This window comes from Trichosurus vulpecula, chromosome 4, assembly GCF_011100635.1.
Source record: "Trichosurus vulpecula isolate mTriVul1 chromosome 4, mTriVul1.pri, whole genome shotgun sequence".
Lineage (NCBI taxonomy): Eukaryota > Metazoa > Chordata > Mammalia > Diprotodontia > Phalangeridae > Trichosurus > Trichosurus vulpecula.
Window position 1 is genome coordinate 263,433,076 of NC_050576.1, and position 72,089 is coordinate 263,505,164.

General features: G+C 36.7%; 1 protein-coding gene across 1 annotated transcript; it reads left to right on the forward strand.

The window, feature by feature from the left end:
• Positions 1–14,058: 14,058 nt before the first annotated feature.
• PLSCR5 (phospholipid scramblase family member 5) lies at positions 14,059–41,772 on the forward strand. The gene is made up of 7 exons (XM_036755698.1): positions 14,059–14,203; positions 15,439–15,602; positions 23,701–23,743; positions 24,957–25,177; positions 32,439–32,600; positions 37,086–37,247; positions 41,734–41,772. Exons 1-7 carry the CDS (start codon positions 14,059–14,061, stop codon positions 41,770–41,772), a joined length of 936 nt encoding a protein of 311 aa, XP_036611593.1.
• The last annotated feature ends 30,317 nt before the right edge of the window (positions 41,773–72,089 follow it).

Below are 72,089 nucleotides of genomic sequence, written 5' to 3' on the forward strand. Positions count from 1 at the left end.
TCCTCTAGTTCAATCAATACCTTTTAAATAAACTGAGGCTCCAAGAAGTTAAATGACCTGCATTAGTATATTAGTATTAATTCATTGCAAGTAATATGTAGTGGTGATACTTACAAGCTGTGAGACCCTGGGCAAGTCAAAACCTGAGCCTTAATTTTCTAATCTGTAAAATGAGAGGATGGGACTCAATGGCCTTTAGTTACCCTTCAACCCTAAATCTACAGTGTGTAATACATTTCACCTGAACACTAGGAGCTATCACAATGCATTGAATAAAGGATGTGCTCACTAGTCATATGAACTATTACAATGGCCTTCTAAGTATTCCCTCTGCTGCTTCTTTCTCTTATATCCAAGTCATCCTAAAACAAACAAAAAAAATACTTCAAGATTAATTTTCCTAGAACTCAGTTCTAATCACCATTCTTCTGCTTGAAAATCTTTAGTAGCACTCCACTGCCTATAGAATGAAATCCATACCTCTTTTAATCTTATATTCAAGATCTACCATAATTAATCTGTCAAAAAGACTGTACTAAGCACCTATTTGATGCTAGACATCACTGATGCCATTTTGATCCTCTTCCAGCATGAAGGAGAAACAACAAAGCCAGGAATGCAAATATCAAAATGAAAGCCTCTGCCCTCGAGTCTTTTCTATTCTCTTTTGGCGTGGGAGGGTAGGAGGTATGTAACTTGTTCACAAATAAACACAGGATTTATACCTAATGATTTGAGGATATATTACTAAGAGGGTTGTGATTGATTAAGGATGGCTTCTCCAAGGGAATGACACCTATGATGAATCTTGAAATCTAGGACCTCCACAAGGTAGAAATTAGTAGGGAGAGTGTTCTAAGCATGGAGAGTTTCCTATGCACATGTAATTTTGTGTGAAGAGAAAAACACATAGACCAAAATATATTGGGAGTGGATGAATAGCAAGGGTGAATAGTAGATTGGCGGCATGTTATGAAGGTCTTTAAATGCCAATCATGGTAGTTTGGCCTAGAGGTTATAGAATCCCTAGAGCTTTCGGAGCAAGGCTGTCTCATAGTTCCACAATACTTACCTACTTTTTTGACAGACCCAATTTACTTTTCTGGCAAAAGCCAAAAAGATGAAGGTCTTGCACACAGTAGGCATTTAATAAATTTTTGTTGCATTGTTTCTGATTTTTTTGCTCCCTGGAATATCCTCTATGTCCATCTCTACATAACAAAATTCTATCCTTCCTACCCAGAAAAAAAAAGACTCCCTCCTTCACAGAGCCTTCACTGTCTCTCAACCAAATGTGTTCTCACTCTACATCTGTATCCTCATAGCCCTCTGCACTATTCATGACACTGTTCATATTCTGTTTTGTTTTGTAGTTACCCCTGGATTTCCTTTATAACCCCATTCAATAATAAGTTCCTAGAGGGGAGAGGTTTTACCTTTTTTGGGTTTGTATTCTTAACAGAGCTGTGTACATAGTGGTTGTTCAGTTGTCAACAGTTCAATATGACATATGGGTTATACCATGTTTAAAGTATTTGGTTAGGTCTTTGGAGGAGGTGGGACAAGCTAACAATACATCTGGCAGAGAGAAAGGACAACTTAGGAATGTCATCGAAAGAATTCCTGCTTAGGTATAGTTTGAACCACATAATTTCTGTTGTCTATGATACTCTGAGTCCCTCTCATTGACGCAGTTTTGAAAGGTTCAGGGACAGCTCAAGGACCGAAGGACAGGAGAGGGTCATCTTGAATGAATTCAAGGACTGAAGCATTCTTTAAGTCAAGGTGGCAAAGGTTTATTGTGACACCAATATGGTGGCCAGAGTTCCTTAAGGGACTTTGCAACTTAACAGGAATGATGCTAAAGCTTATATAGGAAAAGTAGTGGATGATCTGGCAGATATGCTATTTAGGTGATACCATACAACCTTAATCATAGGTGTCATTCACTACTGGAAACCAGGGGAAGGAGTTTCTAAGGAGTGTAGTTTTGGTCTATTGTGTCTGTAGCAAAATAGCTTCAGGAGTTGCCATCTATAGTTTGAACTCTGGATTATATACAATAACTGTGAAAAGCAATACATGATAGTTCTGATGGTATAAGATAGCCCTGTTCACACAAGGGAAATTCTATAGAGGTCAGCTCATTCTTATAACAGGGAGAGATAGTTTGCTTCACTAGTGCTCACTCATGAGCTATTGTTAGGCATAGTGTCTTTGGACTGGGGAGAAAACTGTCAGGGATAGTTTTTTGAAGATGGGGGAAATTTGATCTTGAAATTGGGGTCCAAACACAAGCACACATGTACCCCATCGTTATGAATGCTTACTCAGTAGGCTTCACCCTATATGCTACATTTTCCCCAAATAGCAGAAAATCCTCATTATTGAGTAAGAGGAAGGGGTAATAACCAACACTATATGATTCCGGAGCTTGTGAGGCAAAACTCCTTTATGGAAGTTGACAGATGTATTGGACTTTGAGCCTCTTACAGGTAAAAAAAAAAAGATAAAAACACATTGGCAACAAAAGAAGTCATTTACCCTTTGGGTATTGAAGCCAAGTGACACAGTGGAACATGGCAGGAGAGAGAATCCTATGCTGCCAAGAAGTACAATATCATGAAACCAGATGCCTTTGTTATTGACAAGGGTGGCTAACTGGGCTATGAACCTGCCACAGGCCTGCCACAGGAGACTGGGCAGGCAGAGGGTAATGGCACCAGTGTTATGGCTGCCATATTTCCTGGTTCCATGTGCATGCTCCTTGAACTCAGTTTTAGATTTGGCTTTGGAAAGCCCAAAACCAATGTTGTGAAAACATGAGCAGGGCAAGTATTTTACTCCTAGAAGGGAGTTAATATGCACTTATTGAATTTAAATGAACTGGAAGGAAATGAATTGAATTTAGACTATTTATAGTAGGAGCTGAACTTTTACTTCATTACTTCATACTGGCATGAGAAAAGTTGAAAAACCACTGATTTGTATGCAAAGCACCTTGTTGATTGGTTCAGTCAATCAACAAGAATTGATTAATTAATTAATTAATACATGCTAGGTGCTCTGGGTACAAAGACAAATCCTATGCAAAACAAGACTCAGACTCAAGCCTTCCTAGGTATGACATCCTGATTCAATGACAATCAAACAATAGTCCACCACAAACAATACTCAAGGCTGCCTAAAACTGCTAAAGACTATTCAAATTAAAGTATATGTGTAAAGTTCTGTGCTACATTCTATATTTCCACATAAATATAAATTATTATAGTAATTCTGTTTTAATTGGTTTTCTTTATTTAGAAGTAAATTTTCTGCATTTTGCTGTTACTGTCCTACTTTTAAATGGGGAGGACAGAGAAAGAGAGACAGAGAGAGAGAAAGAGACAGAAACAGAGAGAGAGAGAGAGACAGAGAGAGAGAGAAAGAATATGAGAATATCAATTTGACATACATTATTAAAGCGACAGCCTGAAATTTTTCTGTGTTAAAATTTTGCTGATGTTGCAGTGGGTCCTCCCAGTCCAACAGCTGTAAATCATGTTTGTCAGTACAATAAACCAGGTGAGCATCATTGCCATGGTGACTTAGTCACCTGTGCTAGAAATACGAGCTCCCAGGTCAAGGTTATAGTCCCGTTTCTTTCAATGAACAATGTAGGTAATTAGAGGCTTTACCCATTGATTTGAAGGTTGACTAGAGTTCTATATTTTAAAATGTCTGTCATTGTCTGAAATGAGCCAAAAACCATTAAAAAATAGACTGTTTCTGAATCAGAAATAATAGAAAAGATATCTTCCTCTGGAGAGAAAAAATAAGGGTGAAGTTCATAAAAGAGTCTTGGTCACGTACAACTTAGATTAGATGACCTCTGGGGTAATTTTTTAGTTCTCTGTGTTTTGAAAATAGATTTAGAATTTCCAAGATTTTCAGTTATCTAGATCCTTTATTACAAGAAACAGACTTGAGGAAATAATCTATGTAGCCCAAAAATTAGAAAGAAAAAATCATCCCAATCTCATAATATGAATGGAAAATACACACATACACACACCATATAATTGTCAGAAGAAAAGTTAGGGTGAGATGGAATCTTTTACTGAGAAGCAGCGTGTTCTCCACTATTTCATCATTTATATTGGTTCTAAATTCTTCTGCCACCAAGGTATCAGATGACTTTCAGTCATGTTTACTGTATAAGATAGCATCATCATCTCCCCCTGTTGTCCACGCTCATCAAGTGCAGCATTTGGGAACTGGAGCAAGGCACTCACTTCTTCAGCAATTTTGTAAGCTGACAAGAGGTAGACAGACACATTCTGAAGTTTTACACATGCTGTGTTTTCTCTTATTGCTGCAACAAGAAAAGCCATTCCTTTTAACCTGGCTCCCTTTGAAGAGGTGACTGAGACATCTTCATGGCCTCTCAAGGTAAGAGCATAGAGGAAAGAAAAAAAAAAAATATATATATATATATATACACAGACATGTATACATATGCCTATGTATATATACAAATTTGTATATATGTAAATATTAGATGTTTATAATATACATATTATATATATATATATATATATATATATATATATATATATATATATATATAAAATTCTAGTAAATACTTTTCCTTGTATCATGATGTCTTTAAGTGTATCACAGATGTGCTATAGCTGGTTCAAATAAATAATTGGTACTTTAAAAAAAGCTATTGTGTCACCTTTAGAATGGTGGCTGTGCTATCTAAAATTGTTCCTGGGAAAATGAAAATGTTCAGATGGAAACAATGTGTGCAGTGGTTGGAGTATTGCATTAATAAGAAGTGCTTCTCGAAGCAACACTAGATGAAACTATATCAAACGACATCTAGTCAGGTAGAAACTCCAAGGTTAAAGGGATTTGTACACTGCCTTCTATATACAGATTAGAAAGTGTTAATGGGCAGGAGGTATTCTCCAATTTTGAAACTATATATACATATATGTGTGTGTGTGTATGTGTGTATGTATGTATGTATGTTCTTTAAGGTCTTTAAAAATAGGCGTAGTCCTTTGAATACCCCAAAAGGGAGGAGAAAGAGTTTGGTCCTCATTAGAACTGAGTTGTTTACTTTTATGAAGTCAGTATGTGTTGTCTTTTGCTAGAGACAATTGGATTTAATAAGCTACAGATAAATGCTCCCAAAGTATTGAGTAAGAAGCTTTTAAGTCTCTTTTGCCACAAACTGCATATTATAAGCAAAGTGAAAATCTTGGTCCTTTTTTTTTAAGCCGGTCCGTTTTTCTCAGGATCATCAGGCCATTCCTGCCTCCCCCAACAAAACTTGTCCTCATTGTCCCTGAAATACTATAGAAATATCATTAGTGCCTTCTGAGTATGGATCTGCTTTCAGAAGACGATGGATGCTCTATTTTTGTAGGAAGGTAATGAGGTGCATTCTGGCTAATACCCCCCATGGAAATGATAAGAAATGTGGTCATAGTATAACTTTTCATCCCATTATCAGAAGAAGCTATTAGACCCCAGGCTCTAATGAAAAATTTGATCATGACAGGATACAATTAGGACACTTGGTGAGAAACTTCTAACCTAATTACAAATAAGATGATGAGGCCCACAAGTTGACAAAAAAACCAACATGGACTTATGGCATATTTACTGATTGTTTATATTTGTTTCTTAAGCACATAGCCTCTTTTGTGAATTTAACACCAAATGCTTGAGGTAAGCTTTCCTTCTCCTTCAAAGTTTAAAATAGTCTTCCTCTCAACTAGTACTTGTAGAACCAAACAAAATGTAAAACACACTTGAACCAGAAAAATCATGAATTTTTTATGCACTTGTGCTTCGGTTTTATATATTTTAAACCGAGCAAGGGAGTGGTGTATTGGGTAACCATGGGAGGAGAATAAAAGCTTTTTGCTTTTATTCAAGCCTGACACACACACTGGGTCCCAAACACTTCTCAACTTCATAAAAGTCAAGGTAGAGGAGCAACTGTGGCCTGTGAGGTAAAGTGTTGCAGAGTATATAAAATATTTATAAGGTAGTTATACATTTTTAAAAGAGTAGATAGAAATTCAAAGCAAGATAGAAATTCAAAGAATTTCCTTCTTCTTCTGGTGAAGAAACTGGGGGCTGGAAAGGAAGATTAAGATCAAAATATCATCAATCACCAGAAAAAGCTACAACATTCAAATAAATAGAAACGATCTAGCTCAGGATTCCAGACTTAAAGGGAAGACTTGCCACTGAAAATGGATATTCCAGTCTTGGTAACATACTGCATCTGGCTGAAACTGTGTAACACAAACAAAACATACAAATCTATTTAGAGACTTGTGGACACCAGTACAACTTAAATGGATTTGAGTGATAGAGTGTCTAGATTAATTAAAAAAATGTTTACATTGAGAACTTAGGTTAGATGGGTGTTTCCATTTGCCCATGAATTTTTAGGAGACAAATTTCTCTTTCTTGGGAACAATTCAACTTAATGACAGGATCTAAGCATTTTAGATTTTTTTAAAGGACTTTAAAGCCCATAATGACTATAGGATTAAAGGATTTAGAGTTGAATGCAGGTTTATCTATATCAGCCCATTTTACAGATGAGGAAACCAAGGGCAAAAAAAAGGTGATGTGATACACCTAAGGACATACAGGTAGTAAAATGGCAAGAGCAGGATTTTACTCCCAGCCCTCAACATTCAAATTTATCATACCTTCCACTAAATTAGTAAACTGAGGCTGGAAGAGATAAATGACTTTATCATATAACTCAGATCTTAGCAGGGAAGATTACACCCAGAGGAAAATGGATGCCGATCCAAGTAGACTTTTTGTTGGCTAGTGGGTTGGACTTGCTATCAAATGGACTATACAGTTAATGTTAAATTTGAGGAATTTTTCTCAGTTTTATCATCTTTTACTTTAATCCAATTATTAAAATAGTGATCCTTTGTACAGAACCATTTAGTGGACAATTGTAAGTAAGAGAAGCCAAGTGATTTGATTGATAGACATGCACACACCCCTAGACTGACATCAGAACTCCGCTAAAGCTCCTGCTGGGGTCAGAGCCAGTGGGTGAATGATAACCAGCTGGCCCGATGATCCTGAGAAAAACAGATAAATAGCTAATACCCACAATGGCTTCTAGTGGCTATGAATATAGTACAAGCTAGCAAGTAATGGGGCAAGGGAGAGGTCCACAGTAAACCCTCCAGGAAAGAGAAGAGATTGATCAATCAGGAAAGATCTCATGGAGATGGTGATAAAAGGATCTGAGCTTGGATGCTTCTGAAAGCCTGAGAGAGGAAAGGAGTGAATTCCAGGAATGGAAAAGGGTCTACATAAGTCTACGGAGGATGAAGAACAGCTTGTGTCCAGAAGCTTGTCTAAAACATAGCATACATGAAGGAAAACAATGTAATAAAAATAAGGTTGGAAAGGCAGGTTGGAGCCACACGGGGGGCTGGGGGTGGGCTTAAATGCCAGGCTAAATAGGATGTGATGCCACAATCTATTTTACCTACTCACAAGAGGAAGCTACTGGTGCCTTTGGAGCAGGATCTGTTCAGACATGTTTTACAAAGATGATGTTGGTATCTATGTGAAGGAAGAATTGCAGAGAAGACTGGAGGTAGGCAAGCCAGATGAAAGACCATTACAATAGCATAGGTGAGAAATCACAGAAACATGAACCACGGTGGTAGAATTGTGAGTAGAGAGAAGGAGAAATATCCAAGAGATGTTGTAGAGATATAAACCGATTGGAGAGGGTAGGTAGTGAGGGATAGGGGGAAGAATGAAAGAAGGAGGGCTTTGAAGGTGAGTGACTGGGAAGAGAGTAATAATGCCCACAGAAAAAGGAAAATTTGGAAAATGGGTCAGGATTTTTGTTGTCGGGGAGAGGTGAGGTCAGTTTGGGATATGCTATCAATAACAGCATCTGTATAGTGATACAAAGTTTACAAAGTACTTTAGTGTATTATTTCATTTGGTTCTCCTAAAAATCCTGGAGGGTAGGTGCTATTATTTTCATTTTTACAGATGAGTTAACAAGCCAAGAGAGGTTAATTGACTTGCCCAGGCTCTCACAGCTAGTAAGCATCTAAGGTCACATTCGAACTCAGGTATCCCTGACTCCAAGTCCATCACTGTGCCACAATGTGCCACCAACCTGTTCAGTTTGATGCTGTTGTCATCAATCCAGGTGATGTTCAATTGACATTTAGAGATATAAGACTGGAGTTCAGGGGGAAGGTTAGGCTAGATAAATGTTTTCAGTGAAGAGGTGATAACTGATTGACCCAATGAGAGCAGGTGAAATTTTCAAGAGAGAATGTGGAGAGAGAAGGCCCAAGATAAAACTATGTTTAGGAGATGGACACTGAACCAACATGGATCACAGAGCTGATGTAAGTTAATGTTTTCAATGCCCTTCTTCCACTCTTTGTGGTGAAAATTTTAAATCCTTCCTCTATACACACGCACATGCATGCACACACACAGAAACACACACAAGGACAGAGAGAGATAGAGATGGAGACAGAGAGACAAGGACAGAGTGAGAGGCTAAGTGAGATAGCAATATACTGATAAGTGGTATCCTTTGAGTATACTGACATTATTGAAGCTTTCCTATGACTAGCTTTCTAAGATAACACCGTATCACTTTAGCGATGATCATGAATGCCTGCAATAGATATCTAAAAGTTATGATAGTCATAACTGCTAGCAAACCACATCCCCAAAGTTGGGTATGTTTGAAGACCCTTTAGACAGAGAATGGCTGGTTTTCACAGGAAGGCTAACAATTTAAGAGTTTTCTGGGGGCAATACAGCTGGTTATTCATTGTTTCTCATTGTTGTATTACCCATTATGTTTGTGGGACTTTGAAACCCATCCAGCCCACATGACAACATTCTACAAGCAACCCTTTGTCATTTGCTCCCTTTCTGGGGAGACACCAAGCCCTAAATATATCCTGGAGATAATAGTTCCCTGGTGAGCTGAACCACTATAGTACTATCCATAAGTAAACCTACATTGTTGATAGAAAATAGCACCTTTCTTTTAAGTTCAGCACAGAACTTAAGGTGTTTCCAAAACTTAATCCTACTTCCAGATCAACCTAGCCTTTTCTTGTCTATGAATAATTAATTGATATTATGGACCAGAACAGAATTCCTGATGGAGTGAAACAAAAGTAGGGAAATGAGCTGCCTTTTGTACATCTATTAGTTCCCTGATAATAAGAGCTCTTACCTCTCTTTTCTGTCTTACAGTCTTTTCATCTTCTCTACTCTTCTTTCTTCTCCTGTGCTGTCTTGTCCTGTCCTGTCCTCTTCTCTCCTCTCTTCTCCTCCTCTCCTATTTCTTGGCTCTCTCTCTCTCTCTCTCTCTCTCTCTCTAATTCACACACACACACACACATATGTGTGTGTGTGTGCGCAACTGACACACAACAATGAAAATAGCAAAATATTAAAGAAGTGAAGAAATTCAAATTAGAAGAATGCCTGAATAGTCAGGCTTCATGCTTTAAGAACTGATATGTTAAATATAAATCAAAATGCAATTAATCTTGAAAAACAATGGAGGCATCTAAATTGAAGTAACAACCTAGAAAACCTGTGAAAAAATGAGGATGACAATGAACTAATTGTGAAATATGTTTTAAAAATGGATCAACCTTTATGAGGTTCATAACTCATTATCCAATCACCCTATAGCCTTAAAAAGAGGTTAGACCTTTGTCAAACCTGAACCACCCCCAGCTGACAATGAAATTTTATAACTAAGAATATAAAACCTGTTTCCATGAAGACAAAGTGACCTCTTGCAATGGTCCTTTCCAACTTGATTTTGCAGCTCTGCTGAATAGATTCTGAAGATAAAAAGGTCTGAACTTCAGTCTGAGGAGTTATTTTATTTTATTTTATATTTTTAGTTTTCAGCGTTGATTTTCATAAGAGTTTGAATTAAAATTTTCTCCCCATTTCTACCCTCCCCTTCCAAGATGGCATATATTCTGATTGTCCCATTCCCCAGTCAGCCCTCCCTTCTGTCACCCCACTCATCCTCATCCCCTTTTCCCTTACTTTCTTTTAGGGCAAGATAGATTTCTATGCCCCATTGCCTGTATATCTTATTTCCTAGTTGCATGCAAAAACTTTTTTTTGAACATCTGCTTTTAAAACTTTGAGATCCAAATTCTCTGCCCTCTTCCCTCCACACCCACCCTCCCTAAGAAGGCAAGCAATTCAACATATGCCACATGTGTATCATTATGTAAAACCCTTCCACAATACTCATGTTCTGAAAGACTATTATTTTGCTCCTTCCTATCCTATCCCCATTTATTCAATTTTCTCCTTTGACCCAATCCCTTTTTGAAACTGTTTGCTTTTGATTACCTCCTTCCCCTATATGCCCTCCCTTCTATCATCCTCCCTTTTTTATCTCCATCCTCCTCCTTTCCTGTGGGGTAAGATACCCAATTGAGTGTGTATGTTATTTCCTCCTCTGGTCAAATGCAATGAGAGCAAGATTCACTCATTCCCCCTCACCTGCCCCCTCTTCCCTTCCTACAGAACTGCTTTTTCTTGCCACTTTTATGTGAGATAATTAACCCCATTCTATCTCTCCTTTCTCCCTCTCTCAATATATTCCTCTCTCATCCCTTAATTTTATTTTTTTTAGATATCATCCCTTCATATTCAACTCACCCTGTGCCCTCTGTCTATATATATTTAAGTGTATTCCCTTCAACTACCCTGATACTGAGGTCTCATGAATTATACACATCATCTTTCCATGTAGGAATGTAAACAAAACAGTTCAACTTTAGTAAGTCCCTTATGATTTCTCTTCCTTTTTTACCTTTTCATGCTTCTTTTGATTCTTGTGTTTGAAAGTCAAAATTTTTGTTCAGCTCTGGTCTTTTCACTGAGAAAGCTTGAAAGTCCTCTATTTTATTGAAAATCCATATTTTGCCTTGGAGCATGATGCTCAGTTTTGCTGGGTAGGTGATTCTTGGTTTAAATCCTAGCTCCATTGACCTCCAGAATATCATATTCCAACCCCTTCAGTCCCTTAATGTAGAAGCTGCTAGATCTTGTATTATTCTGATTGTATTTCCACAATACTCAAATTGTTTCTTTCTGACTGCTTGCAGTATTTTCTCCTTGATCTGGGAACTCTGGAATTTGGAGACAATATTCCTAGGAGTTTTCTTTTTGGGATCTTTTTCAGGAGGCAATTGGTGAATTATTTCAATTTCCATTTTACCCTCTGGCACTCTAGAATATCAGGGCAGTTCTCCTTGATAATTTCTTGAAAGATGATAGCTAGGCTCTTTTTTTTGTTCATAGCTTTTAGGTAGTCCAATAATTTTTAAATGATGTCTCCTGGATCTATTCTCCAGGTCAGTGGTTTTTCCAATGAGACATTTCACATTATTTTCAATTTTTCATTCATTTGGTTCTGTTTTATATTATCTTGATTTCTCATAAAGTCACTAGCTTCCACTTACTCCAATCTCATTTTTAAGGTAGTATTTTCTTTGGTGGTCTTTTGGACCTCTTTTTCCATTTGGCTAATTTCACCTTTCAAGGCATTCTTCTCCTCATTGGCTCTTTGGAGCTCTTTTGCAATTTGAGTTAGTCTATTTTTTAAGGTGTTATTTTTTTCAGTATTTTTTTCGGTCTCCTTTAGCAAGTCATTGACTTGTTTTTCATGGTTTTCTTGCAACACTCTCATTTCTCTTCCCAATTTTTCCTCTACTTCTCTAACGTGCTTTTCCAAATCCTTTTTGAGCTCTTCCATGGCCTGAGACCAGTTCATGTTTTTCTTGGAGGCTTTTGATTTAGGCTCTTTGACTTTGTTGACTTCTTTAGGCTGTATGTTTTGGTCTTCTTTGTCACCAAAGAAAGATTCCAAAGTCTGCATCTGAATCTGAGTCTGTTTTCACTGCCTGGCCATGTTCCCAGCCATCTACTTGACCCTTGAGTTTTTCTTTGGGGTATGACTGCTTTGTAGATTAGAGAGTACTTTGTCCCAAGCTTGAGGGGCTGTGCTGTTGTTTTCAGACCTATTTCTACACAGCAAGCAGTGCCACACCATCACTCCTCCACCCCCAAGAACCTCCAACCTGGACCTGACTCAGATCTAAGCAGGCTGTGCACTCTTGCTCTAATACACCACTTAATTCCTCCCACCAGGTGAGCCTGGGGCTGGAAGCAACTGCAGCTGTAGTTCTGTCCTCAGAGCTGCACCACCTCTGCTGCCCCCAGGGTGGTAGCCAAACCCAGGAACTCCTTTCACTCTGTCCCTGCAGTTTTTTCCTACTAAACTTCTCTGTTGTCTTTGGTGTTTGTGGGTTGAGAAGTCTGGTAACTGCCACAGGTCACTGATTCAGGGCTCTAGGGCCTGTTCTGCCTGGCTCCTGGTCTGGTTGATCCAGGTGCATCCCACGCTAGGCTCTGCTCCCCTCTGCTCCCAGCTCCATGTGATAGACCTTACCCAATGACCATCCAGGCTCTCCTGGGATGGAACCCTGCTTCCCTCTGCTATTTTGTGGGTTCTGCATTTTGAGAATTTGTTCAGAGCCATTTTTATAGGCATTTGGATGGTCCTGGGGGAGACCTTGGGCACATCCCTGCTTTCCAGCAGCCATCTTGCTGAGGGGTTATTTTAAAAAGAACATTCCATTCTAATTAAAGTGGTATGTAAAAAGGGTAATATCCCTCTAAGACTCAATAAATCTTTGTTAATAAATCAATTGACAAGTATCAACTGGTCACTATCTGCCTAGAGCTAGTAGTTGCTAGGAATACAAAGAAAGTTATAAACACAAAACAGCCCATGCCTTCAAAGAGGTTTCATGCGAATGGGGAAGACATCATGTAATTAAATAAGTACATATATAGATATATAGATATAGATATTTTATATGTATACCTACATATATATGTATATAGGATGAAATTAGATCAGAAGAAACAGCTGTTATACAAGCAGAACATTCCAGATGCTCAGAATATGGAGACAAGGATATATGCCTTCAAAGAACTTGCAAAGATGTCAAAATCTTTATATGACCATATGTCTTCATGACTAAAGGGACTTTAAATTGGGTAGATCTAGGTCCAATTCCTGCCTCTCAAGAAACAACCTCTTAGCATGTTTCTTCATTTAGTAAACAGGGATATATCTTTAGTACCTATTTTGAAAAGTTATTTCATAGTATATTATACTGAGCAGAGTGGGATGAGCCCTGGGTATTAAGTCAGAGGACCTGGGTTCAAGTGCTGCCTTTGATGTTTGCTACCTGTTTGCCATGGCCAAGTCTCATTGCTTCTCTGAGCTTCACTTTCCTCATCTGTAAGATAAGGGGTTTGGACTAGAGGACCTCTCCAATCTCTTTCTATCTAAATCTAAATTTACATAAATCTTATAATCTATATAAAGTGTTTTACAAATTTTCAAGTCTTATATAAATGTTGGTTATTTTTATACCCGGGCTATGAGCCAGGATCAAGGTGCTAATCCTGAATTTGCCTTCTCTACTTCCTGTGAATGACAATGGACAAGCCAATTAAACATCTCAACCTTATTTTGCTCATCTAGAAAATTAGGATCATAGAATTTCAGAGCTGAAGGAGACCTTTGACCCACTTAATCCAACTAATACCTCCAAAATACATTCTCAACAAATGGTTATCCTGTCTTTGCCTGAACAGTAGGGGGGGAAACATCTGCTGAGACAGCCTGTTCCACTTTTGGGAGCTTCAATTATTAGGAGGCTGAGTTTTATTTTGTTTTGTTTTCTCCTGATCAAAAGTCTAACTTTGACTCTTTGCGTCATCTGCCCATTGCTCCTAGCTCTTCCTGGCTGAATTTAGCTCTGGGTTAGGTGCTGGTATTGGGCAGCTGAGCATTTCTTTTTTGAGACTTCCAATCTCAAGTATTTGTTGCATTGTAGATTCTATGACCAAGTTTTCTCTTGATGAAATTGGTACAAAAATGTGTAGGATGGAAAGAGCATGGCAAGATTACTACTGCTTGGGATGTCTGGTTTCAGCTCAGATCTTCGGGACTCCAAGCCCAGTGCTCTATCCATTGGGCCACCTGCCTGCCCCTCTATGTTGCTGCCATCAGTAATTAATGCATTTTCCACCATGTACACAGGTATACCAGTATTAGTTTGGGTTCTTCATAGGTGGCCAATAGTTCTAATTTCATTTACCATTGCTATGGAAACTTGCTATGGTGAGACATGTAGAATGAGTTTATTTTTTTTCACATGGCAGTCCTTCAAATATTTGAAGACAACTGCAATTTTATACCATCGTTAACAATATAATTGACAGGTAGATAAACATTTATTTATTACATGTTTACTATGGGACAAACACTGTATTAAGCATTATGGATACATACAAAAAAGCAAGACTTCCTATACTCAAGGACCTTATATCTAATGGAGAAAGACAACACACGAGGAGGAATTGGAAAGTAGGAGCGTGTGGGGGAGGAAGCAGACAATAGTGGCGGAGGAGGAGGATGAAAAGAAAGAGGACCAGTTGGAAGAGGAGGAGGACAGAAGAAGGTGAAGCATACCTGGGGTTCTTTTGAAAGTGGTAATCCTGGGAGAGAGTCACTGATCAGGAGAGTAGGACCTCAGATGGGAGAGTTCTTCAGGATGGGAATGCAGAAGGCAGGGAGGTGTCCAGAGCGAAGTACAAGGCAGTCCTGTTGACCTCACAAGATCATTGATGACTTAGACAAGGTATTACACATGAAAACACTTTGTCATTTGTATTGCACTATACAAATTTTAAGTGTAAATTCCAAGAGGATGTGTTTGTAGGGTGATAGAAAAATGAAAATTTGACAAGGCTATAGAAGGTAATAGGCTTGAAGGAATGAAAAATAATGTTTTCTGAAATTGGAAGAGGCCTAGGGCATGGATAGAAAACTGAGAGACTTCTGGTCTATAAGTAGAATACATTAGGAACTCTGTTAATCCAGAGAATTCTACCATTTAATCCCCACCTTTGTCTATGAATCTTCATGCAATGCTCCTCAGCCAGTCCTGACTTTCAAGAGGACTTTCTTAAAGTAATTTGATCACATGATTTATCTTTTACCCAATTCCTAAAAATGAGAATACAGTTAACCAATTCAGGCCTCTCTTCTTTATGGTATTCAGTTGACCCCTGCTAGAAGTCCTAATAAGCTGTGAGAATGGTGGACAGGCAGCTGAGGGGGAAAGCAGAAAGGCACTTCTTTTATAGACTGATAAGACAAGCACATCAAGACTTCAATGAAAACCAGAACAAAGAACAAGTGAACTCTTCACCTAAAAATAAAAACAATGTCCCAACTTTTAAAAATTATATATGGCTCCAATTCTCTTGCAGGTGGTCTGTATCGGAAAAGCCAAGGCCTTCCTGGTTTTGTCCCAGGCTATCCTGACCCTGATCACAGTCGTTCCACTGTGCCTTCGAATTCAAGGAAGCAAGTATTACTACCGCCTCTCCCACCACCTGTCAATCTCCCTCCTGGTCTAGAATACTTGAGCCAGGTGTTTTTATCTTTTTGTTTCTACAATCTGCAACCCTCAACCCCTGCAACAACAAAAAATGAATTTATACTTAAGACATTGAAAAAAGGTTTGGTAGCTAATTTGGTTTTCCATTAATTTTTTTAAAATTCCATTAAAAATCAGTATAACATTATAAAATGAGTATAAAGATTTTTGTGTTTTCTTTAAATCTTCCCTGTTGAAGAAAAAATAGGGGATAAAAATTTGTACAATATAGTACTCTTTTTTTCCTAAATCCTTAGTTGTACCATTGATTTCACTATGAAATATTAGTTCTGAAAATATATTTCAGATCAAAACTATTTTCTATTTCACATTTACTTCTATTTCTAGTTTACTGTTTCTCTTTCTATTTCACATTTACTGCTGGTTCACTTTGTTTAGCAGGTTAAAAGATATTTGTGTAGTGGTCTTTCAATTTATTAAATATATTTCATTTCATTTCATTTTGAGGGTTAATTAAATGATCTGTTCTTCTCAGAACCAAAAAGAAATCTGTTTTTCATCAACATATAAAAGAAAGTAAATGCAGGTTTCATTGGGCCAATAGTTACAAAAGACATATTTTATATCAGTCCCAGGAATGTAATTTACAAAATCATTGATATTTTCACCAGCTAACATATAAAGGGGGAACTATTTAAATGACTAAAGATAGATTTTTATGAGAATTAATGTTATTAGGACTTAAGAAAGGCTATAAAGGTGAAAAGAATTTCAGGACCTATTGTTACTAATACGAGCTCTATAAGTGACTCAGTCTTAAATATAAAAGAAATAATTAAACATTTTACATCTATTTAAATGTAAATGAATTAATATTCATGTGTAAAATGGCATAGCCTTTTTCTTTTTGTTGTGATGCTTTCTTCTTTTTTATTATTAAATTTTATTTTTAATTGGTGGAATAAAACAAGCATTTCCATAACATAGTACAATAAAAAAGGTGATCACACATGAAACAAAATCTACTGGGCACAACTTGGTATTGCTTTCAAATATACCACAAAACTGTCATGTAAATTTCTTAATTTTTATTATTATAAGTTTCCTTTGTCCACTCCTTTTTTTGATATTATCAGGTCATGTTTATTTAGTGCTTTATCTTCTGTTTACTCTTACCACATACTCTGTTGTTCTGGGTCTCTTTTTCGTGTTGTCATTTTGTTTCGCATAATGGTCTTTCCTTTTTAAAATGTATTCCCCACAATAGTTGGTCTTAGTTTTATTATAGTATACCATTATAAGACTTCACAACAATTTGTCTAGCCACTTCCTTATTCTCATACATTTAGGTTGTTTGCAGTTTTGATTTTAATTACCAAAAAAATGCTATTTAAAAACCTTTACATGGTTAGCTTCAAATTAATGGTAATAATAACACTTTTAGAACATGTTTCCAATAATGGAATTATAGTCTGAAAGTGTAAAGATGATTTTTATAACTTTCATTATAGATTACCATATTTCTCTACCAAAATAAACAAGAAACCAAACACAAAAACTGCCCCAATCCCTACAATTTTGCAATTCCACCAACAATGAGTGAATCTACATGCTTATCTACAATAAGAACATGATTTTTTATTTTCCCTTTTAGAGCAGTAATGGTATGGTAGGTCAATTGAGACACTGTTGTAGCTCTAATGTCAAGCCTCTTAGACTTTAATGCTGACTAGTTATTACAGTTATTAACTATTTCATGCAAACAAGAATAAATTCTGTAGCTATTAGCTCAAAGTGCTTTGGGGCAATATGAACATTTTTGGAACACAGGCTCTGATTTCAAATAATTTTATGATCTAGTTGGAAGACAAGAGAGATGACATAAAAAGATAAAAGTACCAGATAAATGGAATAGACGTCACATGCTAATGGAGATCCAAGGAAAGAGAGATTCTGTGGTATAGTGCAATGGCATCAAACACAAATTGAAATGGAGGCAATCCAACCATACATAAGGATTGCTTCAGGCTGCATATTGACTTAGAAAGCCACATATTAATGTTATCTATGTTCTATTGTATTTTTATTGATTTTTGTCAAATATTTCCCAATTACATTTTAATTTAGTTCAGGCCAATGCATTGTAGTGTTACCGTACAGCATTTGGCATCTCTGGCTTAGATTAACCAGGTAAGACTTCATCAAGGAGGTGAGATTTGAGCTGAATCTCAAAGGATAGAAAAAATCAAGCAAGGGAAAAGAGATAGAAAAGGCATTCTTAGTGGGATGAAGGCTATTTCCCAAACTCAGGTATGGAAGCCTTTCCCAATACTTGGAATAACACTACCCACTGAATCTTTACCTTCCTTTGTGATTCACTCCAGCATCACTTCCACCCTGGAGTCTTCCCTCACCTGTGCCCACCCCTAATTGTATATGCCTTCTCCCTCTTCATTACACTATATTGTATTTATTTATGCTCATACATTGAGAGACAGCATGATGTAATTGATGGGGCATTGTTAGACCTCTTGAACCCAAGTCTTGCCTCACATGCTTTCTAGCTGTCTTACCCTAGGCAAATTACTTAACCTCTCAGTCTCAGTTTCCTCACCTGTAATATGGGGATAAGAATATCACCTACTTCTCTAGGTGTCTGTGTGGATCAAATGACATCATATTTACAAAAATTAAGAAGTTAGGCTGCCATTGTTATTATTAATCTCCAACAGTCTCAGTTTTTTCACGTATAAAATGAGCAGATTGAACTTGACCTCTGAGTCTCCTTCAAGCTCTAAATCTGCGCTCTTAAGATCCTATGTTGTATCCCTCAAGTTTCCTGAGGGCAGGAATTATTTTATTTTCATCCCCATGTTCTCTAAAGCACATTATAAATGTTGTTTCTCCCAAAGTGCCTCTTTTCCTATTATAGTGAGCATATATTTCTGGACCTACTAATCCTGCAGGCTCATAGTAGTCATAGTAATCTTAGTCTCAATAATGTTGATGATGGTGGTGGTGGCAGGTGCAGTTGCATAGATCTAGAGATGGAAGGCCATAAAGTGCAACAACGTTATTTTACAGATGATGAGGAGTCACTACTGGCCATTAGAGAGCATCCAGTGACCCAAGTCTCATATTATTTAGTTATTGAATATTCACTGGCACTCATCTTAGTAAGTTTCCACATGTATATAATGCTCAAAGTACTTTGCTCACAAGTGAGGTGGCTTATTTCTCTATTGTAATACCCATTTTTCAGATATAGAAACTGAGGCTATAAGAAGTCAAGTGACTTAGCAAGGATCAGCTAATGAGGGTCTGAGGTGGGATTTGAACCTAGGTCCCAAACAGCAATCAACCTCTTAGCTCATTTTTTGGGACATTCTTACATCTGAGTCTACAAAGAACTCATGTTAACACTAATATTGAGTTATCAGCACATCTGCTACAGTTTCCAGACTCTTTGGCATTCTTTCAAACCATAAAGTCTATCTCCTTTATCAAAATCAAATCTCTGTTTCAATTCCCTCAAGGTACAAGAGATTTCTGTTATGCCTGATAGGGTTTAAGCAGGAAGCAGCATATGTTCCTGGGAAAATGTTTATAATTGCAGATGCCTTATCCAGGAACCCACTGGCAGACAAATGCACTTCAGAGACTGAATAGCACATGGAGATATGTAAAAGAGCTGGGGAAACCAGCCTACCAGCTTCCATCTGCAAAGTGGATCAGCTGTAATAGCTGACTAGAGTTGATTAACTGCTGCAAGCTGTTAGACGATGTTGTCAGACAGGGCTTTGCCAAAAATAGAAGTGGTATGCCAGTGCCAGAGGACTGGAATTGCACAATCACATATGGTCATCCCATATCTTCCTCCACCCAAGAATGATCAGATACCCTATGCTTGGCAATGCAAAGAGGCTTTTAAAACTGTATACAACAGAGAGAGAAAGCCTGACCTGAGAGATGCAATCACACACAGCTCAGTCAAAGCAAAGTAAGTTGTCTAGATGCAAGTCTTTGATGCTTTCCTTATCCAGATCTCTCTGAAAAAATGGAAGTTTTTCCTTAAATAAATGAGCATCTTATTCACATGGAGGAGTGTATTTAATTCACTTTATGTAAGATTGGCTTTATTGCTTTTGTCAAGTGAGTATATATAAGTATCCCTATATCGGAAAATATATACTTCGGTCCATTCTTGCTACACACTGCTGTGGGGCCCTGTGAAAGTCACTTAGCTTCCTAGTTAGCTAAGTAACTCTCTTAAGATTTTACATGTATGTATATATACATATATATATATATACACACATATACACATACATATATATGCATATATATACACACACAAGTTGTAGAACAGTTGCTAATCTGCAATGATTGAAGGAATGTCCAGTTTCCTCATTGTGAATTCTCTACACCAATAAATCCACATGTCTGTAACATATGGATACAGGATGACCTAAAAGTCTTAGTGCAGTTTTAATCTTTGATACCTTAAAAATTGCACTATGATTTTTGGAAAACCCTGCGTTTGTGTGTATATGTGTGTATAGATGTAGATATAGAGATATACAGTATATTGGGCTATATGTTATATGTATTATTAAATATGTGTGTGTCTACCATATGTATATATGTATATGTTTTCCATATGCACCTATATAACACACATTGAATATTATATGTGTGCTATATACATACTGTATATGTATTTAGGCATGCATATACATATATACAGATTTGGTATATATGGGTTATATATGTTTATGGAAATAGTATATGTACATACACGCATGTATACGTACGTATACACATATATGAATGTGTATACCTGATATATGCACATTTATTATATACACTATGGGTATGTATACATACATATTATATATATACACACATACACACACGATTTTGTTGCTCTTCAGTTGTTTCTGTCATGTCTGACTCTTTATGACTGCATTTGGGTGTTTCTTGGTAAAGATAGTGGAGTGGTTTGTCATTTCCTTCTCTAGCTCATTTTACAGATGAGAAACTGGGGCAAACAGGATTAAGTGACTTGCCCAGGGTCACACAGGTAGTAAGTATGTAGATATAGTAAGCCTATACACATACATAGACACATACATACGTATACTCACACACAGAATGGCATATTGGAAAAGGTGTTCTCAGAGACAGAAAGATCTGGATTTAAGTCTTATTTCTGACTGGTACTGGTTAGGTGGCCCTGATTAATCGTGTAACCTTTTAATGTCATGAATGCTGATGTGTATTTGTCAAAGAAATTCCTTATCAGGACCCCACTACCTTCATAAAGTCACAGATCTGTTAAATGTGTGTGAATGTGTGCATTTTAGACCTGTGAATTCATAGACAAAAGCAACTCACAGGAAATTCCCTCCATTATTTCAGATAGACAATTGTTATACAGCTTTTGTATAATTGTAGAGTTCTCTGGGGAACTGAGAGCTGTGGTGATTTGTGTATGATCATCATAATAATAACAGCATTTGCATAATGCTTTAAGGTTTACAAAGCACTTTAAAAAGTGTTGCCTTCATTTTATCCTCACAAAAACTATGGAGGAAGAGCTACTATTATCCCCACTTTGCAGGTGAATAAACTAAGGCAACCAGACACTAAATGGCTTGCTCAGGGTCACACAGGGCTAGTAAGCATTTGAGGATGTATTTGAACTCATCTATCCCCCTACCTATGTCATGAGGCTAATCATACAGCCAGTTGTGTCAAAGACAGTACTTGAATCTAGGTCTCCCTGATTTCAAAACTGATTCTATATCTTCTTGGTCATCCTACCTCTCTTCCCCTACATATGCATATTACACTGAGGTTTGCCCACCATGGCAGTCTCCTTATTTCCTACTATAGTTCAAGTGTAAATCATGTTTCTGGCTCCCTTAAACCATGGATAAAATTGAGTCCAATGTTTGAAGTTACCTTCTAACTAAGAACTGCTTGAAATCTGTGGTATTTAGAATTTAGAACATTCAAATAAAATGTATATTTAGACACCAATCCAAGCCCCATCTAAACCTTAAAAATAATTCCCAGTTGATTTTAGGAAAAAAAAAAAGGGATCTAGTCAACTATTTATTGCAGTGCCTTCAAAGAAAAGGTACATGTCCCCAAGCACTTGGTGAACAGACTTGTCTCCAAATTTAACTAATAAAATGTCATAATTATTGATTCTGGAAAAAAATAGTTGTCTCTTATTGCCCCATAAACACCATAGCAGAATTTGGAATAGAAAAAGTATATTAGTTTGCTATGGACAATGGATAAATTTGAATTAGAACACCTTGCCTTTATTTTATTTATTCTGGGGAGGAGGAAGATTTCAACCTCTTAATTATCTGTGGAAAATCTCTCCAACTATTGTTTCAGGGAGTTTCTAATACCAATTAAATCATAGATTTTTTAAGAAGTAGAAATAGAAGTAAGATGATTATTCACCTTCCTACCTGAGATGGTTGGGAATAGCTAGGGAATGAATAGATTTAATTTTTGAATGTTTACAATCCTGGATTTACGGTACCAAACAAATGCCAACTTTTGTCAATGCCTGCTCTGGGTTTCTATGTTTAATGAGTTTTGGAACCTGTTTCTCCAAGGACAGCAGACTTTTTTCCTCTGAAACAACAAAATGCCTGTTGAATTGCTTAAAACCTAATGTTAACTTTTTTTCTTATAAAAAGTGCCAGCTCAAGCTTTTCTTTGGCAAATTATTTTCTTTTATCCAATTGTGCTAATATGTGAAATGTTGAATTTTTTTTAGAAAAAAGGAGAATACATTGGAGGTTTCAGTCATTAGGAAAGAAAAAGATGAAAAAAATAAAGAATCATCATATACAAAGTAAACATGATCTTGTTACAGGGCATCTTCAGATACAAATGTCCAAAACACCTTCCAATACATTTGAATTTCATATTTTATTCTGTTAAAGAAGTGATTTGCATCACACAGTATATTTGCTGTAGTCAGCTTTCTATTATTGGTGGACAGCTTATCTACAAATTCACTGCATGTTAGTTTATTGGCAATTCCTTTTACCTGCAAATAATTACTAAGTCTAACAACAGCAATATTAGCTTACATTTGTATGGGACTTCTCATTTTACACATGAGATCCAATGCGATAATATATTTGGATACATTGCAAACCTAAAGTGCCAGATAAATGATAGTTATCATAATTAAAACAATAACAATTGCTGCTACATGTTCAAATGGATTATTTCTTTGGATCCTTAGAAATATCCCCGTGAGCTGAGTATTACAGGTATTTCTATCCCCATATAATAGCTGAAGAAAAAGCTCAGAGGTATTAAATGTCTTGCCCATGATCACACAGCTGGTAAATAGGGGAGGTTATATTACAAACCCAGATGTTACCTCATGCCTGATCTTTTTCCACTATGGCTGTTTCTTTCTCTGTTTGAGTTCTTGGTTGCTGTGAATAGAATCATATTGTAGACCAACTTGAGTGAAGGGACCACCTTTAACCTAGATCAACTGCTTCCCTATCCAAAGGAAGGTATGAACCAGAAAGTTTACAAAAATTGACTAGCTTTGCTTTAAGTTAGCCATTTCATATCTGTGAGAGATGATTCCCAACAACAAATAGCAGGGAATAGCTAAGGGTGGCAGAAAAAAGAACTCTAACAATCAGACTTTTCCAATGTGGCTTCATGGCTTTGTTAGAAGCACTGTGAATTTTCAGAATGTCTGAGATATCAGCAATCACATGGAAGCTGTATATTCATTGTGAATCCAAAGGTTAATTTTTTTACCATGATTCAGAAGCTCTTTTCCTTAGTTCTCATATCTGAGAGTTCACTGAAGTTGTTATCATTCTTAGCAATTTTTTCATTTAATCCTTCCATGACCCTTTATGTTGTTACTTGAGTACAACAATAATTGTAACCTTTTTTTTCCACACAAGAAATGAGTACTTTCCCCAAATATTCTTTAATAGGGAATCAAAAAAATCAATGAACTTCATGTACACTGTGATTTGTGTTGACGGTTTCTATAACATCTCCAACTTTCCTATGAGGCACAATGTAAACCTGGTATCTCCTTTATGTCATCCTTTAACAGTTAGACCTGATCATTATACACCAGCAGGTGGAGCTGCTTGAAAGTAAGTATGGTACATGAACTTGAACTTTTAGAAATTAAGTTCCTTGTGCTCAGAAAGCCACACTTGTTAATAATTTGATGAGAAATGTAGTTACTAAGTTTCTCTTAAGGTAACAAAAAGAAATCAATGTACAATACATGGAGACTATGATTTCCTCAGTATAGGATACGCCTGATGTGCGAATTTCCTCCATCAACAGAGATCCTGAAGAATCTATAACTTAATAGATAAACCCTAAGCACTGCCTGAGATACATAGAGGCTCAGTGACTTGGCCAATGTCACGTAGTACCTTGTAAATGACTTAGGCATGTTTTGAACCTGTATCTATCTGATTCATATTTCCTACCTACCACACCATGTTTTTTCTAACTTTTGGTATATAACACTGTGATTTTGACAGTTAATTGGTATATATACATATTCCCCCCACTAAAAACAATCAGGTGATAAATTTAGAAGTATCACTTTAAAAATCATCACACCTTTTGGTGGTAATTGTTTATTGTCATTAACACCCTATCAATACAAGGTCATTCTAAAAGATAAGTCATATTCACTCATTTATTTCAGTTTAAGTAATGTGAAGCTTGCTAGTAAATGAACGCATTTCCAATCTACAAATGATTTAACAATTTAAAGATGATACAAAAGGACTTGCTATTGATTGGGCTTTGGTAAATAAATGATTTCCATTCCCACCCCTCTGAATTTTTCCTAATATATGTCTGAAATACAACTAACATGAATACTAAAATGTACGGATCATCCAAACAGAAACTGTCACAAGGGGCATTTAAAATAAAATCATTATCTTAATCTTCAAAATAGAAAAATAACATTTGAACCTTTTGCTATTTAACTTTGAATTTGAAATAGACAAATACATAGATTCCTGTTTATTTATTTGTTAAGTTGAAATGATATGGGAGTTATATAGGAGTCTCCAATTTAGCATAGATCTGGAAGGAAAATGAACAATCTAATTCCATATCATTACCTACAAAGTATCCTCATAGGTCAAGGGATGAAACTGATATAAAACAAACATAATTGGAGTCATAAATCTCAGATGATATGAAATGGGTAAGACAAATTTAATGGTGTAGTTAGAAGTTTGTTTTTCATTTTTTTCATAATAAATGGACTTCCCATATACATAGAGAATTAATACTGGATATACTAACATTTTGATTATTTTTCCCCTCTCCTAGTGATACTTGGCACTGAAACTTCCAACAAATATGAGATTAAAAACCGCTTGGGACAAAGAGTGTACTTTGCGGTGGAGGAAAGCATCTGCTTTAACCGTAATTTCTGTTCACCATTAAGATCCTGTACCTTGAGGATCACTGATAACACTGGTAGAGAAGTGATTACAGTGCACAGACCATTGAGATGTACCAGCTGCTGGTGCCCTTGCTACCTACAAGAGGTTAGTCTTCTTCAATATCACTTAAGTGGTTTTTTCCTTCCTCTTTAAATAAATAAAATAAAATATTCCTATTCAAATAGCATTCAGTTTAAACCCTGGACAACTAATTTTTAATGGCTGTAATTAGTACGCCATGCTTTAAGAACAGACTGGTTTGAGAAACTGATAAGTGATTAAGAATTTTCATTTCCAACCAAAACTATGGTAAATTGGGAAACACACACACACACACACTGAGCCTAGGGCAAGTACCATAAATTGCACTGGGGTAAGTAGCAACAAATGTGCTCAGTTGAGGGGAAGGGGAGCAAGATAGTATGAGGGAGGAAGTCGTCCCAGCCTACTGTAGGGTAGCTTCCTATTTTAACTGATCATTCTTGCTAAATGTTAAAGTGTTGTGTATATAGTGGTGAAGGCATCTCAGAACTATATCTGAATTTGGCACCCTCTGACAAAACTCTGATTGCCATACTCAAGTGGAACTTTATTTTGCACTTCATCTAAATGGTGTGTGTATGTGTGTGTGTGTGCGTGTGTGTGTGTGTGTGTATGTACACACACACACACACATATATATACATACATGTTTGTGTATATATATACTCATACACATGTATCTATATACATATACACATGTGCTTATATACATATATGTATGTATTCTACTATATCACTGTAATAACTATGTCCTTTTATATCTAAAGATGAGATTTCAGTAAGAGATTGTCAATGATGTCAATTACAGTTATGAAAAGATGAGCATCACAGTCTAAAAAGCTTTACCCCACTTATATGGTGCATAATATGTAGAAGTATAATTGTAGATATAGGTGATAGATATATGGGTATAAGGAGGGACAGAGGGAGGGAGGGAAGGGGGGAGGGGGCGAGGAGGAGAGGGAGAGAGGGAGAGAGGGAAGGAGAGAAGGAGAGAGAGAGAGAGAGAGAGAGAGAGAGAGAGAGAGAGAGAGAGAGTGAGAGAGAGACAAAGAGAGAATGAATATCATAGCTCCAGAATCCATCAGGAATAGTCAGATGGTAGGAAGACATAGCTCTTCAAACCTTCTCTGGTCACCTACTCCATTCATTATGGTGAGATGGAGGACAACTAGGCATTAAGACCTGGCCTGCTGTTACATCCTAAGGTATTTCAGGCCTTACCATTTACTCTGCCTGGATGCCCTGCACACCCTGAGGTTATCATCTGACCTACTCTCATAGCTTAAACACCACCTCCCCTCTCTGCATTACTACCACTACACTCTTAGAACTCCTTGGACTTTCTATCCACCTTGAAGCTGAACTGGTTTTTAATGTTGTCTCCTTCAATTAGTATATGACCTCCTTGAGGATGAAACTGCCTTGCTTTTTCAGTTTATATCACTAGAACTTAGAATAATGCTTGCAAAAAGTGAGTGCTCATTAGATGATTTTTAGCTCATCCATGCATATGTCAAACAGGTTCTAGGTGTCTATAGAATATTCCAACTTTTCTGTGCACCAAGAATATTACATAACTAGTATAATGGTTCATCAGCAGAGCTTCTGATCAGTTAACTGCTACAGTAGCTATCTACAGTTCAGTAGCTTGTTGGAAGGAAGGTGAAAGGCTGGTGAGAACTGGCTCGTTCCCTTCATCTCTAAAGGATAGATCTAGGATCAATGGAGGAAAGGCGCAGAAAGATTGAATTTGGTTCAATGAAAAAACAAACAAACAAAATGTCCCTAGAAATAAGAGTTACTCAAAAATGAAATAGGATACATCTGGATTTAATGGTTCTATCCCTCACTCAAATTGGAGATTAACATTTGTCAAGGTTGTTATATAAGGGATTTCTGTTTTAAATACAGATTGGGCTAATGGCCTCTAATATTGCTTCAAATACTGAGTTTTCCTGATCCTGTGAATTCATCTTCTACAAACTGCAAAACACATGAACACAATAAAAGTAACATTGAAAATTCCTTCAATGAGATCACAGAATATGGCAACCATCTTAAAAAAAAATGTTGTTTCCTTCCTTCTTGTTTTAAGATAGACCAATTAGGATTATAGGCCTAGAACTAAAAGAGATCACAAAGGCCATCTCACCCACCACACTCACTTTAAATAATAGGAAACTGAGGCCCATTGAGGTTAAGTTACTTGGCAGAGGTCATGGTAATAAGTATAAAAGGGAAGAATCAAATCTAAGTGTTCTGATTCTAAAACCAGTTGCTTTCCCCTATACCATGATGCTTTCTGCTGACCCAGAAACTAAACATACTATCTTAATATTCATTAATAATAAACTACTTTTGTTCAAAATCACCCATCTCCTTCCAAAATTTTAATAGAGTGAATGAACCAAGGCACAATGTGCTAAACAGCTGAATTGAAGCCTCACTTTGTTCAGTCAAGTAGAAAAAAGTAATTTCAGAAATATACATAGAAGAATGATGAGAAATATGCAAAGAGGTTGTATACAAAAAGGTAGAATCAGAAATGAAGGAAATCTGAAATTATGGGGTAGGAAACTTTTGGAGAAAACAATGGGGAGTCACTAAATAATTTGGAAGATTAGATATCAATCAAGTTGGAGTATAATAAATACACCTTTAAAAATACATGTGTGATTAATCAGAAGGAGAGAGACTGAAAGCTGAGAATCTAAAGAGAAATGTATTTCTATAGTCTTTGTGAGAGACATCTGAGGGTTAGATGAAAGTTATGATTGGAATAGAGACAAAAGAGGGAATACAGACAATGTCTAAGTATTTCCCATTCACTTTACATTATTGTTCTTTTAAATGGAATCAGTAGTTGTACAGATAATTCTACTGAAGTGGGGGAGACATTTCTGTGTATATCTGTTGCTAGAAGCAGTAGAATTTTAAAAAATTATCATAAGATGCATATAATAGCAAAAACTAGAAAATGACTCAAAGGTATTAGGAATCTTATAGTGATATATAAATATGAATGAATAATAATGATAATAATAATAAACATTGTTTTGGGGGAATAAATAAGGTAGGAACATCTCTTACTTTGTTTTGTGCAGATCTGTAATTTCATCAGCGTATGGAACATCAATAGAGAAGAAATGTTCTCAATAGATTTCTCTGCAACTTTGAGGCTTAAATCGTTTCTTGTAGCACTGAGAATTTAAGTGGCTTTCACAAGGTCTCATGGGCAGTGTGGGTCAGAGGCCAGGTTTGAACCCAGGTCAACCTGACTCTAAGGCCAACATATTCATTATGCCATGTTTCCTCTCACTCTTTTATATAGAGTAATATGATAAAGAAGAAGAAACACAATGGGTAGAGGGAACATTAATTCATTCTAATCCAACAATACTCAGTTACTATACCTACTATATGGTAGATTCAGTTTACAAAATTAAAGAGTGCTGAGATGCTTGTGCTAAGATTAGTACATTTTCATTTAAAACCAATTTTTTGTTAAAATTATGTAGGAACCCTGAGGATGTGTGTATGTGTATTTGTGTGTATGTGTGTTTATACAATAAAATTAGAAAGGCTGAATGAAAGTAAGCAGAATTTTTTTAAGTCTTCAAGCAAGAGTAATTTTTTTAAGACTTTCACTCAGCAGAGGCCACCCACACACACTAACCCTGAGTCATGCTGATTAGCCTAACCAATTTTCTATGTATAATAAAATCCCATTGTAAATAATTTTACTTTTCCATGGATTCCTTATAAAGATAGGGAAAGGCCCAACAATTTAATTGGTGAGGAAATTCCAGGTCAGAAAATTAATTCCCTCTAGCAAAGAAGATCAATACCTTCTTGCAATTTATTGTCATAGAATATTGCCTAGAACAGAAGTTTCTAGGTAAGTGGGCCCCATGCCACCCACATTCTTGTTGGGCCTACTCAAATTAAAATATAAATCTGATCTGATTTTTACATGTTGATATATTAATAATAAAAAGAAACATATAAACATATGTTGTTTTCTAAGTCAAAGTGCAGACTATATTAGTGGCCCCATTTCTATTTGAGCTTGACATCAGTGGCTTAGAGTCTTGAGATGCCAAGTGATTTGCCCAGAACACCACAAGTCGATATGTGTCAGAGGATGGGACTTGAATGTAGTTCTTCTGGGTTTTGAGACCAGTATCCCATACACAGGGGAAGTTAGGTGGTACAGTGAATAGAGCACCAGGCCTGTAGTCAGGAAGACTCATCTTCCTAAGTTCAAATCTGGTCTCAGCTACTTACTAGCTGTGAGGCCCTGGGCAAGTCACCTAACCTTGTTTACCTCAGTTTTCTCATGTGTAAAATGAGCTGGAGAAGGAAACAACAAACCACTCTAGTATTTTGCTAAGGAAACCCCAAACGGGATCATGAAAGGTCAGACATGATTGAAAATGACTGAGCAACAATACCCAATACACCGTATCATACTGACTTGTCCTGGATTCCTCATACTTTGGGTCAAATCATTTCCTTTATATTCATAGTGATGACCAGGACCTCTTCTATTTCTCTTACCAGAATAAAATTTGTGGCTTTGGTCTTGTATGTTCTTTTTTTTTTTTTTTTGCTCCACATCAACATTCTAATTAGAGTGAGCAGCACTGATTTGTATGTAGAAATTTCATATGTCCTCTTCTTAGGTTGTATGGATATCACTAATTTACTTTTTGTTTAGTGTATATTAATACACTCAGATGCTTGGTAGAAAGATGGAAATAGTTATTGGCATGGTAAACTTATTTAAAAAAAAATAACATTTTAAAGATTTTTTTTTGTATTTTAATTGTGAAACAACTGGTTTCCAATCCGTGTTTTTCCCCAAATTAGCAGGCTAGTTGAGGTTATTTTGGCCCATTACATTCTACCCATTACGTAATTATTGAAGTGAAAAAAAAGCTAGAATATTAGTTGAAAACTCAAATGAAATCATGTAGGTAAAGTGGGTTTTTTTGCCACCTTTAGTTGAATGCGCAATCCTTGTGGGTAAGGGCTTTTTTCTTTTTATCTGTTTCAGTTAAATTAAATGATAATTTATATAGCAGTTACTCTTCACCAAATATTTGCTAGATTAAAAGAAAATTGTTCATCCCTCAAGGAGCTTACATTCTGCTGATGGGAAATGATATGTAAACTGATAAATAAATACAAAATATGTAAAATACAAACAATACAAATATATATACACAGTAACTTTGAGGATGGGGAGAGTAGTAGCATTGGAGATAAAAGAAAATATCTCGTGTAGCAGGTAGATTTTGAATTGAGCCCTGAAGGGACTAAAGTATTTCAAGAGATAAGTCAGTAGAGAGAGAATTCCAGATAGGCGAACCAGCTTGTAGAAAAGTGTGGATATGGATTATGGAATGTATTCCTAGTACCTACCACACTGTGCCTTAAATTTAAAAAGCATTTAATAAATATTTGTTGAATTGGCAGACTATAGAACACTCTCTTTGCCATATTATTATAGATAATAATAATATCCAGCAACTATTGGTATTTAAATATAATCTCAATGAAATCTTGAACTTATATTGCTGTTAAATGTCTTGATTTATTTTTTTCCCCAATGTAAAAGTAAATGTGCAGTACATAGTGGTTCTAGGTGATCTGAATTAACTTCATTTTGCCACATTACATCTTGGGATAATAATTCAATCAATAAACATTTATTAAGCACCTACTATGTGCCAGCCACTGTACTAACTATTGGGAATACAAAAAGAGACAAAGGATAATCCCTGGGACCTCAAAGAGCTTAGAATCTAATTAGTAAATGACACTTGTTTGCTTGCTGTAACCCAGGGCTGTCCAGCCTTAGATTTTATTGAAACAATAGACAATATATTTTGATTTGCTATTTTAGTGAGAGCTCTGTGGTGGCTAGGATTTGTTTACTAAAGCATTTATGTAAGTTTCTATGTTTGTAGGCCGACCTGCATAAATCGCACTGCCGGCTGCATTTTGGACAGCCCTGCGTGTAACCCATTACTTTCTCATTCATTTATGACCACAGCTTACCAGTTCTGAGTAACACTGGAAAGATGGTAGTGAAACTCAAAACCTTAATTCACGTATGTCAAAGTTCATGCTCGTGACCTTGAGAGTGTTGGTGTCAGACTGTCATTGTTTTTTATGATCAAAAGGAAAATCTGGGAAAATGTCAAAAAAATCAGATAAAGTGAACTCTGCATATAGTTTATTGTATTGCATTTTGGGAAGCATTTCTATAAGGCATTTGTATCATTGTCTAAATATTTCCAAGGTACTTAATAGCTGCTAGTATTTATATAGTGCCTTAAAATTATCCAAACACTTTACATATATTGTCTCATTTGACTTTCCAATATTGTTTTTTTCTATTTGGAATACACTGGTCTAGGGATCATGGCATTAAAGCAGAGGAGGTAAAAGGTATTTCTGTATCTCTTTTGCAAATAAATTCATATTAAGATCTCCATGCCTGGTTAACCTGTTTAATATTCAGAAATAAATCAATAGAGGAATTAAGAATAATAAAGTTTAATCTTGGTCATTCATCACTACTTTCTACATGAAACCTAGAAGCTATCTTCCACCCTCTCAACTCAATACATTGTTTTTCCTTTTAAAAAATTTGGTACTATATTTGTAAATATTGTGTCCCCTGATACAATGTAAGCTCTGTGAGGACAGGAACTATTGCTTTTTTGTCTTTGTATCCCTAGCAGAGTGTCTGGAACATAGTAGTGTTTTAATAAATTCTTGTTGATTGATTGATTACCCTGAAGCTGATGGTGTCCTTAAAATATTCAGAAAGAACTATTTCCTTTGAGGCTGTTACTTAGAATGATGCAAAGAACTGGCAGAGTAACTTGCCTGTTATTGCTGATACTAGGGAGGCTGAGCCTAGCGGATTGCTTGAGCTTTGGAGTTCTGAGCTGCAGTAGGGCTAAAATCTATCAGGTGTCTGTACTGAGTTAGAGACTCCAGTGGTGAGGTCCTGGGAGTAGAGTGGTTACCAGGTTACATAAGAAGGGGCAAATCAACTGAAAATTGAAAATGGGATAGGTCAAAGGAACTGTACTGATCAGCAGTGGGATTAGACCATAAGTGGCACTGCTAGCCTGGGCAAGATAGAGAGACCCAGCTTGGGGGAAAAAAAAGAATGATTTAAAGAAAAATAAACATGATTTCATAACAATCCTCGTGCTTCACATTAAATTATCATTATGTTGCAACCAAAAATATTTTGATCTTAAAATTGACTTGATTCTCCTCTTGTGTCTTCTTACAGTTAGAAATTCAAGCCCCTCCTGGTACCATAGTTGGTTATGTTGTACAGAAGTGGGACCCTTTCCTGCCAACATTCACAATTCAAAATGAAAGCAAAGAAGATATTTTGAAAATTGTGGGTCCCTATGCAACATGTGGCTGTTTTGGAGACGTTGACTTTGAGGTATGTTCCTTTGGGGAAAAAAAGTGTTCATCTTAGATCCCAGCTTTGTATATCATATTTTAGCCTTTTAGAGGTTAACACTTTGAAATATATCTAATGTATGTTAGGAATAAATGTTTCTAAACAATTATATAGGAATCTTGCTTTGAGTGAAAATTCTGGTCTTTTAAATATAATTCCCAATTTTTAGTTGATAGGCAGTCCTAGAATCAAGATAATTCACAAGTTTATTTTTTAATCAGCCTCACTATTCATATTTGAATAACCTACAGTGTTCATTTCTAGAAGTCTGAGTTGTTGTCAGTGTTTTCTTAGGTTGGGGGGGAGGAGAAGCAGAAATCACAGAATTTCTGAATTGGAAGGGAATGAACTCAGGATCCACCTAATAATCCTTCTCATACGTGAAAGACCGATACAACATACCTGAAACTCACAAGTAGTCCAGGCTTTGATTGAATACCTCTAGTAAATGACCTCCTGCTATCTCTAAGGAAGGTTTGTTCCATTTTTTGCACAACTTAAATTATTATGCAGGTGAATTGATAATTTGTGAAATTATGAAATGGGGCAGACATATCCAGTTCTTCGGATACTCACTGGGAAAGACCATGATGTCACCAGGAAATGGGGTTGCAATCACAATTTAATAAGGCACAAAGGGTGTAGGGGCAAATCACAGAGGAAGTATATAAAAGTGGGGAAAGTGGGGGGTTCAGAAGCAGGCAGTATAGGGACAGAAATGGCATAGGGAAGGAAAGCAGGCAGTGGGGGAAGAAGATAAAGGCACAAATAATTGTTCACATAACTAAGGATTAGAGTTTGGAGGGCTCAGCAGCTTGGCCCCAGTGGAGATATGGAAGAGGTTGGGAGTGGGGTGGGGCAGGGGTTTGAGGTCTCATTTTGATAGGTTTCTATGTGACTTCTGCGTTCCCTTTTGCTTACTTCCTGCTAGTATTACTTTATATTGACTACTGATAAACTTACTACTGTGCTAGACCCTGGATCACACTTGAACAATGTGATACAGTATGAAAGTCTTAAGCTTAGAGCCAAGAGAGATTTGAATTTGAACCATAAGCCATCCAGCTCTTAGTCATGTGACCATGTCAACCTCTCTGAGACAATTTCTAAAACTGTAAAATGGAGATAATCAAATATGTGGAGCCTGCCTTGCAGGGTTGTGGTAAGGATAAAAGGCAATAATGTATGCAATGTGCTTTGTAAATTTAAAGTGACACATAAATGCCAGTTACTATAGTCTTTTTTAAGTAAGCATACTTAATATCTCCTTTGTTTCATCTTATTAGTTTTTGCTTAATGCTCTAGACTATTGAGACTTTTTTTGATTCTTAGTATTTCATCCAAGATGTTAGCTGTTTTCTCTCCTTTATATCACTTGGAAAATGTATATGCCTCCCATGTGATAGGGAGTTCAGTGGATAGAATTCTGGACTTAGCATCAGTAAGACTTGAGTTTGAATCCTGTCTCAGATGTACTTCCCATATAACATATCACACTGGGCAAGTCATTTAGCCACTGAGTCTCTGTTTACTCACCTGAAAAATAGCATCTACCTCATAGGATTGCTGTGACGATCAAATGAGAGAGTAGAAATGAAGGGCTTTATAAAATGCAAAGGGATGTGTAAATACTGGCTATTATTACAATGATGATGGTGATGATGATATATTATAGAAAATAGGCTCTTTAAATGTAGAGAATGTTTCACTTTTGTCTTTGTGTCACCTGCTGCTAGCACAGTGCCTAGCACATACTAGGTGCTTAATAAATGCTTGTTGATGGATGTACTACTATGTTTGAAAACATAGGGCTGAAGGCAGGACCCTATGGCACTCTACTAGAGGCCCCCTTCTAGGCTGATATCAATCTAGTAAAAAGAATCGTTGGGCCAGATCATTCAACCAATAGCAATTCCTCCTAACTGTACTACCATACACGTTGGAAGGCTCTGAAGAGTCTGTCAAATTCTTTGCTGAAATCTAGGTATACTAGGCTTCTAACCCTGTCAAAAAAAGGAAATGAGGTTATTTGCATTTGATCTACTTTTGATGAACTCCTATTGCCTCTTCGTGACCGCTCCGTTGCTTCCTGCTCATACACCATTCCTTTCATAATGTATTCTAAGTTGTTGCCAAGAAACAAAGTCAACCTCACTGACCTATGAACAGTAAGATGATATGTGAAAATCAGAAGTTTTGTTTGTTCTAATCTTGCAGCATCTCTCCTAATCTTCACAATTTTCCCAAAAATCATAAAAAAGGACCACAAACAGAGCAGTGAGTTTTTTTTTAACTGGATCATTTTGACCTAGTGATTTGAACTCATTGAGAACAACTAGGTGTACTCACATCATCTCCTCCCTTATCTTATATTTAAATTACGCCTTCACCATTTTGTGCTGTTTTCCTGGCTGAAAATCATTCTCCCTGACTTTTAAACACATGCAAAATAGGAGTTGAAAATCTGCTTTCTATCATCTGTTATCAACATTCTCTCCAAAACAAGAAAAGATCATAACCTCTCTTTGATCTTCCTCTTGACCTCAACATACCCTAAAAAAAAATTAAAAAAAAAACTTCTTATTGCCTCATTCATTCTGATCTTTAGTATCCCAACATTGTTCTATAAGAATATAGGGCCATGTCACACTTAGACATATTCACTTTCCTTTCTGTCATGTGGGAGAGAGGAATGATGGAAACCAGACTTCAGTGACAATCAGAGAAAGAGAACAATCCAATGAATGTTGCTTAAGCTGAAGTACCTACCCTTAGCTTGATTCTTAGTCTAGTGTAAAGCACAACTGATGGCAACCTACCTTGAACCTGGGTGCATCTACTAAGGTTTCTGCATGATGAGATGGCTTCAAGGTCTGAAACCATGTATCTGCCCCAAAATGTGCATCTATCTGTAAGACAGGATTTAGGATAAATAAATAAGTAGTATTATTTTAGCCAAAGTTCAGGGATAAAGGTGGGAATAGTGGTCATCCATAACAATTAAGGACTAGAAATAGTGGACATGTTAGAACTGGAAATAACAATAATGAGATATAGAAAATTACTTCTTTTATTTTTTTTTAAATTATTTCTTTAAAACTTGTTTTAGGGGCAGCTAGGTGGCGCAGTGAATAGAGCACTGGCCCTGGAGTCAGGAGGACCTGAGTTCAAATCCGACCTCAGACACTTGACACACTAGCTTTGTGACCTTGAGCAAGTCCATTAACCCCAATTGCCCTGCCTTCCCCCCTACAAAAAAAGAAATTAAAAAATAATTTCTAAATTTCTCCAAAAAAAGAAAAAAAAACTTATTTTAAAGACAGCTACTGTATTCTTTACTGCTTTCTCTGTAGTTTAATAAAATTATACACACACATAAATATATATGTATATAATATATATATATATGTGGAAAATACATGACTAAAAATAGGAATCAGGCAAAGTATATAACTGACAGGTTAGACTAGGTACTTCTCAAATTTCAAGATCAAGTTTCTGAGGGATGAATAGCAAACCTGAAAATCTTGAATATTAAACCAACAGATATAAGGAGATAACAAACAACATGCCACCATTTAGCCATGGCCAAAATTATGAAAATTGAAAATTTCAATCAAAGCTGCACTCTAAAACCCAAATATTTCCAAGAAGCTGTGGCATCTGTTCTCTGCAACCAGGCTTTGCCATTAAGGGCCTTGGCCTCAAGGGATGGGGAGGAGAGGAGTCTATGGACAGCATAAGAAGAACAGAAGTAGTGACTTTGTAAGTGAAAGGAGCCAGAGATTAGAAGAGCCAGAAACCAGCCAATGACCTGAGGGGTCAACACTTGGGAGGTTGCCAATGGTCATCCAGAAGGACTTGAGCTAAATCAGGTTCAGGTGAATAAATGCTGGGTCAACAACCAGGAGATCTGAAGAGAGCAAGATCAAGGAGCTGCTAACCTCAGGGCATTATGCTTTGCTCACCTTCCAGGCTATCTACTTAATTCAGCTCCATAAACTGAAGTTGTTACTGAGGGCTAAGATGAACAGTCTTACAAACAAAAATGATTTAAATTTCTTACTGATAAATATTTTTATGAACTTTATAGAATAATCACCTTATAAATCTTTATAAGGCACCCAGCAGACTCTCCAGTGCTAATAGATAAATGGAGCAGGAGAAAAAGGCACAAGGCTCTTTTCATAGTTTTTTTTTTTTGGTAGAAAGGACTTTAGAAATAATATAGTCTAATCCTCTCACATCATGGATGAGGAAATCAAGACAATGGCAGGCTGTCTTGGCTTCACAGTATCCTTTCCACTCTACGATATGGCTTCCTTTGTCTTGATTTCCTCTCTCTAAGTAGTAAGAGCTGATGATTAAACAATCCATATTTGTTAACAGAAAATCAAAAAAAGTTCCAAATGGCTTTTGATTTCCTTATTCTCATTGAAAAAAAAATTAACTTGATTTCCACAGGTGAAAACCATTAATGAAAAGATAACAATTGGGAAGATTTCAAAGTATTGGTCAGGATTTGTAAATGATGTCTTCACAAATGCTGACAACTTTGGGATACACATTCCTGCAGATCTAGATGTGAAAATCAAAGCAGCCCTGATTGGGGCCTGTTTTCTCTTTGTAAGTATAGCCAGGTCTCCTTCATAAACTGCATGAAGCATAGTAAGCCATATTTGTTTCTTGTCTAGAGACTTTCTAATGGTTACCTAATCCCGTGAAAATCATTTAACAATTCAGTGCCAGGCAACTCTAAGACAAAAACAAAACAAAACAAACAAAAAACTATAGAACAGTTGATCTGAATCATAGAAATCCCAGATTTGGGATCTCCTATAAATATAAGTGATTATTGGCAATGTGGTGTTCTAGACAAAGAAATGGCCTCAGAGTTAGGAAAACCTGTGTTCAAGTTCTATTCTGACACTAATGTGTTTGTGGGCAAGTCCCCTCTCCTCTCTGTGTCCCCACACCACTGTGCTCAGTAGAACAGTCGCCTTTCTGCATTGGTAGAGGGGAGTTTCCTCTTAGAGGATTTACCACACAGACAAAATCATTCGTCTAGAGTTGCTCCTCCCCCAACAACAATAACAACAAAAGAACAAATTTCTGTTTGGTTATATTTGCACAAAGTATTAGGTTGCTGACTTAATTTGCTCCCCACAATATGCTCCACACTAAACAAATCATGTATAAGACAACTTCTCTGCCCTGCCTTTCCCTCAACTCAAATCAAGTCATCAGGCATTTATTAAACCCCTATGTGCCAGGCACTATGCTAAGCAATGATTGTGAAAAAGAAAGGCAAAAAACAGTTTAATCCCTCAAACATCTCACAGTCTAATGTAGGAAATGATATGTAAACAACTATGGACAAACAAGATATGCCAAGGATAAATTGGAGACAATCTCAGGGGAAAGACTAAGGAAGACTAAGAAAGACTTCTTTGTACAAGGCAGATCTGTAGCTGAGACTTGTAGGAAGCCAGGGAAGCCAGAAGGCAGAGATTAGGAGGAAGACAGTTAATTTCAGGCATCTAGAGTCAGGAGTTTTATGCACAGAATATCAAAGAGATGGGTCTCCCTGCATCACACTGTACATGGAGAGGAGTAAGGTACAAGAAGACTGAAATATGAGGAAAGGACCAGGTTCTGGCAGGTTTTAGAAAACAAATAGAAGATTTTATATTTGATCTTAGCGGTGATATTGAGCTCCTGGAGTTAACTGAATAGAATAAGGGTTGGGTGAGATATGGTCAGACCTGCACCTTAGGAAGATCAACTTGACAGCTGAGTGAAGGATGGACTAGATTGGGTAAAGACTTGAGTCAGGGAGAAGAACCAGCAGGCTATTGCAACAGTTTCAGTAGTTCTATCAGAGGAGAGAAGAAGACATATATACTAGAGATGTTATGAAGGAAAAAATGACAAGCCTTAGGAATTGATTGGATATGGGGGGTAGGGGAACATAAAAAGTAACCTACCTCCAAAGAATAGAGTGAGTTTGGGCCTGTCTGTTGGGCACTTGTAAGCATGTGTGAGCTCCTGGTATAACAAACTATAAATCATCTTTCCTTCCCAACCCTGATATCATTGAGACAAATTTGGTTTTTTGAAATTGATAAAACAGGAATCAAGAAATGAATCTTAAAAACTGCTCTCACAGGTCCTGTCTCAGCTTTTTCAAAATAATCTAATGATTATTCAGTGAATTTCCTCAATGGTCATTAGAACTCAAAGAATTCTTCTGAGATATCTTAACTCTTTCTGCCACATTTTTATGTAATTCTAGTTCCTGTGGGCAAAAGCAGAGCAGTGGAAAGAAGTTTGGATTTGGATACAACCTGTCTTGGAGATGAAAAAGGTCTCAGAAACCAGGAAGCTCAATCAATAGCAGAGCAAGATTTCCTCTACACTGGACCAGGGGCCATTCAGTTGTGGTTGGAAGATCCCTAGTGAGGGCAATGTCCCATTCTGTATCTTAGAGATAGCTCAAAATATTAGGAAGTTTTTCCTTCCATGAAGCCTAAATCTGTCTCTGCAACTCCCAGTAGTTGTCCCTAGTTCTGCTCTTCTGGGCTACCAGCATTAGCTGATATTCACATGGTGCTATAACATTTGCAAAGTTCTTAATATGCAATGTCTCATTTGAGACTAACAACAACAAAACACCCCTTGAATTATAGCACTTTGGGTAGCATTATTCTTCACTGTGCAGAAAGAGAAACTGAGACTCAAAGAATTTAAGTGATTTGTACATGTAAATATTGAAGTCTGCATTTGAATCCAGGTCCCTCCTAAGTTTTAGTCTAGCGCTCTTCTCAGTATACCATGCTGACTTGCCTAAGTCTAATCCTTTAACATGACAGCTTTGCCATGCTCGAAGATAGCTCTCATGTCGCCCCTAAGTCTTTCCTCCTCCAGGCTAAACATCCCCAGTTCTTCAGCCAGTGCCCATCTGATTTGAATTGAAGCCATTCACCATCCTGATCATGGTCCTTTTATGCTCTTCAGCTAGTTAATGCCCTTCCAAAGAATATACACTTGGAACTGAACACAATACTCCTTATGGGATCTGACCCCTGGACCTTGCCTCTCTTAAGGGTCTGAATTCAAATTATAGCCCTGCTACTCACTGGTTGTGTGACCTTAGCAAGTCACTCATGAAAGGACCCTGCTATCTCTAAATGCAATCATTCCTAAATTTTAGTGTTAATGCAAATTTAGTTAAAAGTTGCACAAAATAGAACCGAGCTTGTTAATGAATACCATCCTGAGCATCCTTATATTAGACCTTAGCTCAAGCTTCATGACAAGGGCTGCTTCATTTTGGCCTTTGAATTTCCTACCACTTAGTGTGTAATAAGCACTCACTGAATTCATGGTCACTAGCAGATGATACCTTCAGGTAATCTTCATCTGCTGTCTACATATGTACTCAGTTATGTGTACCTGTTATACCACAAGCCATTTCAAAGCACTTGAAACTGTGCCTGGGACATACTAGGCAGGCATTTAATAAATGCTTGTTCCCTTCCTCTGTTCCCCCCTCATGAACATGTTGTCTCTTCTATTAGAATGTAAGCTCACTAAGGACAAGGACTGGTTTTTGCCTTCCTCTCTGTTGTTGGCTCTTAGCAGAGTGCCTAGAACATAATACATGCTTAATAAATACCTAAAAGCTTGATGTCGAACTCCAGTAACCTCATTAAAAGTTACACACACATGTGTGTATATATATGTGTGTGTATATGTATATATGCACATATATACATATGTGTATTATATGCATATATACATACATACATATTTGCAGAAAAGTAGAAAGGAAATTCCTATTCATACATTTCACCTGACCTTTGCTGAATTACTTTGTCAATCCACACAAGCATTTAGGGAATACTTTATTCACTGGAAGGATATTGCTATCCCCTTTTTCTTTCTTTACTATGTTACCTTAATTTATAATCATACACAGAAAAGGGAGAATGACATAGTAGGTAAAGTTCTGAGTATGAAGTCAGGAAAACCTGAGTTCATATCCTGCTTCTGACACTCATTAGCTCTGTGACCCTGGCAAGTCAAAATTTCGATGTGCCTCAGGAAATTCCTGGGTTAGGTATCAGACAACATGGGTTTAAATCCTGGTTCTACCATTAATGACAGGAGTGGTTTGGAACAGGGCAGTGTGCCTCTTTGGACCTCAGTTTCCTCATCTATCAAGTAAGGAAATTGGACCAAGTGACCTGTAGGGTCCTTTCCAACAGTAGATCTATGATTCTATTGTAGATTGATTGTGCTCTGTTGTGGTGGTGCAAGGAGTTCCAATACTCTATTTTCCATAATGATCATTGAATCATAGATTGAAAGCTGGAAGGGACCCTAATGGTAATCTTGTCCAACTATCTCATTTTACAGATAAAGAAACTGAGTCTCAGAGGATTAAATTACATGCATGAGGGCACACAGCTGAGATGATAGTCAAGCGCAGTGGAGATGTAGACTTAGGTCCTGTCACTGGATCAGCAGTCTTTCTATTGAAAGCATAGACCTTTCAAGTGTCAAATCCCTTGTATATACTCTCCAAGGTAGTTTTCAAATATGTTTGTGACAGCACATTCTTGTATTCAATTCAAATAAGCTTGGAATCAGCCCCTAAACTTTTTTTTCCACATGAAAAATGAGGTATATGTGATGTCACGGGCTTCCACATTTGGCTTGATGGCAAGAATTTCAATTTTCCTCACATAAAAGGCACATCTCATGTGAGAAATTACATCCCTCAAAATGTAACCCAACGCACAGCTCTCCTGGCTAGTCCAGGCAGTCCTATTTGATACTTGTAAACAGAAATGACTGAAAACAAGAGCAAACACCTCCTCGATGCCTGGACCATTCAGATATGTTTTCCTAATTACTCACAGTGTGTAGCAATACTTACAACTTTCCTATTTCCTGCTGTACAGCTATCTTGGCTAAATGACACTTTGCTAGAAAACCACTGGGAAACATAATTGCTTCACACAATCAAAGCTTACATGTTGAGTGTTTGATCTTAATTGTTGCCTTTTTGTATCTTCCTTCATATTCACAGTTTATTTATTTGTAGGACTTTATGTTCTTTGAACATTCACTGGCTGGACTGTAACAAGGAAGATGATAGAAACAATAAAATATGCAGACCATATTTCAGTAAGTAAAAAGTGACTTTAAATGATCTTCTTCCCTTTGAAGATGTACACGTTTGACACTGGTTAATTCTTTTTTCATTTTCTTCTAGAAATCCCTTGGGCTCAGCAATTCGTTTCTGAAATGCCTGGATATCAGCTTTCTTTCTTTTTTTCAAAAGAAAACATTAATTATAGCATTTATTAAAGTATAACTAAACAAAGTAATTAAGTACTTGTGTGTGCTTGTGTGTATGTGTGTGTGTGTGGCAGCTAAATACAGAGTTTCTGGCCTGAGCACAAGGTTGCTTTGAAATCTAGCCATTCTTCTTTTTTCTCTTTTGATGTTATGGCATGAAAGATGAGAGTTCAGGCTTACAGCATTGCTGATGAAAATTCAATGTTTAAAGAATACTTTGAAGTTTTTCTGGTGCTAGGACTGGTTGTTAATCAAAAGGGTAGTACTCCCACCCCACTTTTTCCAAACATAATTTCTTCTGTTTTTGTTTTTCCTGATCACCATTGAATTGTTTGTATTTTTTCAATCAAAGGTTAAAAGTTGGATAAATAAATGTTGAAGGACGGAGTGCAGAAAGCAGAGCTAATCACTTTCTTCTTTGGCTTAACAGAGATTTGTTCCAAAGCAAAGCTCAAATTTAGGAAACAAACCTTGTTGAAAACATATTCCCACATATTCAAATATTTGGTTATTTCCATGAGTGTTGGTTAGTATAACACTACCAAGGAGGAGCAGTTGCAAAGTGAATGGCCAACAAAAACTCATTTAAGCTTGATAACAAGGTGGGAGGGAATAGAATTGTCCAAATGTGGAATGCACTGCCTCACGAAGTCCCTCTGAGGGTCAGATGCCTCAGAGCTCTTCAAATAAAGATTGGATAACCATCCATCAGGTATAGTGCAGAGGGAAATATCATTCCAGCATTGGTTAGACAAGACAACCTTTGAGGTCCCTTCCAACTTTGTGATTCCATGATCTTCAGGAAGTGAAAGAGAAATCATTTTAGTCATTAGGGGAACTATAGATATCAAGAACAGGTTGGTGTCATGTTTGTCCTTTGTTTTCGAGGAGAACCATAACATCAGGGAAATACAACATGACTTGCAGTTGACTTTGATTTGAATGAGGGAGGACTGTGCAAGGTCACCAGCCTCACTTTCTCCTCCAGAGCCAACTGGATTCAGTGACCAGATATTCATCAGGATGACTGGGGATTGCCCAGGATGCAAAGGGAGACTCTGGCCCTTTTAGGCTAAGGCCTTTTCATGTATTCACTTAGAATGAGGTAACGCCCATTCAGTACCCTTAATTGATAATTACATTTATACATCAAGATACTCATCTATACTAATTCACAGCATCCCTAACAGGAAAATTTCACACCATATGTTTCATTTCTCTTGTCTGGAATCAAAGTGACCTAGGTGCCTTATAAAGTTGGTATTGAATGTGGAGATTTCTTTAGTTTCACTTTAAGCATTTACATAACTTCTAGAGAGATTGATTGAGATGCATATGAAACGAGTGGAAAGCTAACTGTATAGCTTGCAACCAAACATCAAGGGCTGTTCCAAAAGCTGAACCGTAGTGCTTTTTTTTTTTTTTGCAAGTTGTCTACAAATAACCACCTTAGCCTGCATTGTTTGAGGTTGTTATTTTTAGGACTTTTGCCTGTCCACTCTGTTCTGGACACAGGCAGAGATAGACCAGGTTCATTCCAAGGGTATTATGATTTCTAACAACAGGGGCTAAACTTTTTACTCAATTTCTTTGACTCTTTACTCCTCTATGCTACAGTCTACATGAAAGCTACTTAAAACTTAGGTTCAGCTCAATTCAAGGGTCCCCCAAAAAGTGGGGGAAAAGTTACTCAATGTCCAATATAAATCGTGTATGGGACAAGTATTTATTCACACAAAAGAAATGCTAAGCATAAAGAATCAAAACTATGCATTGGCAGAGACTCAAAACAGGACTGAGAAGCAAATTAGTATTGTGCTCTTCTAGTAGACTGCTACTTAAAAAAATCAATTCATGATATAGCTTGAGGGAATACTGAATGAGCATTTTACCTTTTGCCTCAGCACCCGGTCAGGAAGAGGTTCTGTACTTGTAGTGGCAGGTCAGATGGCAACATGTCTGAAATAGGTAGGTACTGGTGTGTGGGTGGATGGCTGGATGGGATGTTAGGGACCTCTTTCACCAATTTAGCTTGTCAAAAGGTGTGTTCAGAAAAAAAGAGCTAAGCAAAGTCATTTAATGAAGGATGACCCCAAAGTGTGTCATGGTCATGTAACAATACTGTCAGAAGTGCTAAAATTCAGAGAAAGCTAGAGAGGAAAGCTAAGTACAAAAAAGGGGGGGGGGCAGTTATTGGGTTTAAAAAATATGTTGGGAAATGAGGAAGATCAAAACCCTAAACAAGTTATTTAGCTTCTCCTGCCTTCATCTGTAAAAATGAGGATATTAATGGTACCTGTCTGACAATGTTACCGTGAGAAACAAATAATACATAAGCGCTTACCTAAATCCTATCAAAGAAGAAATGGTCTTAGGATGAATAAGAATGGTAATTTGATAGTTGGTGATTTCATCCTCATCCTTCCTTCTTGCTCAGAATGTACTTGACTCCTAAGCAAACCTGGTGTCAGCAATCACCCTATTCCTGCCATAGATCCTGGTGGTAACAGCCTAGTGTCTACAACTTTCTTTTTTGGCCAGGGTCCTAAAAGCAGCCATATTAACAGATGTTCTGAAAGTACCAATTGATGAAGTTAAAGAAAAATGATGATGGTAGGGAACCATGGATTTCTAGTGGTGCTCGAGACATGCCAGGTCCTGCTGAAATAATTTGACTCAAGCCTTCTCAGCCAAGGAAAAAGAGAAAGTTTATTAAGGATTTGCCATATGGGTTGTCTTAAGAAATCTTACCCTTTGTGACGCTTGTTTTCACAATCAGGCCAGATTCAATCTGAACTAGATTGAATCTGAGCGCCTTCATGGAGGCAAGATGGAGATTATATACAGAAAGATTGTGGGAGGAATTGAGGGGTGGTCTGGGGTGACTAGAGGAGGGGTTTAGGGAAGGTCTTGGGGAGCAGTCCAAGGAAGATCCTGATGGGACTGGGATTACCAGAGGTCAAGACTCCATGAAACAAGAGAATGGGATTTTGGTAGGATTAAGGGTGGGAAGCAGCTGGGTTAAGCCAGGCAGAGATTTGGGCCTAGTGATAAGGAAAGGCTTATGGCCTTAGGCGAAGGCCAGATCAAATGGGAAGATTCAAGGAGAGTTGGAGGGGGCTCCCAGAGACTGTATCCCATCAGGTTCAAGGCAGTTCCCAGAGACTGTACCCTTATCAAATGATTTCCTAAACAATTTTTACTGGACTTTGCCAAAAATTAGAACTGATTTGTACCTAGAGAAGTACTTTCTATTACCTGATTTGTCATATTTTTCACTGTCATTTTAAGAGAAGATATTATAGAGGACATATAAAGGTCAGACTCATATTCTGTTTTTTTCCTTTGATGTGAATCTATCATCTGACTACTTCACAAAGCAATTTTCAAGCTTGTCTGTGAAGGAACGCAAAAGTTACTTGCTTATCCTGTCTTAAATGCTCAGACTTGGCAATAAATGTATGACTGTTATTATATTGGCATTCCCTCATTTCTATATAACTAGGATGTTGCCTTTCTCCATCCTTTATGCTTGAGAGTTACAGAAAATAAGATAAATAGATAAAATAATTTGGACATAGAGTATATTCATTAATAGGTATATAATATTGTAAGTACATGACTGGTAATGACTCCGTTAGAGCATCTTGCTGTAATGCCATCATTAGGGTTAACTTTCCTACTTCATTATTCCTCATTCCAACTTTCCTGCTTTGCATTCCACCCTCTTTATTTAGAAATTTGGAAAATATAGGGGATAGGAGGATAGAGCAAGGATGGTGGAGTAAAGAAAGCACTCAGTTGAGCTCTCCCAGCATTCCCCTCCAAACTTTAGAATAACACCTCAAATCAAATTCTGTAGTGATAGAGCTAACAAAAGATCAGTGAGACAGCCCAAAACAAAATAAGAGTTTGGAAAGAGAGATCTGTGACACAGGGGATCCAGAGACCATGTGGAGGAAATACCAGTGGTGGGACTAGGTGTTGATGACAGAAGTAGCAGCAGCTTTGGGAGTTCTCAAGCCAGAGATGGTAAGGGGACCTGGCAACTGGCCAGAAAGAAATTATAGGGAACCCCTGTACTAGCACTGGACATAGAACTAAATATTGTTTGGCAACTCCATTGCTTATACCCAATTCTGTGTCATAGCCTATATGCACTTCTAAGTTATATCTCAAGGGCAGGGAGGAGCACTATCCACCAAGGACTTCTGGCCCCAAGGGATCAGGGACCCTGAGGAACACTATTGTTTACAATCCTCAGGTAAAGACCAGAGTACAAACCAGGAGAGCAGTGACCACACCTCTCCCTGGATCACACCACTTTGGAAGCACTATAAACTTTCAGACCCTTAGAACTGGATCTGAAAACAGCAGCATGAAAAAGCCTGAAGCTTGAGATAGTGCCTCTCTCCCCACTTCACCAGAGAAATAGAGCCCAACATTGATATAAAGTTCCAAATCAAGAAATAAGATAAAAATGAGCAAACAACAACAAAGAAATCTGATCATAAAAAGCTATTTTTGGGACAGGGAAGAGCAAGACACAAACTCAGAAGACAAAGTCAAAACAGTTTCAAAGGAAAACAAATGTGAATTGAACACAAGCCCAACATTAATTCCTGGAAGAGTTAAAAAATTATTTTCAAAACCAAATAGGAGTGGCAGAGGGAAAATTATGTAAATAAGTGAATGCAAAAGAAAAAAATATGAAAAGACAATTAACAGTTTGGTAACAGAGCCACACATGGAGTTAAAACAAGAGGCTAGAGTAGAATCAATTATGTATCAGCTGGGATAAAAAAAGACAGGGGGAGCAATCATGATCTCAGTCAAAGCAAAAGCAAAAGCAAAAACAGACATAATTAAAAGAATAAGCAAGGAAACTACATCTTGCTAAAAGGAGCAATAGACAATGGAGTAATATCAATACTAAACATATATGCACCAAATGCTATAGCATCCAAATTCCCAAATGAAAAATTTAATGAATTATAGATAGAAATGGACAGTAAAATTATACTAGTGGGGGACCCCTTCTATGAGAGCTAGATAAATTTAACAATAAAATAAATAAGCAAGAAGTCAAGGAGAGGTATAAAATCTTATGAAATTTAGATATTATAGCGGAGCCAAGATGGCCGCATGAAGGCAGCGTCTTACCGGAGCTCTCTCACAAGGTCTGTCAGATTCCTATAAAAAAGTGAATTTGAGCAGATTTGAGAGAGACAGAAACCGCGAGCAGTCTGCGTGGGGCAAATTTCCGAGCCGGGAGAGTCTGAAAGGCCGGAGGAACAAACCTGCAGGCTCGGAGAGTGCTCGGTGCAGAGCTGCTCCAGACCAAGGCGGAAGCGGCTGGCCGAGAAATCCACGTGGGAGACAGGCTGGGAGAAAGCTGGGCGCCCGAAACCGGCAGAGATCCCCAGGACTCCCAACACAGGATGGCAGTCTGTGGGAGCGACGAGAGGCAGCGCAACGCCACCAGCCGTGAAAACACCCAGTCCTGACGCTTGCAAAACCCAGGAACTCGGCTTCTTGAACTTCCGGAAGACTCAATGGCCAGGTAAACGGCTCTAATCCCTCCCCTCCAGAGAATTCCTCGGGAAAAAAAAGGAGAACTGAAACAGAGGAGAGACTAGTGCGGCCTCACAGGACAAATACTAGAAGTTCATTAGTCCCGCAGAGTCGGCAGGGGTCAACACCGGGAGCCCAGACATAACCTTGCTCCCCCAGGGGAAGCGCCAGTCATCAGCTCAAACAACAAACAGCTGAGACCATTTGCCGAAAAGCAAGTGCTGGAGAGCACCCACAGGGAGTGAGATGCCAGGGAGCCAGACCCCTCCCCCACACCTCAGGAAACTGAAGGTTATAATTCTAGACTCACAATCCCCAGAATAAGAAAGCTGGGACAGAGAGCCCAAAGATAGAAATTCATTGTAACGCCAGGAAAAGGGAAAACAACAAACATGAAGAAGAATACAAAAAAACCGAGGACAATAGATTCTTTTTATGGAGACAGGCAGGTTCAAAATATAGATATGGAGGAGGACGGCAATGACCAGGTAGATACATCAGATACCTCAAAAGCTAATATGAACTGGTCTCCAGCCCAAAAAGCACTGCTGGAAGAGCTAAAGGAGGATTTTAAAAACCAAATTAGGGAGCTAAAAGAAAATATGGAAAAAATGGAAAAAAGGGAGAAAAAATCCACTGATGAAATCAAGTCCCTAAAGAATAAGATTGGCGAAATGGCTACGGAGATTCAGAATCTAGAGAGAGAAAAGGACACCCTGAGAGGCAAAATCAACCAATTGAAAATGGAGGCTCAAAAGCAAAATGTAAACACTAACTCATTTAAAATTAGACTTGAGCAAGTGGAAGCTAATGAATCTATGAGGCATCAAGAAGTAATAAAACAAAATGTAAAGAATGAAAAAATAGAAAAAAATGTGAAATATCTGATTGGCAAAACAACTGACCTGGAAAATAGATCCAGGAGAGACAATTTGAGAGTTATTGGTCTACCGGAAATCCACGATGAAAAAAGGAGCCTTGACAGTATCTTCGAAGAAATTATCAAAGACAACTGCCCAGAGGTCCTAGAACCAGACGGCAAAATACTCATTGAAAGAATTCACCGATCACCCCCTGAAAGAGATCCCAAACTGAAAACACCAAGAAATATTATAGCCAAATTTCAGAGCTATAAACTCAAGGAGAAAATACTGCAAGCAGCCAAAAAGAAGCAATTCAAATATCGGGGAACTACAGTCAGGATCACGCAGGATCTCTCAGCTTCCACATTAAAAGACAGGAGAAATTGGAATATGATATTCCGAAGGGCAAAGGAGCTGGGACTACAACCAAGGATCAACTACCCAGCAAAACTAAGCATAATTTTCCAGGCAAGGCGATGGACATTCAATGAAATAAGGGAATTCCAGACCTTCCTGATGAAAAGGCCAGAACTCAATGGAAAATTTGATCTCCAAATACAAAACTCAAGAGATACATAAAAAGGTAACCAGGGGGGAAAACCCCACAAACCTCATTAACCAATAAGGTTAGGTTGTTTACATCTTTATGTGGGATTATATCATCTTATGTATGTTTTTTATGTATGTATGTATGTATATATATATATATATATACATATATATATATACACATATACATATATAAGTCATTCTTGTGAATGGTACAACTATTATGACAAATGAAAGGGATATACATAGGTTGTGAATGCCTGTATAAATTAACTTATGTAAAGATATAAAATATAAATAAGAGATATAAAGGGAGGGCTATGAGGGAAGTGGTAAGGAGGTAGTAGAAAAGGGTAAATTACACCAAAGGAAGTGGCAAAAAAACATATTATAGTAGAGGGAAAGAAGGGAGGGAGAAGAGCAGTATTTGAGCTTTACTGTCATCTGATCTAGTTCAAGAAGGGAATAACATACTCTGATAAGTTTAGAAATCTAACTTGTCCTACGGGAAGTGGGAGGGTAAGGGGGGAAAAAGGGAGGGGGAGGGCAGAAGGAAGAGGAGAAGTAGCAAGTGGGTAACGGTAAGATAAGGGAGGGGAATAAAGAGGGAGGGTTAACTGAGGAAAGCGGCGGTCAAAAGCAAAACTTTGTTGAGGAGGAGAAGGGGAAAGGGAGAAATAAAAGCATAAACAGGGGGAATTAGGATGGAGAAAAAGACACAGATAGAAATCATAACCCTGAACATGCAGGGGATGAACATTCTCACAAAACAGAAGCAGATAGCAGAATGGATTAAAAACCATAATCCTACAATATGCTGTTTACAAGAAACGCATCTGAAACAGGGGGATACACATAGGGTTAAGGTAAAAGGCTGGAGTAAAATATATTGTGCCTCAGCTAAAGTAAAAAAAGCAGGTGTAGCAATCCTAATCTCAGACAAAGCAAAAGTAAAGATAGATTCAATTAAAAGAGATAAGGAAGGACATTATATCCTGCTAAAAGGCACCATAAACAATGAAGAAATATCATTGCTTAACATATATGCACCAAGTGGTAAGGCATACAAATTCTTAGAGGAGAGGTTAAGGGAGTTACAGGAAGAAATAGACAGCAAAACTATAATATTGGGAGACCTCAACCTCCCCCTTTCTGAACTTGATAAATCTAACCTCAAAATAAATAAGAAAATAGTTAAGGAGGTAAACAGAATTTTAGAAAAGGCACATATGATAGACCTTTGGAGAAAACTGAATGGGGATAAAAAGGAATATACTTTCTTCTCAAAAGTACATGGCACATACTCAAAAATTGACCATGTACTAGGGCATAAAAACCTCAAAATCCAGTGCAGAAAAGCAGAAGTAGTCAATGCATCCTTTTCAGATCATGATGCAATAAGAATCATTTTTAATAAAGTACCATGGAAAAATAAGCTAAAAACTAATTGGAAACTAAATAATTTAATTCTAAAGAGTGAGTGGGCCAAAGAACAAATCAGAGAAACAATTAATAATTTCATTCAAGAGAATGACAATAATGAAACAACTTACCAAAACTTATGGGATGCAGCAAAAGCAGTTCTTAGGGGAAGTTTTATATCTCTAAATGCCTACATGAATAAAATAGGGAAAGAGGAGATCAATGATCTGGGCATACAGCTGAAAAAGCTAGAAAAAGCGCAAATTGAAAACCCCCAATTAAATACCAAATTAGAAATACTGAAAATCAAAGGAGAGATTAATAAAATTGAAACCAAGAAAACTATTGAATTAATAAATGAAACAAAGAGCTGGTTTTATGAAAAAACCAATAAAATTGACAAACCTTTGGCCAATTTGATTAAAAAAAAGAAAGAAGAAAATCAAATTACCAGTATCAAAAATGAAAAGGGTGAGGTCACCTCTAATGAAGAGGAAATCAAAACAATAATTAGGAATTATTTTGCCCAACTGTATGCCCATAAATTTGACAACCTTAGAGATATGGATGAATATCTACAAAAACATAAACTGCCCAGACTAACAGAGAAGGAAGTGAAATTTCTTAATGACCCCATATCAGAAAAAGAAATTGAGCAGGCCATCAACGAACTCCCTAGGAAAAAATCTCCAGGGCCAGATGGTTTTACATGTGAATTCTATCAAACATTTAAAGAACAACTAATTCCAATACTTTGTAGACTATTTGGGAAAATAGGTGAAGAAGGAGTCCTACCAAATTCTTTTTATGACACAAATATGGTACTAATACCCAAACCAGGTAGAGTTAAAACAGAGAAAGAAAATTATAGACCAATTTCTCTAATGAATATTGATGCAAAAATTTTAAATAAAATATTAGCAAAAAGATTGCAGCAACTCATTACGAGAATAATACACTATGACCAGGTAGGATTTATTCCAGGAATGCAAGGCTGGTTCAATATTAGGAAAACTATTAGCATAATTGACCATATCAACAACAAAACTAGCAGAAACCATATGATCATCTCAATAGACGCAGAAAAAGCCTTTGACAAAGTACAGCACCCATTCCTATTAAAAACACTAGAAAGCATAGGAATAAGTGGAACCTTCCTCAAAATTATAAATAGCATCTACCTAAAACCATCAACAAGCATTATTTGTAATGGGGATAAACTAGATGCATTCCCAATAAGATCAGGGGTGAAACAAGGATGTCTATTATCACCCCTATTATTCAATTTGGTACTAGAAACATTAGCTGTAGCAATAAGAGAAGAAAAAGAAATTGAAGGAATTAGAATAGGAAAAGAAGAAACTAAATTATCACTTTTTGCAGATGATATGATGATTTATCTAGAGAATCCTAGAGAATCAAGTAAAAAACTACTTGAAATAATAAACAACTTTAGCAAAGTTGCAGGATATAAAATAAACCCACATAAATCCTCAGCATTCCTATACATTACTGACAAAGCCCAACAGCAAGAGATAGAAAGAGAAATTCCATTCAAAGTTACTGAAGGCACTATAAAATATTTGGGAGTCTATTTGCCAAGACAAACCCAGGGCCTATATGAACATAACTATGAAACACTTTTCACGCGAATAAAATCAGATCTAAATAAATGGAGAAATATCAGTTGCTCATGGTTAGGCCGAGCTAATATAATAAAAATGACAATTCTACCTAAATTAATCTATCTATTCAGTGCCATACCAATCGAACTACCAAAAAATTTTTTTACTGAGCTGGACAAAATAATAACAAAATTCATTTGGAAAAACAAGAGGTCTAGAGTATCTAGGATATTAATGAAAAGACATGCTAGGGATGGTGGCTTAGCCACACCAGATATTAAACTGTACTACACAGCAGCAGTCATCAAAACTGCCTGGTACTGGTTAAGAAACAGGGGTGTGGATCAGTGGAATAGGATAGGTACACAAGTAGGTGAAATCAACAAGTTTAGCAATCTACTCTTTGATAAACCCAAAGAGGCCAGTTTCTGGGCTAATAATTCACTATTTCACAAAAACTGTTGGGAAAATTGGAAAATGGTAGGGCAAAAACTGGGCATAGACCAATATCTTACACCATATACCAAAATAAAGTCAAAATGGGTTCATGATTTAGGAGTAAAAGTTGATACTCTAAGTAATTTGGGAAAGCAAGGAATAGTTTACTTATCAGATTTGTGGAAAAGTAAAGAATTCATGACCCAACAAGAGACAGAGAGCATTACAAAATGCAAAATGGATAATTTTGATTATGTCAAATTGAAATGTTTTTGTACAAAAAAAGCCAGTGCAACAAGAATTAGGAGGGAAGCAGAAAATTGGGAGAAAATCTTTGCAACTAGTATCTCTGATAAAGGCCTCATCTCTAAAATATACAGGGAGCTGAGCCAAATATATAGGAATACAAGCCATTCCCCAATTGAGAAATGGTCAAAGGATATGAACAGGCAGTTTTCAGAGGAAGAAATTAAAGCTATCTACAGGCATATGGAAAAATGCTCTGGATCGCTGCTGATTAGAGAAATGCAAATCAAAACAACTCTTAGATACCACATCTCTCCTGTCAGATTGGCTAAAATAACAAATCAGGAGAATGATAAATGCTGGAAAGGATGTGGGGAAATTGGAACATTGTTACATTGCTGGTGAAGTTGTGAGCTGATCCAGCCATTTTGGAGGGTGGTTTAGAACTATGCCCAAAGGGCTATAGAAATGTTCATACCCTTTGACCCAGCAATACCACTTCTAGGGTTGTATCCCAAAGAAATCACGCAAGCGGGAAAAGGACCCATATGTACAAGAATATTTATAGCAGCTCTCTTTGTGGTAGCCAAGAATTGGAAATCAAAGGGATGCCCATCAATTGGGGAATGGCTGAACAAGCTGTGGTATATGAAGGTGATGGAATACTATTGTGCCATAAGAAATGGGGATGATGCAGACTTCATAACAACCTGGAAAAACCTACACAACATAATGCTGAGTGAGCAAAGCAGAGCCAGGAGAACGTTGTGCACAGCCACAGATATATGGATTCCGTGAAGACCAACCCTGACATACTGCGCTTTTCTCAGCAACCTAAGGGACAAGGACAACTCCAGGGGACTCACGATGGAGAATGCTATCTTCATCGAGACAAAGAACTGCGAAGTTTGAATAAAGACTGAGGCACACTACATGCTCGCCTTTTCTGCTTCTCTTTTGTTTTTTTTTTGTTTTTTTTTTGTTTTTTTTTTGGTTCTGTTTCTTCTTTCTCATGATTCATTCCATTGGTCAAAATTCTTCTCCACGACTTGACTAGTGCATAAATTAATTCAATGCGAAGTTATACATGACAGTTATATGAGACTTCATGCCGTCTTGGGGAGGGAGGGGGGAGGGAAGGGAGAAAAACTGGAACTCAAAACTATGTAGAACCGTGTGTGGTAAACTAAAAATAAATAAAGAAATTGATAAAAAAAAATTTAGATATTATAGACCTCTGGAGAAAATTGAATTGGAATAGAAAGGAGTATACCTTTTTCTCAGCTGTACATGGCACTTTCACAAAATCTGACCATTTATTAGGCCATAACATCCTCACAACCAAATGCAGAAAGAAAGAAATATTAAATGCACCCTTTTTAGAGCACAATGTAACAAAAAATTAATAAAAGGCTGTGAAAGCATAGATTAAAAGTTAATTGGATACTAATCAGTAACTTCATTAAAGAGAATAACAACGATGAGACAACATTTCAAAATTTGTGGGATGCAGCCAATATGTTACTTACAAGAAATTTTATAACTTTGTGTGCATCAATAAAAGAGAGAAAGGGCAGATCAACGAATTGGTCATGCAACAATGACAACAGCAACTAGGAAAAGAACAAATTAAAAATCCCTCATTAAACACCAAAATAGAAATCTCAAAAATCAAGGAAGAGAGTAATAAAATTGAAAATATTTTCAAAAATTGAACTAATAAATAAAACTAGGAGCTGGCTTCATTAAATAAATAATAACATACATAGGCCATTCTTAAAATCTGATTAAAAAACAAAGAAGAAAACTAACTTACCAGTATTAAAGATGAAATGGGCAAAAGTACCACCAATGAAGATGAAACTAAGGCAACTTTTAGGAATTGTTTTACCCAATTATATGCCAGTAAAACTGACAATCCAATTGAAATTGATGAATATTTACAAAAATATAAACTACCCAGATTAACAGAGGCAGAAATACAATACTTCAATAATACTATCTTAGAAATTGAATCAACGACCTAAGAAAAATTGCTTAAAACCAAATGGATTTACAAGTGAATTCTACCATACATCCAAGGAAGAGTTAATGGCAATACTATATTTGAAAGAAATAAGTAAAGAAGGAGTCCTATCCAATTCCTTTTGTGACATAAATGTGATTTTGATTCCTAAACCAGGAAGAGAAAAATAGACTAATTTCCTTAATGAATATTGATAAGAAATTTTAAAACAAAATACTAGCAAAGAGATTAGATCAATATACCACAAAGATCATATACTATGACTAGGTGGGATTTATACCAGGAATGCAGGGCTCATTCAATTTTAGGAAAACTCTCAGCATAGTTGACCATATCAATAATAAAATCATATGATTATCTCAATACAAGCAGAAAAGGCCTTTGACAAAATTCAACATCCATTTCTATAGAAAGCATAGGAATCAATTGATTTTTTAAAGTGATAAGTAGTATCTATCCAAAACCAAGAGCAAGAGCTATCTGTAACAGGGATAAGATCAGGAATAAAACAAAGATATCCATTATCACCACTATTATTCAATATTGTACTAGAAATGCTAGCTACAGAAATAAAATTTTTAAAAAAGAAATTAAAGGAATAAAGATAGGCAATGAGGAAAAGAATCAATTACTCTTTGCAGGTGAAAATGATGATATATTTAGAGAGTCCAAGGGAATCAACTAAAATGACTAATTAAAATAATCAACAATGTCTGCAAAATTTTAAAAAATAAAATGAACCCACATAAATCATTAGCATTTCTTTGTGCTACCAACAAAACCCAGAAGAAAGAGATAGAAAGAGAAAATCTATTCAAAATAATGACAGACAACATAAAATACTTGGTAGTCTACTTGCCCAGACAAACACAGGGATTATATGAACACAGTTATGTAACACTTTTCACAGAAATAAAAACAGATCAAAACAATGGTGGAAATATTTCATATTGCTCTCCAAAATGGTTGGTTCAGTTCATAGTTCCACCAACAATGAATTAGTGTCCCAGTGTTTCCACATCTCCTCCAACATTTGTCACTTTACCTTCATTCATGTTAATGGTTCATAGATAAGCCAAGCCAATGAAATAAAAATGGCAATTCTGCCTAACTTAATTTACTTATTTAGTGCCATAAGAACCAAACTACCAAAGAATTATCATATATATAGAGAAAAAAAATAGTAACAAAATTCATCTGGAAGAACAAAAGTTTGAGAATATAAAAGAAAAAAAAACTGAAGAAAGGTGGTCTAGCAGTTCCAGATTTCAAACTATATTATAAAACAGTAATCATAAAAATAATTTGGTGCTGGTTAAGAAACAGAGTGGTGGATCAGTGGAATAGATTAGGTGCACAATACACAGTAGAAAATGACCATACCAATCTAGTGTTTGATAAACCCAAAGATCTAAGTTTTGGGAGTACAAACTCACCATATGCCAAAAAAATTACTGGGAAAACTAGAAAGCAGTTTGACGGAACCTGAGTATAGACCAATATCTCACACCAAAAACCAAGATAAGGTCAAAAATTGATAAATGATTTAGAAATAAATGGTGAAATCATAAGTAAATTAGGAAAGCATGGAAAAATATATCTGTCCAATCTATAGACAAAGGAAGATTTTATGACCAAATAATAGAAAGCATCACAGGATAGAAAATGGATAATTTTGATTATATTAATTAAAAAGCTTTTGCACAAATAAAACTAATGCAAATAAAATTAGAAGCAAAACAGAAAACTTCATAAAAATTTTCACAGCAAATTTCTCTGATAAAGGCCGGATTTCTCAAAAATGTAAGGAGCTGAGTCTAATTTATAGAAGTCAGAGCCTTTCCACAGTTGATGAATGGTCAAAAGGTATGAATAGGCAGTTTTCAGATGAAATCAAACCTATCAACAGTCACATAAAATGCTCTAAATCACTATTGATTAGAGAATTGCCAATTAAAACAACTCTGAGATATTACCTCACCCCTGACAGATTGGCTAACATGACAGAAAAGGAAAATGACAAATTCTGGAGGAAACATGGAAAAATTGGGACACCAATGCACTGTTGGAGCTGTGAACTAGTCCAACCACTCTTGAGAACAATTTGGAACTATGCCCAAAATAAAACTGTGCATACCTGTTGACCCAGCAATACCACTGCTTTCCCAAAAGAGAACAAAGGAAAAGGAGGTATTTGTAGCAAAATATATGGCAGCTCTTTTTGTGGTGGCAAAAAATTGAAAATTGAAGGGTGTCCTTCAATTGGGGAATGGCTGGGCAAGTTGTGGTAAATGATTACTATTGTGCTATAAAAACCTGAGATGACTTACATGAATTGGTGAAAAGAGAAGTGGTCAGAACCAGGAGACTATTATACACAGTAAGAGCAATATTGTAAAGATAATCTACTGTGAAAGACTCACCTATTCTGATCAAGACAATGACTAATTTCCAAGGACTCATGATGAAAAACACTATCTACCTCCAGAGAGAAAACTGATGAACTCTTAATATAGATTGAAGCATGTTTTTTTTTTTTTACCCTTTTAAAAATATTGTTTTCTTTTGCGACATGACTAGCATGGAAATTTTTTGCATGACTGCACATCTATAATTGATATCAAATTGCTTACCTTCTCAAGCTGGGGGGAGAGGCAAGAAAGAGGTAGAGAATTTGGAACTCAAAATTTTTAAAAATGATTGTTAAAATGTTTTTACATATAATTGGTAAATATTTAACAAAACAATTAAAAATAATTTTAAAAAAAGAAAATAACTTCATTTTACCAGTTACATAGACTCTCATTTGTTTTACACTGGTTCTTTGTCTAAAATGTATAAGGTAAGGACTAATAGTCTCAAGGCCTTCCAATGGATTCTTCCATGCCACCCTATGTGCTGCCCCATCATACTGAAACTGTCTCTGCCTGCAACTAATTTCCTACCTCCCCTTGTAAATAGCCATTAAGTTTGGTAAAACTATCTCTAAGTGGGATCATGCTTTGCATTTGAACTCCCTATGCTACAAATATCTTACACATAATTAATGTAAATATCTTATTAATAACTAAACTAATATATAACAAATTTGAATTTAGAATGTATTTGTTTAAATAAGTTTACAAATATGTAAATGTGTTCTAAGTTTATTTTACCTATTTATCATAATATCCACCATTTTACAATTGACTGAATTGTACCTAGTTGCAGTAAAATTGGCTGCCTCTTCTTAGCTTTCCCTTATTCTCCCCATTAGAAATAATTTTGACTTCCTGCAATCTAGCAGAGCAATCTGTACCTCCCTTATGCTCATTCTATTCTGTGGCTATTTGATAATTATTGTATATGTCTACAAAGTATTACATATTGTCTGTGAAACATATCTGTTTCTGTATTGTAGGCTTCATGAATGTAGGAACTATATCTCAATTTCCTTTCTAGTTACTCAAATACCTAATCATCTTGGCGATGACTATATCTCTCTCTTGAGCTCTAGACTCTCAGAATTCTTAATGTGCTTGATAATGATTTCTATTCATTTTTTAAAGTACTCCAGCAGAACTTCAAATTCAATATATTCAAAATGAGCTTAATACTTGTCTCCGAATACAAGATTCAGAGGAAAAATCAAGAGATTCAATGTTTCCTTTGCTATCCAGTATGTGAGAGAATGAAATCCTTCTATCATCTTCCCTATCTTTATCAATAATAACACCATTCACCCACACTCACAATACTTTATCATTATTTTTTAATACAGCCCACATTTGACCTGTTGATTATACCTAAATTAAAAGTTCCAGAGACCATCTCCCTGTTCTTTTCAGCAGAGGTGCCAAAGATATATAAATGAGAAACAAAAGAAAGTAATAAGACTAGCTTGGCTAGACCATAGTGTATTGATGATGTTATACCAGAAGCGAGTGAGACACTCCACAGAGTATAAGTTTTAAATGGAGAATTTATTAGCCGGCGGCCATCGGGGGATCATCCCAAATCAATGATGTCGCAGTGAAGTGAAGGTGTAGTTTATATAGAGAATTTACATGCCAGGTCACAGGGTGGTCTGGGGGTACAGGAACAAAGGTCCTGACAGATCACAGATTCTGACTGGTTATCGTTAAGTGGGATAATCTTATCTATTGACATTCCTTGGAGGAGTCAGGGAGCCCCAGGAACTTTTGCTAGCCTCAAAAAGGTCTGAGTCCACTCTTTATTATGCAAACTGGGGTTTGTAGTTAGGGGCTGGGGGCAGGGTTTTTCTAGCAATAGCTGGCTACTCAGGTATCACAATGAGGTAAGACTGAAATGAAATGAAAGTGCCAATACGTGGATGTTCTTGAATAATAGGATAAAATGTTAGAAATTCATTGAGATATAATAAGAAGCCACCAAAGATTTTTGGTCAGAATGTGATGAATTGGGAGACAGAACAGAAGCAATGAGATAACTCATGAGGCTATTGTAGTTATTTAGTCAGATATTAGTAGGAGGTAAATTCAGTTGGTTTAAGAAGGAATAAAGAAGTGCTAGTCCCTCTACACTCTACCCTACTTAGAATATATCTGAAACACTAATTTCCATTATGAGGAATCCATTTTAGGAAGGCTACTGATCCTTGGGTTGAGCACAGGAAGGTTTCCAACATGGTGCAAGGTCTCTAATTCATTCCACATGAGGATATGCTGAAGGAAGTGGTAGTATTTAACGTAAGAGTTTGTAATACCTATTTTCAAGGGATTGAGGGACTGTTGTGCAAAAGGGAAATTAGACCGATTCTCTTTATACAAAGAAGGCAAGATTAGTAACAATAATAGGTAGAAATTCTAAAAGACAAATATAAGCTTTATGTTAGAAATATAAGCTTTCTAATAGCCAGAGCTATCCAAAAGTAGAACGAATTGCCTTAAGAGAGACTCATCTCCTCATTAGAAGTCTTCAGAGAGACACTTGCTGATCACTAATAAGGTATGGAGGAGAGGAGACTCTTTTAGAAATATAATTGGGTTTTTTTGGCTTTCACTTTTTTAATTTAATTTTATTTTAGACTCAAGGGCCAGAACACAAATACAGAATAGAGAAAAGGAACAAAACATATCATAAACTTAAATATTGAAATTTAAATACAAAGTAAGAAAGAAAAAAAAAGCATGTCGTGTATGTAGCAGAATGTAAGAGAGGATTCAAAATACATTACAATAGATTTTTGCTTCAAGAAACCTTATATAATAAATAATATATGTTGTGTTGAGAATTGTACATCTTGCTTTTCCTTGTGAGTTTTCTTTTGTTCTCTGCTGTGCACTTTTTTACTTTGTTCTTTTTTTCCCCTCCCCTCATCCCAGCCCTGAACATTATAACAAAGTTTAGATACATTTCCCTATAGCTATAGATATATACATATACAGACATACATATACAGATATATACTTTACCAAACATACTCTACTCCTGATCTTTGTTTTTATATTTGCACATATCTCTTGTTTCCTATCCTTCCTGATTCCTCTACTTTACTTCTACTGATTACCTTTCCCTCCTATTACTTGCCTACCCCCCTCCAAGGATCCCTCCCCTATCCTCCCATTCCCATAAATCTAAACACCCTTTCTTTACCTCCCTTTTACCTATTGCCTCATTCTCCCCTCTAAAAATCCCTCCCTTGTCCTCTCCCCCCTTTCTATACCCTTACCATTTTATTTCTTCTAAATATAGAAGACTTTTATACTCTTCCAAATATATATGTATTGTTCCCTCTTAAACCCATTCCTGATGAAAGTAGGTTACCAGAACTACCAGCCCTCCTCCCCCCTCTAATTCCTCTGTATCCTTTCTTCCTCTTGGCCCTAGTTTGTATAAAATAGTTACTCTTTTTAGCTGTTTCTAAATGGTTTTACTTTTTAAATTCCTCATAGTCAGGTTTACCCCCCTCTTTCTTATGAGCTTGCCAATTATTAATAAGAATATTATACATTTTACATTATATAAAAGGTAAAGAGTATGTTTCTCTTTGTTCTTATATGTTGAATGTTCTATTAAATTCAGGATTTTTTTAAACAAAGTCTTGAAAGTCTGAGAGTTTAATGTCCATTTTTTCATTCAAGATAATACTTAAAGTTGCAGAGTATGATATTTTCAGCCGGAGCCCCAGGTCTTTTGTTCTTTGATATATTATGTTCTAAGACCCAGCGGTCTTTAGGTGTCTGCTGTTAGGTTTTGTGTAATTCTGATCATGGCACCATCATATTTAAATTATTTTAATCTTGAAGCTTTGCATATTTTGTGCTTGAGCTAGGGTTTTCAGAATTTGACTATGATATTCCTATGAGCTTACCTCATAGGATCTGTTTTAAGTGGTGTTCAATGGATTTTTTCTATTTTTTCTTTGCTGCCTTGTTCTAATACTTCAGGACAATTTTCTTTAATTATTTCTTGTATTATTATATCAAGATTCTTTTTTTATCATAATTTTCAGTTAGTCCTATTATTTTTATATTTTCTCTTCTTGGTCTGTTCTCTAAATCTGTTGTTTTTCTCATAAGATTTTTCACTTTCTCTTCTATTTTTTTTTCATTATTCATGTCTTGTTCAATTATTTCTTGATCTCTTATAATTTCACTGGCTTTACTTTGCCCAATTCTAATTTTCAAGATGTCATTTTCCTTCTTAAGATGCTGGATCTCCCTTTTTAATCGGTCGATTTTCCCCACCTTCTTGTTTTTCTTGGATTATTTTTATTTTTTCCTCCATCTCTGTCATCTGATTTTTAAAGTCTTTTTAAAGATCATCTATAAATTCTTTTTGAGCAGGTGACCATTTGATATTACTCTTTGAGGATGTCTTTACTTCGATATCCTCCTCTGAAGATGAACCTGAATGGGATGGATAATTGTGAAGACTTCACAGGGTATGTCTAATGGAAAGGTTTTGGGATTTGGCTTTGTAATTTTGGAAGGCATGCCCTTCCTACCCTCTCTCTCAGATGTTAGAAGATAATGAACTTCCTGTGAGCTATTTGTTCTCTGCTCCAGGAAGGGTCTCTCCTTCCCCCCACCCCATCTCTTCTCCTAGACTTTCAGATGCCACCTTGGCAGTTGAGTTCTGATAGGGAAAAACCTGAATGAACCGGATCAATCTTGGTCCTCTGTGTAGTTTTCACGCCTAGACTGTAAGCCCCATCCCCCCCCCCCCCCCCCCCCCCCCCCCGCCAATGGTGAGAAGGGATAGAGGTGGGTGGGAATCTTTTTCATTAAGACTATAAATTAAGGCAGGTTCCCTTTTACCTCACCACCTCCATTATGGAGGTGTGCCCGAATCTTGCAAGGTTTGTAGAATAAATTTACTTTGTTTCTCTTAAAGATGTCTCTCCTATTATTTTAAAATTCTGTCCCAGACAAACCCCTGTCATCTCTATTCCTGTAATAGCTTTCTATGGTTGGATTCTTTCTCCTTGGCCTGTGCATTTTTGTGGTAATAACTTGATTTTTGTAATTACCTCTTGCCCTGGGATATGGGAAATGGTGCCTCTTGCCCCAGATCTTCAGTTCTCCCCTCTAGCCTGGAACCAAAGCCAAACCTCCAACCTCCTTTAAGTGCCCACAGCCAGGGGTTTTCTACCTCACTGCTTTTGCGCTCACCAGGCGTATGCTGGTTCCCTCTTTCCCCCACTGCTCTTTGCAGCACAGCTGGGTCTGGTGTTTCTTGTCAGCAGAGCTTCCCCCAATCTTCCTGGGCTCACACACCCAACTCTCCTCACTATCCCAGGATGAAAACTTCCTTTGGCTGGGACCGAGGCAGCCTCTCAAACCAACCAACCCCAGGGCTTGGCTCTAGTTCTTGAAACAGCTTGCAACTTAGCCTGGAGGTGTTTACTCCTCTCAGGGACCATACCGAGTCCAGAATCTTCTCAAATTGTACCAGGAAGATCCTCATTGTTGTCCCATTGTTCTTTTTCTCCACCCACACTTTGTTCACCCTAAAGTGCTATTTTAACCCTTTTGTGGGAGAAAATCTTGACAGCCTAGAATTTTCTGACCTAATCTGCCATCTTCCCAGAATCTTCTCCCTATAATTGGTTTCGATAGCCACTGAAGTCCCTCCCAAATATGAAATCCTGTGATTTTGAAATCTTCATGGATACTTAAAAAGTCCTTGTGGAAAAACTATAGAGGACTGAAGAAAAGGAGAAAGTCTAATAAAATGAAGAAATATTATAGAGTGAAGGAAAGCAAGAGAAATTGCTAGCAGTAAAGAGCAATTCAGTAAAAACTAGATATCCAGAAGAGAGAATAAACCTTGTCACAAGAACTTTCAGGATGGGTTTTGAAAAAAAAAAATGAAGGAAGATATGGCATCTACTAAGATGAAAAAAAAAACTATTGAAAAGTAGAACAGAAAAAGGAAAACAAGAGACTCAATAAGTTAGAACATTTGGAGGAAGATCTTAATAAAGCCACGAACTACTGATGGCTCAGATAAAAGATAATAATCAACAACAAAAGAGAATAAGAAAGGAAAAAGATATAAGAATACTTGAGTTTTCTATAAACTGAAGCAATGGAGCTAGATTAACAACACTCGGATAACTTGAACATTATTGTTCTCCTAGAGGATGAGTTGGAATTTTAAGAAACAGCATTGAAAAACCAAATTCCAGGACATCATGCAAGAACAGAGGCCAGAAGTGTTGAGAAGAGCAAGTGAAATGTAGACAAACAGAATCCACAGGACAGTGGTAGAGTATATAACTTACCCATAAATGCAGTCAGTAAAGTCCAGAATTTTGGTAGCAATAAAATATCCTTACAAATAACCAGGAAAAGGAAAATCACCTAAGAAAAATCACCTATTTGAATCACATAGAATTGTTTGATTAGGATGGTATATGAAAAAGGAACTGAAATATATACATGAAAAATATTATCAACTAAACACTGGACATTTCCACCTAAATGTCTTTAAGCATTAGAACTTCAACACATCTAAGGGAATTCACTATCTTGTCCACGAAACCCACCAGTACTTCAAAGCTCCCTGTTTTTGTCAAGGGCATAACCATTTTTTTCCAGTCAATTAAGTTTGTGACCTGAGAATCATCCTTGATTCTAACCTCTCCGTTCCCACCTGTATATGGATTCCACAGCCAAATCTTGTTAATTTTAACTCCACACAATCACTCACATCTGAACCTTCTCTCCAATCACAGGATTACCATGTGATTTTTTTTTCAGTTCAGTCTCTCATTATCTTTCTCCTGGATTATTGCATTAATTATTATTTGGTCTTCTTCAATTCATCTGTTTTCTCCATTCTCCTATTCCTTCTCTACATATCTATCAAATCAATATTCCTAAAGTATGCATTTTTCCATTTCACTATCATACTCAGGAATCATCATTGGTTCCATATTGTCTCTAATATTAAATAGAAATTCCTCAGTCTGGGTTTTAAAGTCTTTCAAAATCTGGTATCAGGCTATCTTCCTCCTGGCTTTACCCACATACTGTACAATTCAGTCAAATTGGCCTAATTACTCTTTCCTATACATTGTGTTCCATCTTTCATCTCCATGCCCTTGCATATAAACTGTCTCTCATTCTGGAAGGAACTTCTTTCTTACCTATATTTCATCATCATCATCATCATCATCAGTATCATCATCATCTTCATCTCCTCCTCCTCCTCCTTTATTATTATTGGAATTCCAATATTCTTTCAAGCATTATCTCTGGTACCACCTCAAAAAGGAAGCCTTTCTTGATCTCCTATTTGTTGCACTCCCCACAAATTTCTTTACATTTACTTTGTGTACACTTTGCATTTATTTAAGACTCCAAGCTACTTCCTGAAACAAAAGTTCATCATTTTTTAACAAGAATTTTATTCCCGTCACATCATGTAGCTACAAGTCATAGAGCTCTACATTCCCTGAAAAACTGTAGTTGAGGATCACCCAAAGGGCAACAGAGAGTTGCCTGGGGCCTTAAGCATGCTGCAATACATCACAAACAAGGTCTTGCAAAGAAGTGTTCTCAAGGATGTCATCAAAAAGTGCATGAGCACAAATAAATATGGATAAATCATATAGTTATAATATAAAATAATGTAGACTTGGACAGTATCTGTGTAATGGTAAGATAATTAAAAAAGACCTCAGAACATCAGGTGGATCCCTTCTTACAAACTTATGGAAGGAATGAATAAGAGTGCAACAGGATAAGTAAACATGAATGAGTTGCAACCTACACCATTGGAGGGAATACCCATATTTATGAGATCAAAGATCATTAGAATATTGATTTATAAGTGTATATGTTTTCCCCCTAGTAGTAAGTAAGCTCTTTGAGGGAAGAGATTATTTCATTTTTATATTATATCCCCAGATTCATCATAGTGCTTTTAATGTAGTATATGCTAACAATTTTTAAAAATTGAAATATGCATATATACATAGCACCAATATTAAATTATAAAAGTTAGACCAGTGCAAGTATATTTTTCTTAGTGAGCAGGGAGTCTTAAGTAGGGAGGTTATTATGAGTCATTCCTTCAAGATGAGGATCTTAACTCAAAATTTAATGTAAAGAAAGAAAATAAATATACAACTTCTATTTCTCATTGCTATTTTTAAAAGTCCAGGTGCATCTGGATTATAAGAGAAGGAGTCATTTTGAGTGTATCAGCCTTCTCCTGGAGAAAATAAGCAAATTAACTTGTCTAGGTTACTTAATAATAAATCATTAAGGCTTATTTTTAATACTTCCTATATAGATTTTCATGCTTTGATGAAATATATCAGTGGATGGATTTTGTTTTGTTTTAAACTGAAAAAAGGCTATACTACTTCAGAGACAGAAACTAGATTGAATGGGATTGAGGAATGAGTCAATGGCAAAGTGATGGAGACATGTATGTAAATAAATTTATTCGGAAGTCTGTAATGGTAACTCATTGAAATTGTAGATTCAAAGAAAAATATTGCTTAGAACCATGGGCACTTGAAAATTTTTTTATGGCACATGATATGAAACCAGAAGAAAATGAAAAACTGAAGAAGTATAAGAGGGGTCTGGGCAGGGCCAATATGAAGTGGGTTAATATGAAGTCTTTTCCATGGTACAAGTTGATGTCTACTGCAATGCAAAGCCATGTGGGCTTTTGAGCTAGTTCTAGTAGAATGATATGTAGTAGTATTGTCTAAGCCTGTGAGAAGCCAGAGACTGTGTCAGTTATGCCATGGGTAAGTAGAAAATTTAGTCCTAAGGGAGGGTCAGCAAGAAGCATACCCACTGACCAAGAGAAAGTAGTCAATAGTAGTAGTCAATGAAGTGGGAGGAACCAACCATAATTCAAGATTAAATGAAATACTGACAAAAGTCCAACTCAAAACAGAATTAAGAAATGTGTCTATGCTTGGGTAGACTTTTCCCCAAATCCTATTTAGTGAGTTCAAGAGTTTTGTGGGCTAAGAAGCATACGTGAGGCCATGGCTACTAAAGTACAATTTTACTGTTTCATCATGATCTCAAAGTGGCCCAGGATTTTCAAGGGCTTCACCATCAGAGTGCAGTCTGAGAAGTCTAGCCTAGCTGAAAATACCTCAATTTGTTAAAGAACTATAGTTCCAAGGAGATCCATCAGAAAGCTGACCATTTGGTTATGAATTTGTATATCACAGAAATTCATGAAGACATTTGATATGTTCTAATCTCTATTTCAGTTTAATGTTCACAACAACAAAAATACATAACTTTTGAAATATTAAATTAATGCAGAATTAGCCTCTTTAGTCTTCCTTCTTTCAGGTGAGTTGAATGTCATCAAGTTGTGTCCAGGTAATGGCAAGAATATATTTTGAGGTAAAAGTTCAAGAGAAGTGTCAGAGAAGAAGATTCCAGGTTAGCCTTACCAAGGAGTAGATTTATTTCTTCATATGACATCACTAACATTAAATACTACTTTAACTGATGAAAAACTACCAAAAGCAATGAGTTGATGTTAGTTTTGGATTTTCCATACTTTTTTTCAGATTTAAGAAAAGTTATAGAATTGAAGAAATCAGAATTCATCTCAAAGATATATTGTTTTATATGACTGTATAATGTTTTTGATTGCTGAAAGTTTTACTGAAAATAATCTGCCACTCTTGCTAGAAATTATTGTGAAAACTAATAATGTTATGTGGGAAAATGTATAGGAAACAATTAACTTGAACATGCTCCCTCTCATATTTTCCAACAATGTACCTAATTCAGAAACCAAGCATAGGATCTGTGAATAACAACACATTCTCCTTAACTCTGTTATGCTATAGGTAGCAGCAATGCTCCATATTAGAACATTTTTGCTTTGAAACTATCTCAACAGAATTCTGAAAAGACAATTTCATAGTAAATCTCTGTTTGGCTTCTTGATATAATCTGGAAAGGAATGAAGTCAGATTTCATTTTACTGTTTTTGACATTCAGAATCTTATTAGATATGAAATGGAGAATAGTATCAGCACACAGAATCAACAACTCTCAGACTTGCCATGGAACTCAGTAGCCATGGAGCCCAACCTACCATATTGCCTTTGTGTTTGGAATTATTAGTCAGAATAGTATTTAACAAACATTTTAAAACATCTACTGTGTACAAAGCACTGTGCCAAGTGCTAGTGGAAATACAAAACGTAGATCAGAAGTAATTCCTAATTTCGTATTTGTTTTGAATAAGAACCAAAAAAAAATATCTGTATGTACAATACTACATGATAAAGTGCATTAGAGAGTCATAAAACAAAGTCCTAAAGAGGATGTGAAGGAGGGCTTCCTGGAAGAGATGCCATTTGAAGTGGGCTTTAATAAAGCATTAGGAATGAAACAAGGGGAAAATACAACAGTCATTCCAGGGATTTGGAACAATGGGAGAAAACTCAGGAAGATATGAGTACATTGTTTGTAATAGTCAAAGAGTAGTCAGGTTTGGCTGGAGAGTGAAATGAAATGTAAGAACAAGTTTGGAAGGCAGGATAGAATAAAATTCCAGAGGACTTGGCATGTGAGGCTGAGCAATTTGAACTTTACTTAGTGGCAACAGAGAACCACTAAAGTTATGTAGGTGTTTTAGCAGAAGACTGTTATGACCAGAGATATGTATATATTGGATGGACTAGACAAGAAGAGAAGAAGCTGTTCTATAGTCTAGCATACAATATACTATAAGGAGTCTATTATATAGTGAGGAAACATGATGGCTAGTGGACAGAAAGCCAAAATCTATGTTTTTTTTTGAGGGGGGAAGGCAAGGCAGTTGAGGTCAAGTGACTTGCCCAAGGTCACACAGCTAGTAAGTGTGTCAAATGTCTGAGACCAGATTTGAACTCAGGTCCTCCTGACTTCAGGGCCGGTGCTCTACTCACTGTACCACCTACCTGCCCCAGAAAGCCAGAATCTATTAAGGAAGATTTAGTTTCAAGTCCTGCCTCTGATACATACCAGCTGTGTCACCCCAGGGTGATTTTAGTATTAAGTGCCCCCAAGCAACTCTGAGATTTTAAATTTCAGAGCATTCATCTATACTGGTAGAGGGAATTTCCTTTCTGGGAGTTCCCCACACCAATGAAATGACAGTTCTAAACATAGATATGGATTATAAAATTGGGGCGGGGCATGACAAGTAATGGATAAATTGAGATTGGATAAATATATTGTGTAGATGAAATCAATAGCACTTGGCAACTGAATATGTAGGAAAAAAAGAGCCAAATATGAACCTAAGGTTATTAACATTGGGGATTAGGTGAATAGTGGTGTCAATGACAGGAATAATCAAGTTGGAGAAAGAGCAAGTGGAGGTGGAATGACAATGTGGTCAGTGGGAACCACATTTTAGGAAGGACATTGATCAGTTCGAATTTCCAGAAGAGTACAACCAGAATGATGAAGAGCTTCTAGAAGATGTCATAGGAAAATTTGTTTAAGAACAGAAGAATATAGGTGGCAGCAATGCTCCATATTAGAACATTTTTGCTTTGAAACTATCTCAGCAGAATAGACAATTTCTGAATTGAATTGACAATTTCATAGTAAATCTCTGCTTGGCTTCTTGACATAATCTGGAAAGGAATGAAGTCAGATTCCATTTTATTGTTTTTGACATTCAGAATCTTATTAGATGTGAAATGGAGAATAGTATCAGCACACAGAATCAACAACTCTCAGACTTGCCATGGAATTCAGCAGCCATGCAGCCCAACCTACCATATTGCCTTTGTGTTTGAAATTATTAATCAGAATATCTGTTTAAAAAACATTTTAAAACATCTACTATGCACAAACCACTGTGCCAAGTCATGACAACAATGTGGCTTCCCACTACTGTGGCTGTATAAGACCAACAACACCAGCACACAGAAGAACTGCCAGCACATGTTCTTTGATCTGCTTTTCTAAGGAAAGCAACCTTAAGGGGTTAACAATCTCACTTTAATCAAACATACATATATCATTCACTTAGTTCAGGGGGAAAAGTCAGCACCCTGAACTTCAGAGCAAATACTAACAAATTACTAGCATACATTATACAAACAGAGAAAATAAATACTAATCATCTGACAGGCTTCAAGCTGTCTGTCCAAGCAATACATAGTTACCAGAGAAGTAACAACACCTTTTTTTTTTTCAAAGCCAGGAGGCTCCAGCAGCTACAGAGAGTCTTGTCTGGTCAAATCACACAACACTCTTCCAGTGAGCAAGAGCCCCAAACAAAATGCTAACCTCTGAGTTTATATACCCTTCTTAGGGCCCTGAAGGCTCCATACCTAATCAGCAAAAGGATGTGGGCCTAGGGCTTTGCACCTAGTAAGACTTAATCAAAGGCACTTGTTTACTTTAGCACTCTCAAAGAGAAAACAGTAAAAAAAAAAAAAAAAAAAAACAAAGCCCCACCCTGCTTAACATTACAGAGGCTTGCTTAGCAGTAAGAAGAAAAGACTTTAGTGGCACATGAGAGCTGGATTTATTTGATGGGATTTCATATGGAAGAAAGATTAAATTTATTTTGTTTGGCCCCATAGAGTGAAACCAGAAACAATAGGTGAAAGTTGGAAAAATGCAAATTTGTTCAATATCACATAAAACCTACCACCTGTTAGAGCTATAAAAAATGGAAAAGAATGCTTCAAAAAGCAGGGGGGGAGGCACATTACTGTAGGTTCAGCCACAGACTACTTGATTACTCAGTCCATATCCTGCTGGGAGAGTCTTGCTCAGATACAGGTTGAACTAGATGGCACCTAGTGGGTTCCTTCCAACTCCAAAACTTTGTCTCCAAGGCTTCTTCTAACTCTAAATCCCATAATCCTGTGAAGGAGGAGTTGAAACTGTAGGAGGAAATTAAGTTTTCAAGGGAGATAATATAGATTAAAAAGCAATGGACTTGGGATTAGAGGACCTGGTACAATACTAGTTCTGCTTACTTATCATATCAGAAAGTAAAAAAAAAAATATGTATAAAGTCTCTACTATGTGCCAAGCACTGTGTGATCTTATGCATGTATCTTAGCCTTAATATGACCATAATTCAGAAAAGATTTTGACTTAGAGATTTGGAATCACAGAATTTAATAGCTGGAAAAGATCTCTATCTAGTCCTAACCATACCCTAAAGGAATGCCAACTATAACATACCCAACAGGTGGTTATCTGCCCCTAATAGAAGAACTCCAGGGGGAGAAAGACTCACAACCTTTCTATGTGGCCCATTCCATTTTTCAAGAACTCTAATTTTTTTAGACTTTTTTTTTCCTGATACCAAGCCTAAATTGGCCTCTTTGCAGCCTCTACCCATGGTTCTATATTCTGCCTGCTCTGGAAGAAAAGAGAACAAGTTTTATTCGTCTTCTATAGAACAACCCTTTGGATAATTGAAGACAGCTATTTTCCTCACCAGCCACTGTTCCTCCAATTAGGATCTTCTTTTTTTCCAGGATAAGCATCTCCAATTTCTTCAGATCAAAACCAGGTGACATAGGCTCAAGGCCCTTCACCATCCTGATCGCTCTCTTCTGGACATGATCCACTACATCACACTTGCTTTACTGATTAAATAGAGTGTCCTCTCTGGGGCTACTCCCCACATGGACTCACACAAGTAGTTTAGGTCTCCAATTGTCTGTGGTTATTAGTTTCGAGGAATTTAAAATATAATACTAAGAGACTTTCCTCTTAATACTATTATTCACAAGCCCCTACCAGCATCCTTCCTATGAACAATTAACCCACCAGACTTAGCTTTTTTAGATGAGAGCTTTGATTAGAAAATAGAGCAAAAGCAGTTGGTACAAATATCCCTCTAAAACCTAGGAATGCACTCTCCAACCAACAGACGGAGAGGGTCCATGGGGATGATGGGCTCACATTGAGTATACAGTAATAGTGAGATATATGTATAAAGAATACATAGTAAAGGAAAACCTCCCAATTCATGAGTGGGAGGAGTACTTTGAAATTTATGGAGTCCCCTTGAGTTTCTCCTTAGTGGTTACTCTATGTCCGAGGATTAGTAACTTTCTAGAGTCCAGAGTTAGCACTTCCCTTTTCCACAATCACATTCTCTCAAGTGACCATCTTTTTTTTGCTAAATGGTATTTTCTTCCAATTATATGTAAACATAATTTTCAATATTCACTTTTTTAAGATTTATGAGTAACAATTTTTCCCCTCCCTCCCCAAGATGGCATGTAATCTGATATAGACTGTACATGTACAATCATATTGAATGTATTTCCACATTAGTCATGTTGTGAAAGAAGAATGCTGTGAAAAAAGAATCTGAAAAACATGGGAAAACCATTCAGAAGGAAAAAAAAGAGAGAAAATAGTGTGTTTCGATCTGCATTGAGACTCCATATTTCTTTCTCTGGATGTGGACAGCATATTACATCATGAGTCTTTTGGAATTGTCTTAGATCTTGCATTGCTGAGAAGAGCGAAGTCTATCAAAGTTGGTCATCACACAATGTTGCTGTTACTATGTACAATGTTCTCCTGGTTCTGTTCATTTCACTCAGCATCAGTTCATGTAAGTCTTTCCAGGCTTTTCTGAAATCTGCCTGCTCATCATTTCTTATAGAACAATACTATTCCATTTTATTCATGTATCAGGTGATCATCTTTCCACTGTACATCTACTTCCTTTGCCATCAGCCTCTACTTATCTGTGGCCACTGCTGCTGCTAAAATTTGGCTCCAACTATTCATATGACCTCTGATAAGAAATCTGGGTTATCTGACCCCACTATGTGTCCTGGACATTTCTATCCCTATTATTCAACAAAGATTAGAAAATAACTGACACAAAGAAGAGGCAGGTA

Bases quoted from the DNA above. Each gene is read 5' to 3' on its own strand.
- PLSCR5 (XM_036755698.1), top strand. From the start codon at position 14,059: ATGGCAAGATTACTACTGCTTGGGATGTCTGGTTTCAGCTCAGATCTT. The intron at 14,204-15,438 runs GTATACCAGTAT...ATTCTCTTGCAG, and splicing joins ATTTTCCACCATGTACACAG to GTGGTCTGTATCGGAAAAGC. The intron at 23,744-24,956 runs GTAAGTATGGTA...CCCCTCTCCTAG, and splicing joins GCAGGTGGAGCTGCTTGAAA to TGATACTTGGCACTGAAACT.